The 64267-nt window shown below is 40.0% G+C and overlaps 3 protein-coding genes across 4 annotated transcripts in view; all 3 read left to right on the plus strand.

Annotated features, from left to right (window-relative positions):
- Window positions 1-18175: 18175 nt before the first annotated feature.
- onecut1 (one cut homeobox 1) lies at window positions 18176-23537 on the plus strand (the record flags this gene model as incomplete). The annotated part of the gene is made up of 2 exons (XM_079241359.1): window positions 18176-19238; window positions 23248-23537. The coding sequence occupies 2 exons, from the start codon at window positions 18176-18178 to the stop codon at window positions 23535-23537; spliced, it is 1353 nt and encodes a 450-aa protein (XP_079097485.1).
- An 8274-nt stretch (window positions 23538-31811) lies between these two features.
- Window positions 31812-60714, plus strand: atosa (atos homolog A). Of its 2 annotated transcripts, none has more exons than XM_079239764.1 (12): window positions 31812-32832; window positions 50475-50659; window positions 51027-51223; window positions 52905-53030; window positions 53274-55116; window positions 55519-55644; window positions 56458-56546; window positions 57781-57877; window positions 58107-58265; window positions 58414-58482; window positions 59436-59635; window positions 59714-60714. In XM_079239764.1, the coding sequence occupies exons 1-12, from the start codon at window positions 32802-32804 to the stop codon at window positions 59865-59867; spliced, it is 3276 nt and encodes a 1091-aa protein (XP_079095890.1). In that variant the 5' UTR covers window positions 31812-32801; the 3' UTR covers window positions 59868-60714. The 2 variants fall into 2 exon arrangements, with proteins under 2 accessions (XP_079095890.1, XP_079095891.1); XM_079239765.1 differs by having other exon boundaries at window positions 52908-53030.
- A 2139-nt stretch (window positions 60715-62853) lies between these two features.
- arpp19a (cAMP-regulated phosphoprotein 19a) overlaps window positions 62854-64267 on the plus strand; it is a 9878-nt gene continuing 8464 nt past the window's right edge. The window contains exon 1 of the mRNA XM_079245301.1: window positions 62854-63001. Coding sequence (XP_079101427.1) covers window positions 62945-63001 — 57 coding nt within the window. The 5' untranslated portion in view covers window positions 62854-62944. The remainder of the gene's footprint in view (window positions 63002-64267) is intronic.

Below are 64267 nucleotides of genomic sequence, written 5' to 3' on the forward strand. Positions count from 1 at the left end.
AGTCACAAAGATGAACAGAAAAATGCTCAGGCTCACTCCCTCAGGCATGGTCTATGCATCCATACTATCTATTTTACAGCTAATGTACACTTCCTACTTTGGTGGTTTGGGACTGAAAGCCGTGTAATGAAGAGACTATATTCCTAAAAGCCTGTGCTAAGAACACCTATTTATCCTAAAGCAGCATCCCGTGTGACTCAGCAACACTTCCATGGCTGATGTTCACATAAATGGTCAAAGCTAAACAAAGAAGTGTTCCTGCAGTCAGACTCAGCTGCAGATGCAGCCATAACTAATCAATATTTCCACAGCCAGGCAGAGTAGCTGCTGCTCACAGCCAAAACACTGTCGCTGCTCAGACTTCTGATGTAATGACAAATACAAGCTGCACCACATCATCTCCTTCTTCTGCACCACAACTCACAGTCTCTCGACAAAACATGTAATAACCATGTCGACCTCGCAAAATCTTGTTCTCTGGAAGTGGTCACTGAAGCGAAACAATAGGTGTAACGGGGCAAAAGGGAGAAGAAAGGAAAAGAAGTCTAAAACAAAAGAAGCACAGAGAAGAACAAAAATGATGTAAGTCTTAGACTTTATTCTGCTTTCAAGTCAAAGAGTTTATCTGCAATCTGCATGTGTGTTGCTGTTGAGTGTTGTAGGTAGTGGCAATTCACAACTTTTTAGTTTTTATCACAGATGAGCCTAGATCAACTTAAAAAATCAGGAGAATAGAATTGATATTTTATTACCACTTAATAAGTCAAGTGGGCAGAAAACGGTGACATCTAGCAGTATAAATTGAAATTTGCAACCAGCTGAGTAGGTACGACTAGAGGGACAGCATTAAGATCAGATTTGATGCAAACCTTGCACAATCGTGCTTATTTTACTTTGTTCCAGTGTGTACTTAATTTAAACACAATGAGAGATTATAATTATCAAATTGAGAGAAGCATTCGAACAGTGCTTTCTGATATAACACCCAAATAGGGCAAGTCTCACTTCTTTATTGAGAACATATTGAACTTGCTAGAATAAAACAAGCAAAAGCACAAAAATATTGGACTTACTGTGTGAATAATAAGAATGTTAAAACAGGACAAGCAGGTGATAATGGGTAGAAATCACTACAAGGCTCTACATACAACCTCAGTTCTTCACTTCCAACTATGTAGAAAGAAGTACAGTGGAGACAGTAGCCTGCAGCACCTCTACAGGCCCGCTTATACTTGATGCAGAGGACAGATATGTAGATTAGTTTATGCATAATTTGGCTCATTTGGGGACCTTGTAGATCCATCACTTGACCCAACAATTTTTGAAGAAAGGCTGTGAGTGTCTGGTTGTGGAATTAAATCGGCCAAGGAAACATAAAAGATGCATAGAAGTATGAGGGTTGCAACGTATGACAACTTTTGAATATAAGTGAGAATGAATTGGCCTTCTATCTGAGTGAGGAAAAAGTTCTTGTGCTTTTTCTGGTGCACATTTTTAAAGGGTCATCTATCAACTCTAAATGACCCGACTAGTCTGTCTAACATCTCTCATCTCGTCCTGGAGAGACTGTTATTGACTCACCTCAGTTAGCAAGTGAACATCTGTAAGGAATGGATACAGCTGGAGCTGAAGATCTCATCATCCACCTGTTTCAGGAATCCCACTCTCGTTTGAACAAAACCAGAAGCACTCAGATTTCTCAAGTGATTTTAGCACAATTCATCTTGGAATGTCACCGTTTCTTCTTGGTTTTCAAAATACAGACTCTGAGCAGAAATACTCTGATGACTCTGCAGTTTTTAAGCATATCAGTGATGGACAAGAAGATGAGTACTAAGAAGTGGACATTCAGTTTGTGTGATGGTGCAGAAACAATCATCTCAGGTTAAACACATACAAACAAAACAAATGCTTGTGGATTTCATGAGGAACTGGGGATGCAGGTGGTGGAGGACTTCAAATGTCTTAAATCCAGATACAGTTTAGACTGAAAATGCAACACAGAGCTTGGGAAGGGGAAAAGCAAACTGGTTAGCATTCAGTCTAACACGACAGGAGGAAAAATCAAGCCTACCCAGAGATAGTATTTTTCTCTACAGGGTCAAATTTCTTCTTCTATTCAAACAGATAATTTAACAGCTTTAATTTATAGGATGCTAAATCCAACAGGCTCCTAGAAAGTAAAATGGCCATTACAAATTTCTTTTAAAACTATGAAGCACACATTGCCATTCTTTCAGATACTTGCACTCCCTGGCTCGGAGCGCATGTATCCCAACAAGGATTAGGTAAAGCAGATACCTTGAACGCTGTTCTGTAGCTTCTCTAGCAGGTCGTCTTGCAGGTTGGATGTTGGGTCATCTTCATGCTGAAGAAGCATCTGGCAATTTATTTTAATACAAATGTAAACACCCTCAAGTGTAAACCTTCACACGTGGTTTTTATTCTCTCACAACTACTTTACAAAAGCAGCAGTTACTGCAATAATTCCTAGCAAATCATATCTTTTAATTTACCAAAGAAAATTTTTATGTCAAGGCTGAATCCGCTTTAGTCAGAGCACACGGGAATACTCTGCAGCAACCATTCATTACACTGTAGCTCTTCATTTCTTTCGGTACATTCTCACCTGTTTCTGGAAAGACCTGCTGTGGGATGAGAATAAATCACTCTCTTAATCGTCTCACACACTGTAAACAACGACTGTGACTAACGTCAATATGCGCCAAATCCACTGGTTACGGCTGTAGAAAGACAGAAAGTGCTGTCATTTCGCCCTCTCAGGGGCGTTACCCTTTACAGCATTCTTCTGCAATTATCCAAAATATCCAACATATACTGAACAGTTGTCCACCTCCATCAGGGGAAGAAAAAAATCAAATAAGCATAGTAAAGTCACAAGAGCAACTTATTTTTCTGTTTTTGTGTCTCCCACTGGTCATGCATGGATGTGTTGGCGTGTGCACGTGTATGGCGGCGGCCTGCTAGGCTGAGACTGCTGCTGTTGATGGGGGGGACATTGATTTTTTTTTTCCCCCCCTCTCTCTCTGGGATTTTGACAGAATCATAGCACCATGGAAACAAAGAAACTGCTTTGTGACAGAGGAAAACCTTTCATTTCAGTTGAAGTGAATGGTGGCTTGCTGCTGATAACAGCATGGGTAATCACACACACACATTCTCAACAGAAATACACACACACATACACGTGTAAGGTACCACTCAGATATAAGGTTAAGGTATGATTGCTGCACATGATTGTGAAAATAAACAACTCAAAGCTGCCTTTTCACTAAGCTGCAGTTGAAACACACAAACACTGTTATCATCAGCCCCTTCAGGAATGGATGTCAGCTAAAAGGCTATTTCTAATAATAAAAAATATATATATAAATAATATTTTTTTATAATAATAAAAAAAATATATAAATAAAAAAATAAAAATAAAAAAAAACAGATCCATATACTTTTAGTGTGTTTGTCATATTTAGTTCTAAAGCATTTGTATGTTTTTTGCGTCCTTTAGCACAGCTTAACAGCTACGATTCCCTTCAGTCTATATTTCTGTATCAATAATAGTTTGCATTAAAACCTTGTGATCCAATCTTCATTTTCTTTAATATTAATGTTGTGTTTTAACTCAATATATCCTTGTCATAACCATTTATTATGCTTTCCAAGCACAGAAACAACTGAAAAGTTAACAGAAATTTGTGACTGCAGTCAGATTTTCTTCTTCATAAAATGAAAAAAGCTTCTGGTGTGGATTTGTTAGTTAGCTAGTATTAGTCTTGTATATAACAAACATAGTACAATTGAATATAATTGCAATGGCTTTTTCAAATTCTTCCACTTAGATTGCAGAAAGTATCACTATTGTTCTATAAAAAAAAAAAAAAGTAATAAAACCTCTGGAAAAACAACATCCTAACAGATAGCATGCAATAGGAACGATGAAAGTCCAGAGTCAAATTGCTCTTCATTAAACGATTTGACCCCAAAAATATTAGATTTCAGACTTTCTATTGCATTTAGCATCTTTTCTATCATTATTGAGATGACGAGGGATCAAATCGATTCAACGTCAAATTAACTTGAAGAACACCAGACTGCCAGGCTTTCTTCGTGTGTGTGTGTCTGTGTGCACATTTTCCAGATGTGTTTACTTTCACTTAAATGAAATGAATGTCTGTGTGCAGGCACGTATGTCTTCATATATAGTTTGCTGTGATGGTGCTGTGTGTCTATATGAGTGTGTGTCACATTGCAGAGACTTGCATTACTTTAAGGAAGCGGGTTTAAATGAAAAAAGAAAAAATGAATATGTTTCCATAACATAAATCATTCAATTTTTCAGTTACAGCTTTATATAAGGTTATATGTAGCCAAGTAATAGTTTTGGTTATGGTCAGAGTAAGCCTCCTAGAAACACAACTCTGTGTATTTGTTAGTGTGTGCGAGTGTGTGTGTGTGCCTACTGCAGCATGCTGAGTTTGTCTTTATTGAGCTGTGTAATCTGAACAGCTCTAGTGAGGGGCTCCTAACCTGAACCAGAACAGACGGATGGCGATCAGTGGTCACTGAGAGCAGACAGATAGAGGGACAATCTGCTCTAAAAACATAACTCACCCTGCAGAGGTTATACTGGCAGGAGTGGAAGCTTATGCCTCCACCATCAGGTGCCCTCCTGGGAAAATGTTTAGGACTTGATGATGATGGCAGAAGGCTGAATGAACTTGTGACCTCATAGCCAAAGTGCTTGAAAACATATTTCAGTAGTTTGGTTATGATACAGCAAAACTACTATATTGTGTTTATTTCTAGGATTTTTTTTTCTGCAAATGTCTTACAGTTGTATGATTATATAAACTCAAAATCTCCACTGCGACAAACTTTATCTCAAATTTACAATTATTCTTTTGAAAGTAATTTTCTATTGCAAAATCCAGGTGTCTACAGTGTTGTGTCTTCTGTATGGATACCTTATTCATTGTTCAGAGATCAAATATCTTAGTCTATACTTCCTACGTAAGCAGGACACATAAAATACAGTGTTCATATCAAAATATCAGCACTTGTTTACATGTAGTTTACATCTAACCAGGGGTCTGCAGTCTAAGTCTGCGCATAAAAATTTTGCCTGAAGTGACAATCATAGAGGAATATCAAGGTAAGCAAGAACTGGTTCTGGACTTGAGTTTGTAATTTTGAATGTGTGGCCTGAAGAGACTGCTCTCCATAAAAAGCACATATGAGAAACAGGTCAAATTAAACAAATGATAGATGCCTTTTAACGCATTTCCCCATTAGAGGCTCCAAAAGCTCTAACTTGTATGATTTGACATTAGACTATTCAATTTCCATGTCCTTGAAAGGATGTCAAAGTGTTACCTTGGCAAAGCATTGAAAGTTACATCACACTCAGAGCCATTTGTCATTACCATGGTAATGCACTGCATCTGTGCAAAAAAAAAAAAATGCTTCCAAATCAGGGCCATTAATGGCACTTTTTATTGTAATTTATATTTCTGTGGGGCAGAGGCACTACAGCAAAACTTGGGTACACTTCAAATTTGTATATCTAATAAAAAAAGTTAGGTGCACCAGTAGAGTCCTGCAAAAAGCGCTTTTGAAGCTCTGCTAAAAGTTGAAGTTAAATGAAAACATCAAAACCAAATTCCCAAGCATGCGTGAAATAGTCAGTCAGTTCATCATCTCCTTCATTTCTCCTGAGAATACTAATTAAATTAATATTTTAATTTCAATGTATTTCCTAAATGTTTCTAAAAAAAAATACAGTTTTACAAAAGAGAATGAGAGTTTAAAAAGAAGAACCACTTTTCCACAGGTAAAAATCTTCAATTAATTTACTGTAGAAAGCAAACGACTGTAACATGGTCTGAAAGTGAACTATAGTACTTCCCCACAATGTTAATTCAAATCTCTTGTTGGTAAAGTTTCTCATTCTTCATTATAAAAAGACATATTGTTAAACATATATTCACAGTAACACATGCAAATGTATAGTTTCAAACTTTAATAAATGAGCAACACAATATTAATGGCTTCATCCTGGAAGACATCTCCAAGCTTGTGGTGTTTTGATGTGAATTCGCTGCATCTCTCAGTCTTGAGGATGACTCGCCTATCTAAGGCCACTCAAAGCTAAATGTCCCATCTGGTAACATTTCCACGTTTCTCCGCCTTAAATCAATAGCAATAATTTTCCTAAGACCTTCATGCACACACACACACACACACACACATGCACACACATACACAAGGACACATGTCTACGTCCACTTCTTTTTCTTTCAGCTGCCATTTAATTTGATTGACATTTGTGTGGCTTGCTGTTGTTTGAACAACTGACTGTGAATGTGCACTTCAGTTTAAAATAAAACGATATGTTGCTTCTTGATGCGCACCGCATGTCCTTCTCATATTCACAGCTCTTGTTTGGATTTATTGATTGTTTCACCTCCGGTGTTGTTGATTTGTGGTTAATTTTCTCTCTGTGTTTTGGTGCTCTCACAAATCCATTCTGTAGACGCGCATGCGACAACACACACATGGACCGGTCTCCATTTTAGCTCGCTCCTCGCTGCAGGTTGGTCTGTGTGATGGCCGACAATCTGAGGTGCAACCTATTGATTCACCTCTTGAAACACACATGCTAACACACATCAGTACAGATGCAAAAGCGCATGCAGGCTTTCTCGCTTTTGCTCTCTCGCACATGCAAACCGACTCGACTGCTTACTGTGATTGATTCAGGACCGATGGAGCCGGGGTAACGGTGAGCGACGCTTCGTTATTAATGTATCCAGATGAGATAATTACTCAGCCCTTCTGCTCCTCCACTGGGCAGCCAGTTAGTTAAACACGCGTCGGGGATTATGATGTCAGCTAGATTAAATGATCAATTACACACACACGGCAGAGTGCATGCTCTCTCTCTCTCTCTCTCTCTCTCTCTCTCTCTCTCTCTCTCTGAAAACACACATAAATGCACACAAACACACTGAACAAGTGTAGATATCACGTGTATACACTGTATGTGTGTGTGTGCTGGTCAGTAGCCGATTGGTTGGGGGGGCCCTGGCTTTTGACCTTGTGCTCAAGGGTCAGGCAGCAGACGGCCAGCCAGCTGGGCATTTCCATCTCAAAGACCCTAAGGACCCCCTCACACACATGCACACACTCACACTATCTCTAAGATCCCCTCCCTCCTTTAAGTTGTATCTCATTTTCTCCTCCTGTGGATGGTTGGATGGTTTATGAGTGCAGAGAAGCTACAGCCATTCATTTCTCCCTAACTGGGGGTCTAATGGAGAGGTCTACGCTAGAAACCTGAGCTCTCACTGAGTAATGAGCCGCCCTTTACTGTCCAGTGTGTGTAGTTTGGTGTGTGCTTTTTTTTTTATGTGTGTGACCATCACAGCCAGCTCTATGCGACCATCCTCTGACCCTGTAAATGATGTGTCTCCTCCCCTCATCCACAGTGGCTCTTTACTGCTAATAACCCCTGATCAGATCTTAGATGGCAGATCCCTCCACTGGGCCTGAACTCCCTGCAGTCCAGCAGCCCGCTAATATGCTCCAATCAGACATGGACTACTTTATTGGAGGTAGATACACTAGGATCTGTGGCTGGGACAGGTCACAACCAGTGTCCCAGTGTGGTAGCCCCACAGGTACCTTTGTCATCTACAACAGAGTAGAGGGTCTGAGAGGAATGGAGAAGCAGTGGTGAGTGGGAGGGGGGGCAGCCACATCTCCACAGTCTAATGTAGTTAGAGTAGGGCCAATCAGTCATCCCGACCAATACTAACCATGTCGCTGGGCCTCTCCTCCCATCTTTTCCACAGGAGCCACAGAGAGCAGCACTGTACATTTACCTGCAATTAGATTTGCCTGAGTATCCTGCTGGGGGTGATGGAGGCCCCTCAGACCTGGAGATGGCAACGATTCTTGTTCTTTGTTTATAAACAAGTGCAAATATACATGTGGACAAAACATACATTTATGTGATAATTGGGAGTAAAAATTACTTGTGTTATTGTCAAAATTAACCAAAAATTGCATGTCTTTGGACATGGTTACCAGAGAGAACCCGTGCATCCAAAAGGAGAACTCCACACAGAAAGGCAACTGTTTAATCTCCTCCCCGGCCGAGGCTTGACGCCTCAGCTGGCTCGAAGCAGTGACCGCCTTGCTGCAAGGCTGCAACGCTAACCACCACACCACCATGCAGCTGGAAAATCAATTATTTCAGCCACTTAGCTTTACCTTGTTTTTGCATCCAATTCTTCTTATGTTCTTCCTCGGCCAACATGCTAACCATCACCAATGTCAGTTCTGCAAAACATAAAAATGGCCTCAGTTGTCCTGTGCTTATAAAACATACAAAAATCCATTGTGAGTGGTGAGACATCAAGCAAATTTTGATGTTTACATTCCCTTATCAACACTGTCTTCCAGGCAGCCCACCTGGCTGAATTAAATAAGTAGACTACAACACTCTTCAGAGATTGAGGTTTATTCTCTGTTGTGCAGGTGTAGGTGATTCATACCAGCTGGCAGGTGGATGTGACCTTTGCAGTGTGTTTTAATCAGTCCTTGAGTTAAAATGGTCATAGTCATTTGTTCATACCCTTAGATACAAATCATAATGCCATCCTGTTAATGCCTAATGTCTTATAAATTTTATACATGTTGTTTCTGAGACATATTGCATCACTTTATGGTAAAAACTTTGTTCAAAACCAACTTGGATAAAATTTGGTCTTGTCTTCTTCCCCCTGGTGGATTTCTTTTGCACTTCAATGACTCTGACCTTACACTGTAAAAAAAAAAAAAAGTCCATGTATTTTTTTTTCAAGGGTCAAATAAAGATCCATATTAAAAAGTAATTATATTATATATATTATATATTATAATATGTATAATAATATATATATGTTATATTTATTTTAATTTATTTTTATTATCATTATTTGTTGGGTCAGGCATTAGAGGATTAAGATCTGTCCTTCAAAGCAGCATGATGGAAATGCGCCTCTTATAGTCTGAACTTTTACAGGTTGATGGGTCAGATTTAAGCTTTCCTAGTCCACCTGTTAAATTATATTTGCATGATACTGAATCCTGCAGGTTGAAGACGAACTCTTTAAAAGCTGTTTTAGAGACTCTAGTTCAGCCCAACATGACAATGTTAAGGACTATCCCGGACAACTTCACACTCACTCCAAAACATGCACAACCTAAGACGCATGTTCAGCAGCAGATTCCACCACGCCGCAGAAGCAAAGGCAACAGGAAATCATTCCTTCTTGTAGGCCTCAAAGTCAAAACTCTGCACTGTAGAATAAGTCCAAAATCATCTTCATCTTAAGTAAAGTATTTTATTTTAAGTTGTTTTTCCTTTTTTTTTTTTACATTGGAGGGAGAAAATAACAAATTACTGACCTCAGCTGTACTGTATGTGCCTGTGTGTGTGTGTGTGTGTGTGTGTGTGTCTGTGTGTGTGTGTGTGTGTGTGTGTGTGTGTGTGTGTGTGTGTGTGTGTGTGTGTGTGTTTGTGTGTGCGTAAGTAAAATATTAAGGGATGGTGATGCTTCGAGACAGCCCAGTAGTGTTTGCCTGGCCCTTTGCAAAGGTGGTGGATGGATAATGATTTAACCATTGGAGATTAGGGATCGGATGAATACAATGGAGAGGCTGATAGTTGCCTCTGTCTGTTTGCTTTATCTCCACTGAGAAAAGAACAGGTTTCACACACACACACACACACAGTTGCAAACACACACATACACATTAGCTTAACCCCCATGCTGAGCTCATTGCTGAATTCAATGTAGGCATGCAGAAGAAACAGTAGCACCTTTACAAGATGGAGAGTTGAACTTCTCTGTGTGCATGAGTTTGTGTGCGAATTTGTGTGTGTGTGTGTGGGTGTGCGTGCGTGTGTGTGTGTGTGTGGCTGTGGGAACTTCTGCTGTGTAAACACATCTACAGTTTCGGAGGGAGGCTCTCTGCCTCGTCAAAATTCATACACACAGATTCCACTCCCTCACCCCTGAAACTCCTCTCCTCCCTCCTCTCCTTTTCTCTCTCCTGTCCTCTTCTGTCCAATCACTCCTTTCTACACCTCATCCCTCTGTGATTTACTGCTTTTGGCCCCTCCCCACACCTCAGCGGCACATTAAGAGCATTTAAACTGTGTCTGTTACTAAACAGGGGTCTTTATGGAGCCGGTCCACACATCTAAAGCCCATTACAGCTACATCAAAGCTGGATAACAATGACTAATGAACAATAGATACCATGAGAGACTGTGCCAAATCAGTATTCACGATTGCAAAGATGGTGGAGAATTTTCTGTGTGGAGAGTACTTGCAGCTCCATTCAGTCTCACATTCCTTCATTGTTTATGTGTGTCTGTATCAAAAGCATGTGTCTCATTGGACATGTCCAGGTGGTTTTTTTTTTTTTTTTTTTGGGGGGTTTTTTTTTGTAAATGCAAACATCTCTCTTTCTATGTGTGTCCATGTTAGTATCATTAGTGTTGCATCTATCTATAAGTTGTTCACCAACAAACATGCCAACGGAGAATGTTTATCCAAACTCTTCCACAGGTGCATTAAATCTTATCTTGGATTAAACTGTTGGTCCAAACATGCAATAAACCCCAACAGACAACTCTAGTACTCCACTGTATTTGTTGACCTATGGACCACCCTCATCCCTTGGCTTGTTAAAGCCTTGATCCTAAATGGAAGTGATGGTATTCTGTGGGCTCTGCTGCAGTGTTGAATGGAGAAGCTGGAAGTGGACCCCATAATCCCATAATGGCAGGTACATGATGACGCGGGGAACCTGCGTAATCCTCTTTTAGATGCAGCGATCATTGTCCATATCCCTGCCACTTTCCCTGCTAATCCCAACACCCCCCCAACTCTGTGAAAATAGGGGGCCTAAACAAGTCACCTAACAGGCAGAACCTCATGTTGTACATGCTGTTAGTGGATAAAGATAAAAGCACCTGTTTGAGGATCATTAAAGTTTAAACCCTTTCCTGTTCATTTAGACTTGTTTGTTTTAAAAAGACTGTTTTCGAAATTACCTATCTTTGTTGAGAAAATGTTCTTTTTTTTTTTTTTTTTTTAATAAATCAAATTTAAATAAATACTTGAAATAAGAATTTATGTCCATGGGTTGACATTTGTGAGGTGAATCTTAAAATAATCTCAGTTATAATAAGTTGATACAGAAAACGGGTTGTAAGATATTTACTGCTAGAGCAAAATGTGTTGTTACAAGTCACAGAAGTGCAAGATGATAAGTCACATTCAGAAGCAGAAGTACATACAGTGAATAAGAAAACAGATAAATCACTGACTCCATGCTGTGGTAAGATTATATGGCTGTGAAATTCAGAAAAACAGGAAACTTGTGTTTAATACCTTTGAAAAGTTTTACATGTTTTCTGTCTTCATTGTTAACCCCGGATACTTTAACTGTTTAACTGTCTTAGAGATTTCTGCACATGAGTTTAGACTCTGACATTCATTTGTAAAACAAGATGCTTAATGGTCTCATGTGGAAACCATCCACATTTTTTATTTACATTATCCTCGTCTGTCCTGTGTGTATCTGCGTCTGCACTGACCATGGACCCCCAGGCCATGAGTTCACTGACCCTTCACCCCTGACCCCCTTGGTTGGTCAAACTCTAACCCTGGGACAGATGGATAACGGAGTCTTTGCTTTATCTCCTCCTGACCACACTCCTCCCTGCCCTTACCACAGCCTTTCATTTCACCTCTTGCTGCCCTTCCTTTCTATTTTGTCATCTTCTTTTCAACTTATAATTATGTAAGTCAACAGATCCTCTATTATACCTTTAACAGGGAACTCCACTTTCCATTTTCCTCCTCTGACACTTCTCACCTGTTCTGCTGCTCCACAAATTTTCACCCTCTATCCTGTTTGTACCTTCAAACATCCTCATCTTCTCTGTAGTCCATCTGTGCTCAGGTGTGTTTACAAGCATCTGCCTTCCTCTGTGAGTTAGATTTAGTAAGATATCAGAACATGGCAAAGCAACAGTCATGAAAATGTGACAACCCATTTGGCAGAAATAAGTCCCAAAGCTATATTTACCATTTACTGCATTCACTGGCTTGTTTTTTGTTTTGTTTTAGGTTTTTTTTTTTTTTCAAAGTAGTTGCATTTGTTGTGTTGCAAGAATTGAATTTGTGGTGCAATGTCGAAACAACCAATAAGAATCTAACTTGGATCAAATAAGGCTGTCTGTCTGTTAACCTCCAGTGGAAAAACCTAAAAATAAATAAAAACATGAATTAGTAATAGTTCATTGTGATTATCACTTATTAGTGTTTGTTTCACTCATAAATTTCACTTTTATAACTGGGTCCTAGTCATGTAGGCTCCATCTGCCTCCCTCCCTACATTCCTAAATGTAAACTTTATTCGTTCAGCGAAAATATATTCAAGTCCAGAATCTTTCTCTTCTCCCAGTGCTCTAATACATGATGCCATTATAAACATTTATGCTGCAAAGGAGCTTCTCGTGCCAAAGGGGCTGACGCTCAGGCGGATCGAACCTTTCGATTGATACTGAAACAATTTGCATACTGATTCTCTTTCAGTGCGCGCGGATCCATAACAACACCGGTCAGCTATTCAAATGCGCCTGCAATCGGGAAAGCACGGAGAGATCCAGGGAACCGCAGCTGGGATAAAGATGCTTTTTGTTTTTGTAACCAGAGCGGATCATCTGCGATCGGAAACGGAGACGCATGCAGCGGGTGGAAGGATCTTTACCTCGGCCAAGGAATTGGGGGACGCCGGCAGCTCCGGAGGAAGGCTGGAAGCCGCAGGAGGAGGAGGTGGTGGTGGTGGAGGAAGAGGAGGAGGATGAGGGAGAGCGTGGGACGGGGGATGAAAACGCACAAAGACGCGAGGTCCTCTACTATTTAGCTACACTGGTGTTAGTGGAACTGGAGAGTTTATGTAAACTGGGGTTGAATCGCTATGTCGTTCTGTGCGCTGCTTTATGGGAGTGAGCTGGGAGGATGATGATGAAGATGCAGACAGAATAGATCCTGCGGTTAAAAAAAAAAAAGTTTAAAAAAAATAATAAAATTAGAGAGTACAGTGTGAGTGCGCGTGCGTGTGCGTGTATGTCTTTAGCCTACGTGTGGCTAAGAACAAGAGTTTAAATGCAGACATTTCAACCTCTGGCAGCCTGTGGACAGGAGAAAAGGCGTGCAGTCGTGCTCTGACGCGCATCATAATAACACCGTTTCTGCGCACAAACTTGGCAGCTGTGCCACACTTGCACCCATTATGGTAGCATATTGTTAGTTTCCAAGCAAGACGGTGTAATTTAAAGACATACATTCAATCATTCGCACAGTTAAAATTATTATGATGAATATTATCTACGTGAATCTGTGCTGTTGAACTTCCTTCCAACTATAGCACACAGGGAAACTCTTCCAGTAAAGAAAAAAAGAATCAGTTTTGCTCCTCACACACTTCCAAATAACCTCCAGGAGGCAAATGTAGCTGTTGTAACTAAACGTAGATATTTACACGAGTGTGGAAAAACAAAAGTAGTTCAGAAGCAAAGGCGGTGACGAGAAGGTTGATTATCCCAGCAAACATGCTGACGGCTCTTTTACTGGAATCCAACCCCACCCTCTTGTTGCTGTGAGAAATAGCACAGTTAAATCTAATTTGGCGCAAAGTATCAACCTAAATAAAAAAATTAACAGGTTATTTATAATGATATCAATACTACATTGTTTTAATTTGTCACTTTTTTGGCTATATTCTTTTCAAAATAATTGTGAAGGAATTATCGGAAACACTATATATTAATTTATAAATTCATAAAATGTTAGGTATTTTATGGGTTGGTTATTATTCTGTCTTTCATAAGTAAACTGAATAGCTACCCAAAAAAAAGTCAATGAATTGTGGCAGATTACAGCTTCTATATAACAGTAATTTGTTATTTACCTGGTAAAACTGATTATTGATCCGCACAGCCAAACAGCCTATGGGAAGAAGAAATCACGCACATTTAGCGGGACTGCTGCTGGCTATCGTTGACAAGCTTTTGTCGTCATAATTGGAGTCTCACTAAAGTTACAAGAAGTAATTGGGTGGCATATGGACACCTTAATGTAAAGTGATGCCTTGTTAATTTCACATGAGTGCACGAATCAGAACAAGTGACGCGGAATAACACAAGGAAGAGGCAGTTGATTTACCCCTGAGCAAGGCAGCAGGTCCGGCATCTGCTGCTCGGCCATGATGGCATTTTACTAATTAGGAAAAGAAAAAAAAATTAAATTCCTTAATTACAGAAATACAATTTCAAGCCATTTAGTTATTTTAGCCCTGGGGGTTAATATTGGCACATAGAGGGTCATGTTGGATCAATTTAAATAAAAAGTTTTGGACGGATTCCTGGTAATAGAAAATAATCACCCCTCTGTGGGATAAAGAAGATAAATTTGGCTGTTGGTACTATTTTTACTACCCACTTGAATGTTTATTCATCGATCTTTTGTTTATCCATGCACTTTTTTTTTAAATTATTTGCTCTTTAACTACATTAAAGTAAAATGCGTCAACAACTTACCCTGTAAAATTCCCTTTAATAATTAGATTTGTGTATCAAATTAAGTAAGTTCTACATTAGGAAACTGCACATTTTTTTAAATAAATCTATCACTTTCACTCGAGTGAAAAAAATATTATTAAGTCGAAATTCCACATGCAAAGTACATATAAAAGGGATGTTTTTAGCTTGGTTTATTATAACAAATTGTAGGCCTTTGCCAGAGTCCCTCCAGGAATTATAATTTTATTCAGTATTGATTGGCGCGGTGCGGTGTGTTTTCAAGGCCTATACCTCAAATATGCAGTAAAGGGCAGCCACCAACACTGCAATTCACTTTTTTAAAGAAAGAACTAGAAAACAACATAAAAAATTCTCAAATGTTTCAACCACATGTCAGATTGTCCTTCAAATCATTAAATTTAGGAGGAAATTAATCAAATATAGAGAAATGCCACAGTTATAGAGCCTATGATTTTATTTATTTATTTAGTTTTTTGTATTATATAATCAGTGAACGAAATTATGGGTCAAAAGATAAAACAAGAGCAATTTAATCTATTTTCAAAAGGCTAATTCGGTTTCCGCATGTATGCGCCCTGACATTACACATCAGCTCCATCAACCACAAGTACACACAGGTCAAACTCAAGTACAGGCTCGTTTGTCAAAGTTTAGATTCACCAGATGCCATTTAGCAAAAGCTTAATTCAAAATAAGCTGTAATTGTCACTTTGAACATGTATGGCTTGTCATTTTGCAAAGTTGCTGAAATATTTGCAGGCTGCTTTCTGAGATATTATATTATTTCTGCTCGGATATGCTGCTCAGTGTTTCACCACAATGATACCTTTTATTATTAATCAGCGTGGAAAATATTAAAAACAATTATCGGTGTTTTTAGTCCCTATTCAGTGGCTTTTCTCTGCTGTGGCTTGCACAGACTCTTCCTTTCCACACATAATTGCATAATGGCTAAAAAGGCGACTTCTACTTTTATACTTTGTAGATCCCTCAGCCACCGGCTAATGGGCATATTCTACTTTTTCCCAGTTTTTTTGCTAATTATTGAAGTAAATTCTGCTTGAGACGGATTTTCAGAAGTTGTTGAGGGGGGGGGTTGACCCGTCCCATGTTCCTTATATTCAGTGCAAAACAAATGTCACAGTTGTATAACGCCAGGCCTATCACGGCACAATGGCCATGGAGAAACCAACACACACACACAAACACACAGCTCAGACGTGGCAGGGCCCTATCGATCCGCATGAGAATGTGTAGATGAGGTTTGCTGCCAAGAGGCCAAAGCCAGCCTTTCATACTCATCTCCTGTATTTCGTTTGATTTTTTTGGAGGAGTAACAAGTAAAAGTCCAAAAGAAACGTGTTAAAACTAGTATTCATAAAATAAGTTTTTTTTTCACTAATTAAATATATGAAACCCACCACTTAATATAACCGACAGTATTTTTGTTGATGATTATGTTATTGTTTTTATTAGATAAATAAATTGTGATTTCCCAGATATAAAGGAGGATAATATTAAATGCCCACTTTGTTTTTGTTTTCCTGTTGAGAGCTTTATATTACCTGCCTCTCAGCTCCATTATGTCCACAGGAGTAAACGGTTGGACGGCCACTCTCGGAGGAATTAGTGTCCCTTTTGTCTCGACACACGTCACACACACGCCGTTGACATTGACTTCACATCAGAGACAGTTTAACTTTTTTTTTTCTTTTCTTTTATTCAACTCGTTCAACCGAGCGCCGAGCTCTATTGTGGGGGGGCCCTGGCAGATGTGAGGCTCCTAGCAGGTCCAAAACAGGGAAAAGTCTGAAAGGTTAATCTGTTCCCCCCGCAGATGTTGGCTTTGGGAGTCTTGAAGCGTCACCTTTGACATGTCCCTCATTCAGCAGGGGGTCCAGAAGGACACTGACCGGTGCAAGCTGTCACCTCGGCCGGCTGAGGACGCCCTGCGCCACCGCTCCATTAGGCTAAACGGCCCCTGACGTGTAAAGCAGCCTCCATGATCCTTGTGAAGGCTGGAAGTTTGACACTTAGCAGCGTAACTCATCCCCACAAAGACACAAGAAAGATCATTTATTCGTTTTTCTCTCTGTGGTTTTGTGAAGGGGTTGGTGTTTGTTCTCCTTTTTTTTTTTTTTAAATAAAATCGGAATTTTATGTCAATTAAAGAAAAAAGAAAATGAACAAACATCTTATTCTAATCTCCATCACAATGGATCTGGCTTAATTTCAACACTTGACAATTAATAATTCTCAACATAGTGGATTATATGTGCTCTGTTTTCATATAGGACACACTTAGACGCACACACATACACACACACACACACACACACACATGCTGGGCTTGGTTCGTTAAGCCTTAATGGTTGAACAATGAACACATCTGCTCATCTTTTTCTATCAAAAGAGAAGGTACGATGGTCTTCTTCGTTTGGTTAAACCGCCACATATTTGGCATTAGTATGGGGGTGGGGTGATTGAGCCTGAAGTGGACCAGTAAAAAAAAAAAAAAAGACTGGATCCATGCAACTCATATGAATCTGCATCTATCTGCAACTACAATACCAGTCCTTAAACTAATAATTAACTTTGCAGTAACTTGTGAAAGATAAACTTGTTTGATATATTGATTGAATTTTAGAGTATTCTCAGGGCAAGTTTGAGATTTTTTTTTTTTAATTCCAGGTCCCACTACTTACAAATCAACTCCAAATGAACCCGGAAGTTTACTTCATTTGCGGTTAATGATTTAAGGAGGACTGGAAGTACAGGCTCATTGTTGATCCTAATGAATTGAATCATTTCCAAGCAGCAGCTGACAACTAAGCATCCAGCAGTGTGTCCAGTCCATTCTATGAAGGGTCTTTTTTGCATTATTAACTTTTTCAGTCAGTACTATAGAACTGCTAAAAGCGGGTTGTTTAAACAGGACAGTTTTAAGCAGGCGGTTTAATACCTCCCTTCCTTAATGAGGTACCTGACGTCAGAGCAGTGGGGCGTGTGTGCGTGCGCGCGCGTGTGTGTATGTGTGTGCGAGAGAGAAAGAGAGAGAGACTGGGAGGGACGGGTGTCCACAGTGCGCATGTGTTGTGAGTGTGATCTGTGCTGCGGTGGAACTGGGACTGGACACACACAACTAGAGAGATGGCGCGGCACCCGACCGGAGCGCAAGGACAGCTGGTTGGCGGCGGGGGGGCTTGAATTATACACAGAATAAGAGAATCTAAAATGAATAAATGAAGAACATTCTTAAATTACACCAAGAAAAACACAAGGAATTTCCAAAGGGGGTTTCCACACCGAAAAACAGCGACAGGACCAGGAGAATAATCATAAAAAGCGAGTAAGATCACAGAGAAAGAAGCTCCTGGGAAGAAAAAAAAAGGGGGGGGAAAGGAAATAACAAGTGGACGTGAGGACTTCTGGACATCAGCTAACCGCGGTAGGTCAGATAGATGGTTTGTCCACAGCGCTACCCGGATCATGAACGCACAGCTGTCGATGGAGAATATAGGCGACCTGCATGGAGTGAGCCATGAGTCCGTGGCCGGTCACGGAGAGCTGCTGAGTGGACACAGTCCGCATTCTCGTCCGAGCCCCCGGGGTCTGAGCCACCGTGCTATGGGCATGGCGACCCTGCTGGACAGCGGAGACTATCACCCCAGCCACCCCGGACACCTGCACCCAGCCATCAGCATGTGTGAAGCCCCCCCTGGCATGAGTGCGAGCACGACTTACACTACCTTAACCCCTCTGCAACCCTTACCCCCCATCTCCACCGTGTCCGACAAGTTTCCTCCTCATCATCACCACCACCACCACCATCCCCATCATCCTCACCCTCATCCCCATCAGAGGATCCCTGGAAATGTCAGCGGCAGCTTCACGTTGATGCGGGAGGACCGGAGTCTGGCGCCTATGAACAGTCTGTATCCCGCATATCATCACAAGGATCCCTGCATGGGCCAGAGCCTCTCCCCGTTATCTGGTTCCGGTCTGGCCAGCATACACACGTCCCAGGCCGGCATCCCTCCCTACGCTCATCCCGGTGCCGCCATGCCTGGTGAGAAGATGCTCACACCCAGCGGGTTTGAGGCTCATCACCCGGCCATGCTCAGCAGACATGCGGAGCAGCACATGAGCTCCTCCGCTGGCATGGTACAAATCAACGGCCTTCACCACCACCCGCACGCCCACCTCGGTGCGCAAGGACATGGCCAGGGACTGGGGACCAGTCGGGAGCAAGCCACTGGGCCCGGGCAGCAGGGGGTCAGCGGTGCAGGTGGTGGTGTTTCTGGGGGACAGATGGAGGAGGTGAATACCAAAGAGGTGGCGCAAAGGATCACCACGGAGCTGAAGCGCTACAGCATCCCTCAGGCCATCTTTGCCCAGCGGGTCCTGTGCAGGTCCCAGGGGACCCTCTCCGACTTGCTAAGAAACCCCAAACCATGGTCAAAGCTCAAGTCCGGCAGGGAGACCTTCCGTCGCATGTGGAAATGGCTGCAAGAGCCTGAGTTCCAACGCATGAGCGCGCTCAGGCTCGCAGGTGAGCGAAGCCTCGGTAAAGTCCCTCTTTTTTTGCTTTCAGAATTATAAATGTAAATTTTGCAAGATAAATAAAGCAAGTTGCGTTCAGCAGAGAAGGTCACTGGTCCTGAATGCTACCTCATGCTCAACAATTAACAGGTCAAGTGTGATGGGAGCTGAAATTGATCTTGTTTTTTGCCCTCCTAATAAAGAAAAGTAATCGAAACCATTTACAGCAGTTTAACAACAAACACCCACTTCATACAAGGTTGGCATTCAGGACAAGTGCTTTCTCTGAGCTGAAGAGATGATCTAAACTATCCACGCATCTGCAGAAAACAAATCTTTAGATGCTGGATGCTCATTGTGGGTTCAGCTATTCCTGCTTAATTCAGGGATTATTTTAAAGATTTCTGTCATAAGTAAAACATTGGTTTGTCTAATTTAAAAATAATCAAACAAATATTGTCAAATGTTTAACGCTTCAACAGACTGACGCCCTAAAGAAATGAGTGGCTTGATAATCAATCCCCACCTATTTTTTACTTCCACGCTGATTTGGAAGCTGTGTAAAACAAGTACTCATGTCATTTTACCTCAAAATATCGACCGCCGGACTGTGTGCGTAAACCGATCCTTCTGCAAGAAATCGTTAGGATTGTGTTTATTTTAGTGTAGATGCAACTGATCAGCCTTTTCTTGTCCTTCATGTAAACAAATGAAAGAACGTTTGCACGTGATCTTAAGAGTTAGTGATGAATGATTTACATGTCAAGTGAAGGTAATGCGAGTTGTTCAGAAAATGACAAGTGTTTTCATCTTCTCTCTTTTAAAAAAAAAAAAAAAAAAAAAAGTAGAACAGGACATGTGCTGTTAAACCAGCCCTGGCCTGACTGGGGTGTCTCTAATTAACTGATGGACCACTTTGTCCCTCAGGTACGGACGAGTCATTTAGGGACGCAGAGAGGCCTAAATAGCACTTGCATGTTCAGAGAACAACATATATTCATTTCTACTTTTTTTTCATTCATTTTGTGTGATTTTAATACTTTTATAAGCTCAATCACTGACACACAAATAGACTTTTTTTTACTTTAGAAAAACTACAGCTGCAGCTGCATAGTGGAAAGTGCGTTGATTTGCCACAAAGCCTGTGTATGTCTGTGTGTGTGTGTGTGTGTGTGTGTGTGTGTGTGTCTGCATGTGCTTGTAATCGCAAGTGATTATTTTTTAGTTTTCTCATCTTCTGCTGCTACTGTGGGCGTGTGCGCAGTTTGAAATTAGATTTTTTTAAGTGTCTTTCTTAAAGCGTTTTTTCACCCTTGAAAGCTGGTTTTGCATTTTATTCTCATTTCGTCGTTCCAGTGGTCTGCCTGTACTTGCATTTAAAAAAAACATCAGCCCATCAGCATATTGATCACTATTGATAGTCTGAATGTTCATAATCGTAAAATATATTAGTACTGGTTCTACGGGGGAAATAAATTAACGCCTTCAGTTGTGTTCATTGATGTTTTCTTTTGGCCTTTTACTGAACAGGTTGACCTTTTTTCGTCTCCTCTCAACTTAAAAAACATGCAGAAAAAAACATACGGAAAAATTGTGATTCTGTACTTTTTAAAAGATTTTTCTCCAAATATCAAAATAAATCGAAACATTTAAAATGCATAATATAACAATAGTAATAATTTTTGCATTCATTTTATTAACTATAAAAAAAAAGAAAAGTTTGATTTACAAAATAAGAAAATACTGTTCAAAATAATATTAATTTAGAATGAAATGACAGAGCACCTGCTCCTTATTGATCTGCTCGTTTCTAGGTGAAGATATGTAATCTTGTGCAGAAGTAGATGTGATATACTTATTGATTCAAGGCTTCTGAAACTAATCGTGGATCTTTTATTTCTTTTCCCACGTATTCGGGTGTCTGGATTGCTTTGAAAGAATGGAATAAATTGATATTATTTGCCACAGGATAGATTTAATACAAAACGTTAATGACTTTAAATGAGTATTTACACAATGCTCAATGCTTATTTTCTGGAGTTTTTCTATTTTAAAAAAAAAAGTCATTTTCCCGTCATTGGTTATAACACACATTGAAATTCAGGATGGAAAGTTGGCTTTTCAGTCGATAATGTGTAGCATTTCCAGCCCAGAAGTCCGTTTGTTGATTATGAAACGCAGGACTATCGTCACATCTGTCAGCATAGGCCTGGTGTGTGTTGAGTGTGTGGAGTTATCTGTGTGTTTGTAATGATTAGCCGGGAGCAGCAGCGATGTGTGTGTGTGCCTGTACGTGTGTGATTAGCCTGATAATGAGGCCGTTGTTAAATCCCCTGGTCCTGGGAAAGCCACCCTCTCTCTCTCTCTCTCTCTCTCTCTCTCTCTCTCTCTCGCTCGCTCTCTCTCTCGCCCTCCCTCTCTCTTTCTTTCTTTGGCCGGGCCTCTTGTGCCAGGGCCGGAGCACATCTATACTGGCTCCTGCTGCTGTCTGAGTGGCCTTCACTCATGCTGATTTATAGAGGCCCTTAACACGAAGATCTCCGGCTCTCTGTTAATATTTACCAGCGCTGGAGACACCGGACTGGTTACACTCACAATTATAGCTACGTGTTTATAGTCATGCCTATAGGCCACTGCACTGTACTTTAGCGCGCTTAAAATTAAGCTATACATTGGTATTTGCTAAATAAATCACCATTACTGAGTTGTTTGTTTCCTGACTTTATGTCTGTTACTGCTTAATTTCACTTTCCCCACTGACCTAACAAGTCTTACAGGAAACAAAATTGTTATTAAAAAAAAAAAATAAAAACTTCCAAGCAAAACTGCTTTTATTGTTTCCCCATTTTTCGTTTGAGTTGTTAAAAAATAAGAAAAATCTATCTGACTTCCTTTTTTCACTCCAGCTTTGCAAAATCTGCGCTTACTTAAAAAATGTTTTGTGGTCAATTGATTAATTTCCCCTAGTCATAACGGCACGCGGCTGCCCCCTGCTGGTGACTACAGACAGATGCAGCTCTTGAATCTATGTGAATAAACAAGGGGGGAAGTGGGGAGGTGGGCACCAAAAGTATGATGGGATATTGGACAGGCTGCGAAAATCCTTCCCGTGCCTTTCTATCCACTGTCAGATGTGATTATGTATTTTTCTACATCAAGAGCCTTAGCGGCTGTTTCAGCACCATGGACAGCGCTTGTTGTTCCCTGCTGCTGGCTTCCTGCCTGGACCAGAGGCCCCTGTGTTGATCCTCGACTATTTTTTTATTTAATTTTTTTTAAGTCTGATTATACTATTTTATCCCTGTTTATCTTTGTTGGTCTGGTCAGTCACAGTGGTGTTTATAATAAAAGTAGCACAGCTTCCAACATGCAGACAGTTGCATGACTGATTAAATGTCAGTGTGCGGTAAACTAAAGGGGATCTAATGATAATTATGACTCAGACGGTACTTCCATTACCCTTTTCACCACAATATTATTTATTTACATGCAACAAAATTTAAAACGTGCACAGCTTAATCTAGACGGCAGACTTTATTTTCACACTACTCAAACACTACAGCAGCTGGAGCTTGTCCAGAAACCTTAGAGGTTTTAATCAAAATAACTAACGCAGTTTTTGTCTTGGTTAGAGAAATTCATTGATGGTCCATCATAGGCCACAACCAACATAAGACAAAGCATTTAAACAATGCTTTTCCCTGGATTATTAAATAGTAGCACCTAATGAAACAAAAAAAAAATGACACTATTTACTAGAGGCAGGATGTGTTTGCCTAATTAAATCCTGTTTCTTATGTTTTCCTGATACAATTATTAAAGCATGGAATATTAAGTAACAACAGAAAAAAAAATACTTGGCCATTGTTCATCTGATTTTGACATGTATTGCCTTTAGAAGTGACTTAAGTAACCCAGAGGAAGAACCAACAGACCTAAGTTGCCAATACCAGCAGGGATATTTTTCTTGTTATTTAGTTCTCATCCTTTTCTCTGTCTCTGTCCTTAACTTTCTACAGCATGCAAGCGTAAGGAACAGGACCACGGCAGGAGCGAGCGGGGAAATGTGACCAAGAAACCCCGGCTGGTGTTCACAGATGTGCAGCGGAGGACGCTCCACGCCATCTTTAAGGAAAACAAGCGTCCATCCAAAGAGCTGCAGCTCACCATCGCCCAGCAGTTGGGCCTCGAGCTGGCCACAGTCAGCAACTTCTTTATGAACGCACGCCGTCGGAGCCTTGATAAGTGGGTGGACGACGGCTCTGGTCACTCAGCCAACTCTGGCCCCAATGCCTGCACCAAAGCCTGAAGTCGGACTGATCTGACCAACTCATGGACTCACTCAATCTCGGTGGAAAAGCTTTAAAACTTAAAGAGAAAACAAAGAAAACTTAAAAAGACCTTGAAGCAACGTTTTGCCCTTAAACCTGTACTATATTGATATTTATAGTATCCAAAGAAAAAAAAACAAACCAAAGACTTCTCCTTCAACCTGCTTTAAAATGTTTGTTTCAGTAACACATTTATGTGTAACATACTGCAAAAAGACTATAGTTTCACCCCCCCTAAACACACACACACACACACACACTGACACACATGCACACACACACATTGTCACTGGTCTTTAGCTTTACTTCAACCCCTCACCTCCCCACTGTATCAATCTGTCATTCACCATCCGTATCTTTAATCTGATTGGTTGGTTTTAATGATGGGTCCCTAAACATGGAGGTTTAATCAACCTATTGGCAGTCTGATCTGCAGCTGTCCACAGTCTTGAAAAACAGGGAAGAATGTGGAGTTCTGGCAGGATTGGCCAATCAACTTTAAAGAAAAGAAAATCCTGCCGGAGCAACAGGATTGTTGCGGAACCTTGTTTGGATTGGTGGAGTGGACTGTGTGTCTGTCTGTGTATATCTGTCTGTCTGTGGAGCTGTCTGTCTTTCTATCAAGCATTCCAGACAGACGGGAAAATGTCGTAGACTGCTAACCCAAAGCCAAACCTCTAAAAATCCCTTCTCAACCCACATGGTAGTGCTTTCTTCCAACATGCTGAGGCAAACCAAAGCCTCATACACCTTAAAGCTTCTTATGCAGCTTAGAAATCAATTTTAAAAACTACTTAACAACATACTATGAAGTCATCTGACCAAAGAGTGTATTTTCTAGTTTATATCTCTTTTATTGTGACTTAATGAGACAGACTGTTGGTGAAACCCCACAAAGAGGAGTGTTACCACTCATGGTCCATAAGGCATTTAGCATCATGCTCAAAATGTGTGCTCCCTGCTAGTAGATCTTTTACCTAAAGTAAACCTACATATAAATTTTTGATATTTGCCTTATTGATTCCTTCTTGAATCAAACTGAATTTTTACAGTTTTAACTTCACAATCAGTCAGAATTTTACTGTAAATGCGTGTTGTGAGGATTAATCAGTACAGATTACCCGTAAATCTGTTTGCAGGTTTAGCTCTACTTTGTGTTCAGATGTCAGCAGATGGTGAGCAAAGATCATTTTTGCAAGTTTTTTTTCTCTGTAAAGAGTGAAAGCACATGATGCTGGCTCAATGTGTAGTCTTGAAACTGTGTGCAGGGATTTTCTTAAGAGGACAAACAGCACCATTACCTTGATAAAAAAAAAAAAAACAAAAAAAAAACCCAAAGAACTGAGCATCACTCTATCATCCCTGTACGCTTCATATGTATTTGATTTTATCTCCTCATCAAAGATGTAGGGCGGAGGAGATGATATCAATGATCAAATCACTTTCAGCCGTTTACATGGCAATGTCAACTCCTCACCTGAATACGAAAGAACCCCCCCAACCCCACCATCCTCAGCTTGCTGCCAATTCCCCGCCCTCCCTTTTGTGTCCTGCGTCTGCTTACCTGGCAAGCTATGCATTTCAGCACTAGGAGGAAAGCACTACACAAGGTTGGCCCAGGGTAGCATAGCATTAGAGATATTAAGATGGACCCCTGCCGTCATCCTCCTCTTGGCCAGGGTTAGCAGCTCTACATTCATCACAACAAGCGCTGAGGGAGAGGCCAGAGGAAGCTGCTTCTTCATCTCCGAGAGAAAAACCAAAAAGATGACAAGACACAAAACAAAGTGTCAAGACCTGCTGATGTTTTATAGTGTGAACCAAAGATGCTACCTCACTCAAGTTCCATACGTGATTTCTATCACTTTGATGATACCAAAGATAACCAAAGATTTTTTCTCATTGCACGGCCTCTGTGAGTGGTTAAAAAGATGTGTGACGTATGTGTCCCCCCCCCCTTCCCCCTTATCTTCTCTCTTTTCTGTCCTTTCTGCTCTTTTCTCCTTTTGCACCCCCTCCCACCTGCAATCAACCCATGCACCCCTGCTATGCGTGTTCTTGCTTCATCTTGTGCTCTGATTACAGCTCCATAGATAGTCATGCTGATGTAGCTATAGGTAGATGTGCTGATCCAGCTGTAGATACACACAACTGGCCGCGCATGTGCCTGCAGGATGCACTTGTAGAAATGTGATATGTCTTTGTGCCTGTTAGTATCAGAAATTGCATTAACGTCTACCGCTTTGTAGACAAAAAAAGACACTTAAAATGCAACCTGACATTGTTGATTTATTGTTTATTTAAAGATAATCTGTTAGAATCTGATGTAATTTTCACACCTTTACTTATTTTTAACTGCTTTGCTTTATACCCACTTGTCCCGGCCTCTTTGTGTGTATTTATAGGTCGCTAAAATTGATCCAACACACAGGTCAGACATCCTCACATGACAACAGGCAGACGCCTGATATAGCCATGGGCAGATTTGTTGACTCAGCTATAGGCAGACATGTTCCTGAAAGTAGAAGCAGATGTGTTGCAATCTTTCTAAAACTCCCAGGACGAGTGCCTTGCTTGAACCAAAGTGTTAAACCGCTGTTGACCTCTCACCTTTGACTCTGCGAATACCTCAGCCTGTAGAAGGGCCACAACTGAAGAAACAAGGAAAAGGTCATTCTTTTTCTTTCTGTCTGTCTTTTCTGTCTTTTTTTTTCTTAAGAAAAATCACTCGGTGGTGCTTTCGCCGGCTCAACCATGCAATGAAAACATACCAAAGGATTTTCTTTTGTCCAACTCTTCTAATTAAACCAAAGGTCTTTGTTTTTCCTCACTTTTGCCCTCTTTATCCCTCCATCCTTCTTTCCCCTCACCTTACTTGTCTCTGCTGTGTGTAGGAAGGTCCAGCACTCTGGCCGTGCATGTCTTTACCAATGTCTCTGAATACCTCATAGTACTAATTCCTTTGAGTTCTGCATTGAGACGTCTGCCTGTGAGTAAGGCAGAACTCCACTTGTATGGTTATTGTTATTGTTACTTTAAAAAGCTGTATGATTATCTATTTTGAAGTTGCTGTTTGTTCTTTTCTTTTCTTTTTTGGCAAAAGTGCTCTGTTTCAAGTCATGAAGGACAAGTTTCAGGGTTTATGTATGAAACATATGGGATGGAGGGAGAAGCGTATTTTTTATCAGACATTGGGTTATGCCAATATTATGATAGTAGATTATTACTTTTACAGGGTAAAACCAACTGCTGTGATATTGTGTTTATATTTTCCCTTATACTTCTGTGTTGTGATTTTAATTTAACTCCCATTTTTGTGTTGTTTAACCACTTCTTTAATTTATGCATTTGTAGAAACTCTAGATTTGTACATAGTAGGTTTTTTGGAGAAAAGGAAAAAAAAAAAAGACACAAAAAGACAGTTTATGTTACAGCCTTATTTCTCACACTTAGATCTAACAAACGAGTAGTTTTTATTCTTTTTCAGCTAAATCCTAGCCGGCATTTCAATGTGTGTTTTGAACACTGCCAGAAACCCGAGACAGTTGATTTGCCAGTGCCAACAAAAGTTAAAACGGGAGCTACTTTGTTGAGCAGCTGGCAAAAAAGCAGTGTGTACGTATGTGTTTTTTCTATTCTTTTGACTGTTTTGAAAACAGTTATTTTATGGGTATTACTGCACATCCAAAGATTTTTAAAAAGAAACCAAAAAAAAAAAATTGGAAAAAAAATTATGTATGATGTTTTAAAAAAAAAAAAGCACTGGCATTTGTGAGGTAGACTTGTTGAGTTTTTATTTGCCATTCGCACGGGTATAAAATGTAGAAGGCGTAGGGCTGTGTAGGCAAGCTTCCTCTACCATGTGGGGAATCTCCTGTTTAATGTACAATCCAAAGCATTTGAAGGGCTGCAAGCCCTGCTCACTTTGCTGTCTCATACACAGAGTGAGGTGGAGCGTAGGCTGGGCAGCAGGTCTGCCAGGAGCTGTGCCACGGAGCTGGGTCTGTTTTTATTGCCATGGCACTGCCGCCTTGCTCCATCTAGTATCTGTTCTTTTGGTACATACTCGTGTAATGACTATAAGCAAAGTCTAATAAAACTGCAAAGAAATATTACCAAGGAATCCGTGTGTGCGTGTGTATGGAGACGAACACTTGGAAGCTTGTTTTTTTTTTTGTTGTTGTTGTTGGATGTGAGCGTGCACCTCTGATTTTATCTTTTGCTGGAGTGCGCCAGCTTGTGTGCTCATTTGCATGCCTCTCTCTGCTGTGTTTTTGTCCACTCGCAAATCTGTCTATACTGCAAATTGTAGAGCTGTTTGCTGGTGTGTATGCATGTGTGTGGCTGATCGCTGCATGTCAGAGAAGTGGGTCTCTGGTTATCAGAGGCCCTTCTACTAGTAACGTTTCCTCTCTGTCATGCTCTGACAGCACAGAGTCTCCAGCATCTGAATGTCGTCATCAAAATGTCCGTGACAGCTGAAATCAAGTGAAGTCATTACATCACAGGACAGAGAATGTGGAGGTTCGTCAGCAAAGTATAGGTGCTTAAATATTAATTATAAAGGCCTGTAGTTAGGAAGAAATGGTTGATGCAATGTGGACCTATTTTTTTCTTCTTTTCATGTTATTTGTTTTTTTTCTTTGTTTGTTTGTTTGAAGGAGTTCCCATATGATGGGTAGCTTGGCTACAAGTCTCATAACAATACTACAGCGCCTAAGACAATCATCTAGATTTCTTAAGCTGGGGAACTTTCTCACCCACAGAAGGGTGTACTCCAGCTATTCATATACAAAGATGCTTGAAGGGTTTTGATAAACAAGCATATTTGTTGTCATATACATATAGGAGCAGAAGACAGTAGAAGTTCATTTTGCACTTACACTACAAAATGAAATCTCATTGCTCTTTTTAACTTGGTTCTTTTTCTTTTGGCTTCATTCTCAAAACACTTCAGTTTTCAGTCTTTGAACGCGTATGAAGGTGTGTATGCATGTGTGTGTGTGTGTGCGTGCGTGCGTGTGTGCGTGCACATGTGTGCCAGAGAGGCAATACTGTTGGTGTTACTGTCAGTTAACTCCATGTCTCATGACTTGATTTGTCATTGCTGTTTCCCAGGCTTTACTACTGCTTTCTCAGTGCCGTGCAATATCATCTGTTGTGATTGCTAAGCAAATGATTTAAAAAAAAGAAAGAAAAATGAGAAGCAAGTGATGATGTCATCAAGCTTTTTTCAGTGTTCAAATGTTTCAACATTTCTGTAGTCACAAAAGGTAGAAAATAAACTGTTGGTATTTGCAGCTTTGGAGGATTGGCTCTTGTTTTATTGTTCTTATTTTCTTTTCACTGTGTGTGTGTGTGTGTGTGTGTGTGTGTTGGTGAGAATGTGTGTGTGCAATTCTTGCCCAGACATGAAAATTAAATCAACTTTCAATCAAATCAGCAGGATGGAGGATAAGTCATGCAGACTTACCATTCTGTCTTGAACGGGTACCTGAATGACAAGCAGCTTTAATTTTTAAAGTAGTATCTAGTATCATTTGAAAGTTTTTTTTTCCATAAATACTTCCAGAGCTACGAGAGTCATCCAGCTATCCAGTTTCTAGAGTAAGGGGACTGATTGGTCCCCAGTCAATCACAGGACTTTAACACGTCTTTATCGTCATAACATGCTGACTTTATCTCATAAACAAAACCAGAGAATAAGAGTACTCCTATCTTTAAAGAAATTCAGCTGTTTAAACAAATCAAATAGTAGATAATCAAATACTGTCATGGTTATCTGTAAAAAAATGTGGGATAAAAGATTTATTTGAATGATAAGCTGATCATTTTGAAGCATAGCTCATGAATGGTAATCTTTCTCTTAGAAATATGTGTCAGTGTTACTTTTTAAAATAAAGCTGTAAAATCACCAGCTGGCGATTCTACCTGAACTTTTCATTTCTTAATGCTGAGTCATGAAAGCAGGGTTTCATCTTTCCACCTTAAAGTGCAATGACAGTCACACCATCATATAAAATATGGATAGTACCAAGGGCTCTGGAACTTCTAGTTCATTTCCTTAGAATATTTGATGTTCCTGCAAATGATGATTCAGGTATAAGCGTCAATGTGCATAAACACACTTCTTGTTCATTCAGAATTTCGCAGCAGTATCTGAATCCAAATTTTAGCTTCTTTAATATAAATCCTCCTTTTTAATTATTTTATTCAGTTTAGTCGTGTGATAGGCATGTATAAATGTTTTAAAATATAGAGAGCAAAGTACTTCCAATGTGTTGCATTGCTTGGATAAAATAATTCTGCCAGAAGCATTTTGTTTTATTAACAAATCCACGGCTCAACCTAGTTCCAGTTATTGTCCTTAAGCACATCTGCAGCTAAGATAAGATTCCAATCAACATTAGCAGTTTTTAATTGTTACACTACTCTAATGCAACCACTAGGTGGAGCTGCATGGTTTATTTTACCAAAAACAAGTTTTGTTTATAGCAACAAATTTTTAAAATGACAAATTACTATTTACGTGCAGTTAAAACAATTTTTTGTCAGTATATCAGAAGCCCAGAGGATCAAGCTTAAACTAAAGAGTTTTCTGTTTATGCTGGATTTAGTGAGGATATAAACTGGTTATTAGCTGGGGTATCAAATACAGGTGAGTTTAAAATTAATTTGAAAATGCTCCTATAATCCCTAAGAGTAAATATGGGTTTTTTAATAGCTTCATCAAAGTTTTTACTGTTAGCTTTTGGATTCAGTTTCAAATAATATTAACTTGGCTTACTAACACCAGACCTGACCTATTTGTGGATTTCTACAGTTCATAGTGATCACCATGTATGACTGAAAACTGACATAACTATTTTTTTTATCTTTGTAATGCCTGTTTGTGAGTATTTTTGCATTTAATACTCCACAGTTTTTGTTTTTAAATGTGAACAACTCAAATTGATATGTTTTCTACGAAAAAGAAAAAAAAACAAAAAAAAACAAAACAGGAGCACTAAAGATGTTTTGCTTTCACATTATTCATATTATCTTATCTAATTGTTCAGAGGGAGACATAGAAATCTTTAACCACTAAGATGTCCATGTCCCCTAGACCTGCTTTGTAAGCTATCAAGGATCCAAGATTAGGATACGTTTGACTCACCACAATCAATATTTAGTTTGACCCCAACCTACTTGTAAACTTTGCTCTTCTGTCAGATAACGCTTACTGCTTTTTATTTTTGTAACCCACATTTGCCAGGTTACTTGTTTTTGATGCAGAAAAGCACATTTTAACCTACTTATGATTCAATAATAGACTTACAATAAATAAAAAAAAAAATTACATTATATTATTAAATTAGCTTTTATATATATATATATATATATATATATATATATATATATATATATATATATATATATATATATATATATATATATGCGTGTGTGTGTGTGTGTGTGTGTGTGTGTGTGAAGCTTTACTGATGACCTCACTGTAGCCTTGTCCTATGTGTTTTTGTTGCATTTTGTGTCTAGGTAGGTCTTATGTTGTCGCATTCAACTGGAGGCCGTGCTATTTTTAACAACCGAATATGAAAAATATAGAATTTGGCAACTGAAGATGACAATGTCTCTCTGGCTATTAGAAACGAAAATTGCTAGATGCGATGAGGCTTTTGTTTACTTCACTGCACGAATCAAGGTAATAACAAAGAAATAAATGTCATTTTCGTGAATTAAAAAGTATTTAGGCCAGTAATTACTTTGTTTAAGAGCATCAGTAGAGTACATACAGATGCGTTACAATAAATGTATGGGATCCTTAAGAACTTAATAAGCCCAGAAAGCCAGGACAAAATGTTCACGATGGAAAAAGACGAACCTTCACGTGAGCACGTGAACGCGCAACGACTAGACTTCCACTGACCAATCAGCTTACAGAGAGTAGCCCATCTCTTGTTTGTCCCCTTCCCCGCTCAGACGTCTGCTGACATCAGTTTTACACAACTATAAATGATTGTCCACCGGCCAGGTTTCATTGTTAAATCTGCCTTCAGCTGACAGTGTGGCTACCCCTTACAAGTTTTGGAACTACTTCTAAGTTGGCGGTTGCTATGGCTGCAAGTTCAGGCGAGGCTGGTCCGAGAGGGAAGTGACGAGTGGGCTTGTTGTTGGGACACGTGACTGAAGCTGCACTGATCTGTTTTGACAAGCTGCGGGGAGGGAAGTGAGGAGGGGAGGCAGACTGTAGCATCACGACTAGTTGGGCTCACTGTTACTTTAACCTGCATTTCGTTGAATAACATTAGCGGCAAATAGTTGTCTAGTTTGGGCAGTTTGTCGGCCTTTCAGCTAACACAGCAAGCGGTAAACGCTCGCGACGGACGCTGCAGTTGTTTAGTGAAGCGTACGGCCGTAGTCGGGCTGTTTGTTGTCGGCTTGAAAAGTTTTAATGAAGATCACAAAGGAAGTCAGCACAAGGGGCGTTTCTAACGCTAAGTAGATGGCGACGGCTCGACCTTTACGGATGGATAGAAAGGGGATCAAATCTGCTTGACATCGCTGGTTATCATTCAGCGAGAAGAAGAAGAATGAGACGCTGAAAATGTTGTCGTCGTTGCCCCAAAATTTCCATGCCGACACCGCCAGTCATCGGTGTTTCTAGCTGAGCTAGGTTACCCTGGGGGCTTGGAGGCAGTCGTGTAACTAGCAAATACTTAACAATACAACAACGTCAAGATTAGTTGTTCGAGTTTGCTAGTACCGCTGAGTTAGCAAGCCCCACTCTCTTGGCAGTGTCGTTGCGGGAAACCAGCGTCGCTCAGGCGGAGACACAGACATGAATCGCGGCTTAACTACGTTTCAGGTGCTGGAATTTGAGACGAGCTGCAGGAGTAGCCAGCTTGCTAGGTAAATTACTAGTAAACAGATTGGTTACTCGCTAGCAAGCAGACTGACAACTCCATTACCTAACGCTGGGAGCTACTGGCATTCGCTATCAGCTGTCTTTGTGTTAGTTGGACAATACAGTGCGACTCGATGGGAGCGTACAGGAGCATGCTAACAAAGCAATGCTTTGTTGTTGGATAGGGGCAGTTGGCACCAACACACAGGCTTTACAGCTGATATCGTTGCTTGGCTAATACAGCAGGTCTCGGTCACAGAGGGTTTGTGGGGGTCCATACACCGTTGTGTTGCTGTGAAGACTGTGTGTGACAGAAAGAGAAGACCCTGAAGGCAACCAGATGACACTGGACAACATGAAGCCCGAGCGAGGTATGTGGGTGACCAGAAACACACAAGACTCATCTCTAGGGTGGGAAGGGGTGCTGATATTGTGTGGGCAAGCTGAACATATCCAGCTTTAGATGAGTGACTGTACCCATATTCCCCTGGGAGAAGAATCAGGCCAGAGAATTATGTAACAGCTGGTCACTGGTTATATGAATTAACAAAGCCTGACCCCAGTAAATGAGGACGTGCATATACAACACACTTCATTTGGTGCTCTAGTTTTGAGTGTTGACACGGATATCAGCTGTTTCCTTCCCCCCCATTTTTTTTTTTTTTTTTTTTTTTTTTGTCATCATCGATACATAATCTGCAGTCTGCTTGCTTGCCAAATACTGTTCCTCTTTCTGGGAGCTTATGTTTGACAGTGTCTTGCTCAGGGCTGCTGCAAAATGTTCTTGACACCCACCCTGTTGTGGAAATAAAGCTTGTGCCTTATGCTCTGCAACCTGCTTACAGCTTGGTTTGTCTGCAGCAAAAGGTAAAACATGGATCAAGAAGACAAAGTTGCTTGTTTCTGTGTTTGTTTCTAAATCTGTGCCAGTAAATACTAGTTTTGTGTAAACCTCCACTGTGGTATAACTTCAACAATTTTTTGGGTGACTGAGTGTGCATGAATTTTGGTGATAAAGGGGACATCCAGTTGATTCAGTCAACACCAGAATAGCACCATACTTGGAAGTGGTGAAAGGCCAGTGTGTGTGCAGTCATGATCAGATTAGCTGCAGTCAATCAGCAGTAGTCTGTGTGTTTACATATGTTATGAAACTGCAGGCTGGTTTCTGACTGATCCAAGTTGCCTCTTTCTTCAACACAGTATGCTGATAAGGAGACTCCTCAGTAATCATGTGCCCCATATGGAAGCAAGATTTTAACCCCAGTCCTTTTTTGGCTTGTTTATTTGTTGTTGTTTTTCTTATAGAGGCACCAACTCAGACAGACTGTGGGATGCTGCAGACCAAAGTTGAGGGAACAGTAACATTTAATGAATGGCTAGAAACATAATGGTTATTGATTTACAAACTGTTTGTGTTTTCCTGCTTTTTTTTTTTTTTTTTTTTTTTTACTAAAAAGATTTTAAAAAATTGGTTTACATGACTGTTGTTGATCTGTTATGTAACCTTCATGTATTTTTATAATTTTGTGTTACCCTGTGCCAGTGGGAGCTGCTCTTGACCAGTTGCACCCTGTTAGACTGAGAGTCACTGCGGTGCTATTATTGTTTTGAACATGCAGTACTGTTCCCAAGGTGGAGAAACCAGATTGCTCATAGGCAGCTATAGTGTTGACAGTTATTTATTAGCTTTGAAAGTTGATTTGGCACTGAGAAACCAGGCTAACCACTCCGCTGCTGGAGTGCCCAGTTTTGTTAGTTTAAAGGGATGAAAGCTAAACAAGTCCAGCATGTGACTGGGTGCATGTGGGAATCAGAAAACTTTGTCTGCCACTGACAGAAAGTCTTCTTTGGCGTGGTTCACTGGGGACAGACAAACCACAATCTTATACAAATACACAAAATCCCCTCCGAATATACTTCGGTTAAAATTAGATTAAAAAGATGAACATGTTTCCATGAGTGAAAATAATTGGAAGTGACCACAATCCAATTTAACATACCAGATCTTCATTTGTATCGATGTTGACCTAAATAAACTGGCTCTTACATCAGACTAATGGTCCCTCTCCATATTTAGTGCAGTTTCCTTGTCATTTCTGTAAAACACTATTTAATAAAGATTCTTGAATAATAGGACAGCTGTCTTTCACTTGGGCAGTCCTGGCTTTGTTTCTGTTTTTGTGGGTTTTTTTTCTTTAGAGAGAGAATCAGATCAGGCCAAGTCTTTTGACCACTTCAGATCCTAATGACAGCACGGCATAAAAACTTTGAATAGGAAGAGTTTTGTTTGATTTTTTTATTTATTTATTTTTTATCTTCCAAGTTTATGCGTCATCTCTTTGGAGCATCTGGCGAACCACACTTTTGTTGAAAAGAGAAAAGAAGCACTTATGTTCTGCTCAGGGGCCTAACCAGTGTCATCTGACCCCCTTGTTTTTCTGTGAGTTTAACTATGAGTCAGGACAGCATCTGTGTGTGCTTGCAAGCAAGTACATGAGGGTGTGAGAAGAAAGCGAGTGTGGCAGAGAGTGCGTTTGCAACAGATTGCTGTTAGCCCTAATAAGCACTGTACCGCTGAACCATGTGGCACAACTGACAGCTTTTACAGGTCCCATAAAGAGCAGCTATGGAAAAACTCTGGACCTGTTTGACACCAATCAAGGAAAACATAGCTTGTTGTATTTGGTGTAAAGCTGTTTAAGCTGAAGATTGGCTTTATTTGTATCCACAAAGGCGTATTTTTGTTTTTGCGTGTCGACTCTACACATGGCATGAATCAAAACCACTCTAAAATGGTTTACAAGGATAAAAGTGCCGTGTTTGTGCTCTGCTATGTGCCTTTTCACGACCAGATGATATATGTTGACATCATATGGGGAAATGTAAGAGGAATAACTGGAGTATGGTGACTGCGTTCTCCCTTGTTTATGAAATCAATCACGCCTCTTTCCTCCCCTTTCCAGATACTTTCAACCGCATACAGTGAGATGATCTCACAGCTAGTCATGTTGGAGAGACTGAGTGAGCTGGCAAGCCTCACTTCTGTGTTCCTGCTCCCTGTAATGTATGGCACGGCTTCCTGCTTGAAGCCATTAGTCCTTGAAGGAGAGTTTGAACACAAATCCACCTCCCCCACTCACCCAACTTGTACCGCTGCCCTCCCTCTGCCGTGCTGTTGTTCAGCCAGATTACAGCTGCCCTGAGATGTCCCAGACACTTGCCAGTGGATCAGAGTATATACTCTCACTGACATGAGAACCAGATAACATTGAGCAGCACTCACTTTGTCCTGTATAGCACCTGCCCAGCCTCCTATTGTCTTTGCCTCTCCCTCCTCAGCAGTGATTTACTCAGCAAGAGGCTGCAACAACAGGTGTTTTCCTGTTTTACTCCTCTCACACAGTTGGAATCCATCTGTGTCTTTATCCACCTTTTTCATGTTGAGCCATTCAAATACTGACTCTTTTCTCTTTCTTATCTTCACATGTATTCATCGCTATGATTCCCAAGATACACCTTGTTACACGTTAAGTTATAACTAAACACAACTGAAACACATAAATGCATTTAGTTATTAATACAAGATATTTTTAAAGACTTTTTTTTTATCTCTCAGCTGAAGATATTCTTCTTTATGCTGACACACAGGTAGTATTAATCTTATCTAGTTTAAATGAACATAAATGCATCTCCATGTTGCCCCCTCTGTTCAACATTTGCTGACAAAGTTCTTCTGAATATCAGTATTGGACTCCCTATTGTACAGCCAGATTTAGATCTGCATTTCGCAATGAATCCCAATACTGCACAGACCTTTAACTATGAATTACTATCCAGGCCCTGCAAGTAATCAGCCTAAATCAATGCTGTTGTGACAGGCTAGACTGTAAGTAGCCTAGTCTCGCTGCTGCATGAGATTAGGCGCCCAGTTCTCCCAGTTCAGTAATGCTCTTATATAATACTGAAGTTTTTTTTTTTAATTTAAGGTTACAAAATCCATACCATAGCTGACTCACTTGCTCACAAGCACACAAAAGAGTAAGTGGACTCATTTAACACAGTTACTATTTATTAAGTGTCACTGTTAACCCACTAGATGGGTACACGAAAATAACATGGTCCACACTTGGTGCTGGACTGGCTCAGGTTCTAAATAGCAACATGGCTCATATTTCTGCTGCCAGAGTTTCACCAAGCCAGCCAGTGATGTCATTGCTTTTCACATCCTCCCGCCCTATGGCTCCTCCCAGCCAACCAGCAGTAAGCACTGCAGGAACAGGAAGAGCCATCTGGGCCTGGTGATTTTTCTTGGTGGGGGTGGTGAGGTGGGGATGATTTCTGTCTCTTTGTCCCACCACACTGAGTTTGCATGTCCTTGTTCTTGTCAAGTTTTTGGCATGCTCAAATAGCCTCAGATTTTATCTCTGCCATTTAAAGTCTGAATGAGTTTGCCAAAATGACAACATTCACCTTTCAAAGAAAACTGTAAGTTGATGCGAAACAGACGTGATTGGGTGAGTCCAACATGCAAACCATGTGTTAGCAACTACATCGCCACGAACAATTCCAGGTGCCTTCTGTTGTCCAGTCTCCCTCGTAGTTGTAGATTAAATATCTGATGAGACATGACAAGATTGGCGTTAGGCTGTGAATTCTGTGTAACAAGCACGGTTTGCACAGAGAGCACACAATAAAAAAGGAGCATAGGTTCTTATGCTTGTCATGAATGTTTTTAGCAGTTTTATCATGCTTCTGCTATACTTTTAACTGAGAAAATGAATGACAGTTTTGTTATTCTTAATACTTTTTTAATGTGAATGTTGATTAAATGATATGTGATAATTGCCACTAAGAAAGATCTAGTAGAAGATTACAATTACAATCTTACAATGTTAGTAAACACATTACAGTTTCCTCTTTTATGTCTTTATCTCTTCACTTGTCTATTTTTTACTGATTTCTCCCTTTCTCTTGTTCCTATCCTGACTTTTTCACATCAAATAGATGACAGCTACTGTTACACCTCAAGATTTAGCACCCCCTACAACTGATAACATCATGAGAAAAACATATTGGCAAAAATAGAACTGGCTTGCTTTTCCATCTATGTTCCATCTAAACAAATAAATGATATAACTGAGAGAAGGTCCTGACTGATTTTTTTTTTTATATTTGCATTAAAACACATTTTGAATATATACACTGTGTATTTATTTGGTATTATCTCTCACATGATACTGAGCCAAGGAAAGATAGCATCATCATTAAAAACCAGTTCAGTAGTGTAATTAGTCATCTGCTTCACAATGCCAATGCTCTACCATTTTTTAGATGTGTCAGTCCTAGTCACGGCTGAATCTGCATCATGTGCATTTGACTAAAATGTTAAGTGTGCCTGATGAGCTGATCTCTTAATATCATACAGTCTGCAGATAAAATACACAATCTGTGCATATGAGACTCTGTATAAAAGGTTTTTAAGCTCCTGGCAGAGTTTTTGATTATGTAAAGAATGTGCTATATGTCAATGATTTTCTTATCAGTTGTTAATATTGTAGGATCAACAGTGTAGCTCGACTCTAAGAGAGAGTTTTAAGGTTTGCCACAAGACACTACACATCTTCCTTCACAAAGAGTGTTATGGTGACAGCACTTTAATCAGGTCTTTACACCTCACCCCTCCCATTCAGTGTCTGGATTCTCGTGTTGACATTGTGCTGTTGCACTAAAAGATGGCATGCCATGATGCTGACTTTAAATGTCAGACAAGGTATGAACACAGATAACACCGAATAAAAATTGAGGGTGAGAAAACATTAGAATTCTGTTTGTTCTCAGTGCAAGGTATCGCCAGTGTTTATGAAAATCTGATACGCTTAGATTAACCTGTGTGACTATGAATAGTCTGTCCCATTTGTGATATGTTCTTTCAAAGTAGTGCAGTAGTTGTTACTATATCACTGATGTACACTCAATCTGATAACAGAGAGCACCTCGCAGGCTCTTTGAGGTGGCGTTAAGCACATTGCTTATTAACAGCCATGAGGAGTTAAGTTTATTTCAGACTCATCACAACTAACCCGTTTCTTTTTCTTGATCGTTAAAGCCAACATCCAGGTGGAGTATTAAGTGAAACAATTCCCTTATCATCCCCAGCATTGCTCTTCATCCTCTTAGCAAACCAACTGACATTTTGTCCTGTTCAACTGGCTTTGCATTTTGTTTTTTGTGGGTTTTTTTTCTCATTTTCACAGCTGATTTTGTGTGACTAGATTTTAACTTCTAATATGGTAAAATACTTTTAGTAACTGTTATCAGAGCTGATTAATCATTCAGTACTTTTCTGCCAAGGACAAAGCTGAGGATTTCTTTTGCCAAATCAAAACTTTTGCCTTGTCTTCTTTGTGCCTTAATGCATTCACCAACCAAGTCAGTGTGCCTCTCGCAGCTGACACACTTTTCATCCAGCATCTATGCTGCTCAAGTTGCTCAGTTTAGACTCCCCCCTTGTAGAAACTGGCATCTGCAGCACCAAATAGATCAAAGGCTTGTGCATTCATGTTGGATAAGGTGGCTCTGATTACAGAGAGGTGCTGGTCTGCCCTACTGCCCTGGTGTCTTCTAGTTACCAACAGTCTGGTTGCTGTAATTTTAAAATACTGTTGCCAAATGGGGCAACGTAAAAACAAGATAGACTTTTAAAACATCTTTAAAAAAAAAAGTGTTGTCCTCTTTCCAATACAAGATAATTATTTTCTTCAACTGTATTAAAAGAAAAGATAAAACCACAAAAGTGGAATCTAAGTAGATTTTACTGTTTACATTATAAATTCTTGTTTAGCAGATTTGCATAACACTTCGCTCCACTGGGGCTATGTAATTCCCACTTTGCCCACCTAGTCTAGTACTGCTGTACTCAATCCACTCGAGTCCATCTTATATAACTGACATTAGATAGACAATGACTTTGTAAAGGACCACTCCTGCCTGGATAACTGGGGATTTTGGTTACCCAGCTGCAATATGTGCAAATGAGGCCAAAAGGAGCCCCTGTGGAAGGGCACACCAAACCTTGAAAGATGATTTTATGGGCATTTCAGGATAGATGAGTGAGGATTTGGAAAGGGAGGTCATGAATTGATATAAATAAGTGAGTTTTTAGCCTTTTCTATTCAATGTTTTGCCCAGCCAGCTACTTTCAGTATACCTGGATGTTTTCTGTAACAAGTCTTCGATATTTAGCCTCAGATCAACTCATCTGAATGACAAGGGGTTTAAGTACCACATTCAAGGACTTCAGTTGCTATGGGTATTGAAGATAAAGAGTGGTTGCTGCATCTCATTTCTAACCCAGAATTTTACTGCAGGATCAGTGCATCAGGTTATACCTTTTGTGGTTGGAATTGGGAGAAGAGAATGCCATTTTCCGTCACTTCAGTAAAGCCTTAGGAGCGGACTTTACCAGTCTGTACAGTCTCAGTCCTGCTAATGATTGATCTGCTTGGGTAGAGTTTTGTTGCAGTCTAATATTCCTCCATGAAACATGCTTACCTAACCCTGATAGACTACCATGTTACTGGGCCTTTCATCATACAGGGCTTGCCTAATTCTGTAAGAAGGTGATTTAAATGGGATTTGTCTGACAATTGTTTACAAAGGTTTAGTGCATGAGGTGTTATCAATGCAACATTTACATAGAAGATGCATTGTCCATTACCCAGTGCAAAAAGTGTTCCATTTGAGTTTAGTTAATAAGGAAAACAACAATAAAAAAAAGTGCCACAATAAGATTTTATCTGGTTAAACGATGTAAATCAGGATGTGCAGCTTCAGTCCCTGAGGGCCACAATCTTGCAGGTTTTTAATGTTTCCCTGGTCAAACACACCTGATTCAAATTATGAGTCATGATGCAGAACGTAATAAGCTGCTGAATTCATTTAATTAGAATTAGGTGTGTTGGAACTGGGAAATACTGAAAACTTGCAGGACAGCAGTCCTTGAAGATCAGCTTTAGTCACCCCTGTTGAAAACAAAGGCTTAGATTTAGTGTTTTCAGGATCTACAATACATGGACATCTGCCTGCCTGCTTGTTTGTTGTGGGTTATACCCATCTGTAGACGTGATCTGTGTAATATACACTAGATCTTGCTCTCTCCAAGCATACTTCATGTAGGGGGTATAATAAGATTGATTCCTTGCTGTCATTTTCTGTGCATGTCCAAGCATATGGAAGGGAAATGAGATCTACATAAACAAGTACAAGAAGCCCAAGTTCAAAAGTTTGTTGCACTCATGCTTTGTGAAAGTCCCAAGTGAGCAAAAGTCCTTTGTTAACTTGGAGTGTTTTTTTTGTTTTTGTTTTTGTTTTGTTTTTTATGTATGCTGCATTTTAGACCTCTTCTGCTTCATCATGAGTTTTTTTTTCTTTCTTTTCTTTTTTTTTTTTTTTTTTTCTTTCTTTTTTCCAGAATTTATCATGTGACTTCAGCAGTATGTGAGTTGCTCAGCTGCTGAACAACAGCTCAGTTTATAGCTGAAGATGATGGGTGTGAGAGAAAGGTCAAGGTGATGTGTCAGCCTGGGTCGAGTGTGTGTTTGTTTGCTGGCAGTGGGAGAAGAACGGCAGCAGAGTTTAAAAAACAGAAGAGGGATTCTTCCCAGCTGGAACTGTACTGGTGCCCCTCAGCCAATCAAGACCTGTTGCTATGTCTGCTGTGAATCTGCCCCTTTGTGTTACAGAGTGGGAGCAGGACAGATAAACAGTGAGTACATAGTTTTGAAAAAACATTTAGCTAATCATGTGGGAGGGAACTGGGGAAGTTTTAAGCAGAGAAAAAAACCTACAGAAGTAAAAGGGCAGTTCATAGAACAAATCCAAAGTTTACTGGGAGATGTGCTGGCAGCTAGAGTAATAGTGAAATAAATTACAGCAGGGTAATTGGTCTGTCTATTGCAATTTAAAACAAATGTGCTTTATCATGGTGTTTTGGCTAAACCAGTTTCTTTTACAGTCACTTCTAATATTGTAAAACAAGGTAGACAAAAACAGGAAAAGTGATCTGGCAGAGACGTGTTACTCATGTTATAAAAACACTATGGAAACCAAGCTGATCCTGTTATTACAATTGAAGCAACCAGGAACCCTCTGCTGTTTTGTCAGAGAAGGAAAACAAAAGCTCTCTCATGCCACTGTTAATACAAGAGTGACATAAACACTCAGACACATTCAGAGCTCGACACACACAAAGAATTCACAATGACATAAACAATTTAAAACAAGTCTCATTGTGCAATTCAAGGATATGGTATCGTCTTAAAAGTACAATATCTGGTACACAGTAGTGTATAGAGCCGCTACACATAACTGTGCACCCCTGAGCACAGCAAGAGCTTTGTCACATCAAGTTAAAACTCCCTGTCACTTACATAAATGCATGTTAGGATAGCTTATTCCTACAGAGAAACTTTTCAATCATCGTGACAGGAATGTTTAACACAGTTTCTCTGTTGCCTCAGTAACACTTGTTCTTTCCTGGTTGTGATCACTGATCACCGCTCTGTCCCCATCCCAGGTCAGCCAGCCAGAGGGAAAAGACTGACGTCATTTATCTCTTTCCTTTACTGCAACGCCTCTTCTTATGTTGGGAATTGTATGAGAAAATCTCCAGTTGTTTATCGCTACGACGCCGCTCTGAGTTTCAGATGATCTATAGCTAATGAAAGATCACATTTACAAATCAAAGTTCTGTTTAACATTAACTTATCCAAACCAGTGGGCCTCACTTGTGTGCTGTAAATGTTTTCAACATGTGAAGCTGAAGACACCATACAAAACACCTGTTGTCGTGACTACATCATTGCTGAGCACCGAAATAGGCAAGACTTCTTCTTTGTCCTGTCAAAAATGATAATGCAATAGTTTTGCCAGCTTTTGAGTACCATTATGAGGAGCATGAAAAGCTATAACAATCCCCACCCCCGTTTGTGTGTGTATGTCGAGCATTGCAGGCCTCATTGCTGCTGTTGCCCGACCTGAAGGCTTAGGGATGTTACTGCTCTCGCAATTGTAGCAAGCGTGATAACAAAATACCTGCCAACACATATTGAAAAAGAGCCAACACTGTATACCGGTCATCATTTGTAATAAGAGCCACTCTTATGTTGACACTACATTAATAACATGTCTTTGCAATGGGAGGCTGTATATGAGCTCTAGAGAGCCTAACACACTGGAAACGCCCTGGTTTTCAGACTAGAGCCATAGTTATAAAAGTTGGAGTAAAGTTTGATTCTCCCTTTCCAAGTCAGGTTGACGGCATGATAATGTCAGTATAATGGTCCTCTGATTGACAGTACATACAACCAAGTGTGTTTTCAAGTGTTATGATTTAATGTCAATGGATTTCTTACCTAATCACCTTTTTTTGTCTATTGGGTGCCATCATTAAGACATCCCATCTACACTTTTCTGATTTTTCTGTTTTTCGGTTTTGTCAACATTGTCACATTTCTGAATTCAGATTCTTCCATACTCATATTTCAATGTATCAAATAATATATCTCATTATTGATTTTTGTTTTTTCTACTCACCCATAATTAAAAGCCTCAGCAAAATGTCAGTATACACGTATAATTTATTACATTTTCTGGCAGGAAAAGTTGCAGCGCTAGCCTGCTATGTTACTTTTGAAAATTCAAAATGCCAAAGAAAAAGAAGGAAAGAAAATAAGTTGCTCTCATGTTATGCAAACTTTGTGATAAATGATATGGTGGAAGAATACCGGGCTCTATGGGGAATAGTTTTAAAAAAGAAGTTTTGAAAGTAGACCTTTGGACATGTGGGATTTTATTAAAACTGCTTTGGAGTACATTGTATCACAACTAATATGAGGAACCATGTTAACTAAACACTTCAAGGAACACAAGGAGATGCTCTGTAGATGTTTCTGTGTCATATGAATGTTTAGGACTGCTCCATTTTAAACCTTTAGATGTATAGGAGAAACAGATACTTTTTGCTTGGTCCTGGATACCATCTGGCTTCCAAATATAGTCTTCTGTAAAGCTGATCTGGTCAGAAAAATACTTCCCTGCAAACAATTGCAAAAGTGGCAGAAATGAAGTCGCAAGAGCTGCTGACACTTCAAAGCTGCCACCTGCTTTGCTATCGTCGTATACTGTAATACTTTGAATATGAATATGTGCTTTTGATAGTTTAGGAAACACTGAACGGTATATCTCAAGCAGCTCTTTAACACTCACACTTGTGGTTGAATTTCAGGTTCTTTGAAAATAAATAATAATTTTACTGTGCTGTGAAAAAGTAAGAGCTCAAATGTGTATCTGAAAAAGTTAGCTTGCATAAGAGCTGTACTATATCAGGATTTAAGGAGCAGCCACTTTCATGCATGTCAGCATTATAGCAGGGACCTTGGTTTTTTTTTTGTTTTTTGTTTTTTCTTTGTTTTTTGTTTTTTGTTTTTTTACTTTTTGTGTAGTTTCTCACTAGTGATGAATCTTTAATACTTTAATTTAAGACTTCATGCATTCAATCGAAGCCTTTTCTTTGTTTTTTTTTGTTTTTTTTTTAACCTTTTAACCTATGTTGCTACCAGACATCTTCAGAAAGCCATCAAATAGTTGTCTGTGGCAGCCTTTACTTTGGGATCAGAAAAACAATAGAGGAAAAACATAAAATGAGAGCTAGCAAGTTGTATCTATATTTATCTCACTGGGGGCTGTACTAAGAAGATTTAGCGTGGAAGAACTGTCAGTGTAATCTCTCATTCTGCCTGTTGTATATTTATTTACACGGTGTTATGTATGTTTTCATGTGGTAGGCTGCATAATTCTGGATGAAAAATAAGAATTTAAATTTTCTCTTGGTTATGTTCAGCTCTGCACATACCAGCTAACATGTCCTCAGGATGGAGTTAAAGCGCCAGTGTGTAACATTTAGTGCAGTCCTTTAGCAAAGATCTAGTGTCACAGGATTTTTATAAGTAATTATTATTTTTATATTGTCTTAAAACATGCAATTTTATTACAATTTCCTCCACTTGTCCCTCTGCCATGGTAGCCTGACATGTTGCATTCATCGTTTTTGTTCAAACACAACTGAGGCCTCTCTACAACTGGACTAAATGACTAAATGAGCTGGAATTTTGTTTCCATCAGGTAAATTTAAATTGCACAGAAAGGCTCTTTTGGCTTTTTTTTTCCCAGAGTTAGAGGGTCGCCTCCTGCTGAGATGTATTTAATATTTAATTCTGAACATGGGATATCCAAAACTAAAATTGGCACAAAAAAATCATACGTCATCCATTTTGTTAACTCTTAGACTTATTGCTTTTTTAAGAAAAGGGCCAATAGGACTGGTTATTCTTCTTATTTTCAGTAGCTATTTTTAAACACATGATGAATTTGAGATCAAGATTAAATAATTGTTGAGCTGGACTGAGCTGTGCAGTGATGCCATTATTTTGTCCTGTAAATTTAATGCAACAGAGTATCACTATGATTCTATTATGATTCACTATTGATTCAGTTTATCCATGCCAGTTAATTTTATCTTTATCATCAAATATGATAGAAATGTAGAAAACGTCATTAATAGGTGAGTAACGGTGTTTATGATTTCCAGCATAATTTGGCATCCTGAGGTGCAAGAAAAACAGGCTCCGGTTTGAGTCATTTCCCATAAAAGACACCTGGTCCTGCGCCTGATCAGAATAATGTATTTGCAGGAAGTTTGAACCTCTGATTCTATTCAGAGAGAGCTAGATATCATTGTGTGTTAAGCTGACACACCTCAGTGAGCCCAGCACACTGCAGCCACTGCTGCACTGAGGCTGCCAGGAAATTGCCTTAATACACAGCCTTTCAGTTGGCTGGTTATCTAGAGGCTGCAGGCCCCCAAAGAAATCAAAGGTCTTATACATATCAGCTTAGGATCTCCAAAGGTTTTTAAGTACAAAGTTAGCATTTGAAATTTGACAAATAGTCAATTTCATGTTTTGTCTTTGCTACTGTGATTTTCTTAAGAAAATGAATCACATTTTCGGGCTAACTTAGCTGTATCGATTATTCATGAGAAAATTGAGTGAGACCCACCAGAGCAGTTAGTCTTGCTTACAGGAAACTCACCAGTTGCTGTGGACAGAGGAATTAAATAATTTTCTGGGCACACTGGATCAAAACAAATGCAAGTGTATTTCTGAGTTTCAAGGTGTACAGTGATTTGAGAAGTAGCAATTATAGAACTTGTCAAATTGCTCCTCCAGTGTTGTTTAGAGAGTTTCCTCCACATGGTCTCCTCTTACTTGATGGGTTGTCACACATCCCAACTTGTGTTTGTGTAGCAAAAAATAAACATTTCCATTCATTCACGCATCATTGTGAATTATCATAGTAATAATTACCTTGTATACCATCAAACATATTTTTAAGTTGATTATTTCTTCAGATTTAGCTTTTTCTTTAGATGCGTTTTGATTTTCATAGAGAATTTTTTCACAGGAATCCATATAAATGTCATCATTTTGATGACTTTCAAACATTTCCTCTGAAATATGCTTGATAAAGTTAAGTGGAAACCTCACTGAAGACTTCCTGTTTGCATTTAAACAGACTGTGCCTGTTTCCTATCTGCATGTAGCCAACTAATTTGTCTCCACCAGTATCCCTGCAGATTTACTTTATCTCTGTCATCCTGAACTCCTAAATGTGGTTGCTGTCTTTCACTATATTATCTTCTGAGTTTTGTGTGTATAACTCAGTCTTTCATAACCAGTAGTCCAGCTAACTTGTTAGTGTTGTTATTCCACCAAGATTCTGACCTTTGCTGTTCTTGGAGACTCTAGTTTGCTATTGAAATCAATATAGTTTCTGTTTTCTTGTTGTTATAAAAAGAAATGTAAAGTAGTCGCTATTTGACATATTTCCCTGTAAGAAAGGAGAATCTAAATATATTTGTGTGTCAGACTTGCGATACTGCAAAGCAAAATATTTGAAGATATCTGTCACTTTAGTCAATTGAAGTGATTTCTGGCTTCTTATTAACAAGACTGTTTATTAATTAGTAGAGATTAGTCATTAATGGGAGTGATCATTATTCAAACATGATGCTGTACAAATGGCAGTCGGCTCCGAGCACTGGCTGAGCAGAGGAAGATGGGAGTGGTGGCCATATGGATACTTGCTCTGCATGCAAATTAACTGTGACGATGTGCGTTTAAAGGTGTGTGTGTGTTTGTGTAGCAAAAACGGCAGCTTTTATTAGAAACATGGCTAAAAATCATGTGATTGTGTGACTATGGTGCTAGGATTAATAGGCCATGTTATCTGCCCATGTATGCATGCTTTCTGCTTTGTATGCATCTCTCGCATCTCTCTCTATTCCCAGCCCAAAAAAAAAACCCTGTCATGAGTAATGATTTGTAAAAATTAATCCTAGGTACACGTATTCAAAATACAATTTTTATATTAAAGTAGAACTACGAAGAAATCAGGGTGTTTATGTCAGAAATGCAGCACACACGCAGCACCCAAGGGTCTGAAGTGTTTGCCTTTAGTTACCGATCACAGTTTTTCAGAAATGTTGAATCACATCAATGTGATTGGTCAGTGTGTTTACTCTGCAGGTTTATCTATCGAGGTTGACCTCTCTGCTCTTGTTCTGGAGGCCCTTCTCCATCCCACATGACTCCTCACTGATCTGCTGGCCCGTGGATGCAGAGACAGCTGAGAGGTCTGTGCGTGAGCAATTGTGTTTGCTGAACCGGCTGATCTGTCGGCAGGACTCCAGCTGTACTGGGTGGCAGGCGATCACAGGTCTAATAATAAGATGCCTGAATCTTAATCTGACCTGTTACATAATAGACGTCACACGTTAACTTGAAATGGAGGGGAGATCACATGCGCATGAGTAGAGGAGAAGGGAGGGCACTTTTTCCATGGTGAATTTATGTATTTTGGTTTGAGTCCATTACATGCTGAATGCATCAACAAAGCTTCTTATCTAAACACCGGACCTAAACCTGATTATAGTTTCCTCATTGAAATGTTTTCTGCTTGCACTCCTCAAGCTGTGCTGGTGGCTGTGGTACTTCTCTGACTGAATGGAAATGATCCAGTTTCTGGAGTAAAAGACAGAGTGACATCATTTTCACGCAGTATATACAAAGTCAGGTGTGTGTATATAATAATGAAAGACTTAAGTTGTTATTTAAAGAGGCTGAGAGCAAGTATTGAATGGGTTATGTGTCATTGAGAAAGGGAAGGGGATTGATTGTTAATCTGTGTTTGCAGCTTTATGTTTGGTAATGAATGTCATTTGTTATCATATTTCTCAAATATAACCAGTTCTTGAGATTTAAAAACAAACACTACATTAGTAGGGTGATAGACATTTTGGCATCATGGTGAAACAGCAGTAATAATAGTTTTTGGTCTGTATAATTTTGATTTGATAAGGACAGATCTATTGCAGGAGATTCTACTGCCTTGTTGAGGTAACTTCAGGATCAGCTCCGGAGACTGATAACTATTAGGTTTGTTCCTTCAGACAACTAAACATTAGGAACTAATGTTCATTACAATGATCACTAAACTGTTAAAAGGTTTCCTGCTGTCTTCTCCTACAGTGTATGTCTGTGAAGCATATTACCAAACTGCATCAAGTCATGTCTCCATAATCAGAATTCTACCTATAAAATGTTTTGAAAATGAGGGGATTCGCATTAAAATTTAAATCCTTTTTCTAAATTGTCAGAATCTCCACAAGAGAAAATGTGTGCTTCAGGAATACCCCTTCAACACATATGTTTAATAAAATGCACCATAGTAAATGATTAATTTACCTGTTCTCATAGTTTGTCATGTCTTGTAGTGATTTTAATTCCTCCTTTATCTGCCATGTTAGTACTTTTGTACTACTGTGACTAGTGTACTTTAGTGATTGGTAATCTGCTGTCAGCCCTGCCCGTTTTCCTTTTTTCTGCATCCTTGCCCTTTTTGTGTTTTTCTGCATCCTCATGTATTTCAAACCTCCGTTTAGACTGTGTCTCTCATTTTTTTGGCTGTGTGTAGGCTTTATAGGAATGTTCTTAATGAATGACAGCTCTGATCTAAGCATGCGCAGGCTGGACCCCTTAACCAACGTCACCATCAGCAGTTCTTTGTCCTGCACGGCATGTGTATGTTGCTGTTTATATTTTCTGTCGTCGTTAGCCACGTGTCTTTATTTGTCGGCCAGCATGCATGTTATTTCCATGTGTGCTATAACAATTCCCTCATATGCTCCTAGGTATGTCTTTTCTTTAAAGGGAGCAATCCGACACCCACCACGCAAGCATGAAGTGGGACTGTGCATGTTTTTCATTGGAGGGTATGGTTAGTACACCACCTCTCAGAGGCTGTTTGCCTTTGCTTGCTTTAGCTTTCCATTACTGCTTGCCTTCCCTTCCTTTCCCCTTTGACCCCAGCCTCTGTAACAGAGCTTTACCTTTAGCCCAAATCCTGATAGCCTCTGGAATGAGAGCTTTTTCCATTACAGACTGGGACCATGAAACCTTAGCTGAAAATAAGCCTGTCAGAGGACACTATATCCAGTGCATGCAAGCAAGCCGTCATGTAAAGGTGATGGACTGTGACCTTGAATGTTGACCGTTGTCATGTATTACTCCCTCCTGTCTTAATGGGGGTTTTTCTTTCTTTTTTTTTTCCCCTCCACTCACTGCTGGAGTCTTGCTTCCTTTCTTCAAACCTTTCCGACTCCAGTCCATAAAGAAAAGGGAATTGTCCCAGAATATAGCCTCTCTCTCCATCTCTTTCTTCCTGCATTTATTTAGCCTACAGCTGGCTAACAGAGTTCCCCTCCTCCCATCTCCTCTTCCTCATGTATTGGACTGCGTCTCTCTTCACGTGCAGCAGCAGCTCAGAGGGATGTAGGCGGAGTTCCCTCAGCGGAATGTGCGTGACTGGCTGACTGACTGTGATACGTACACACACTTCTGCAGGGCCAGCTCGTAGGGGTTCTGTGCTAGCAAACATAGCTCTGGTGGGGTGTGTGTACAGTGTGTATCTGTGCTTTTGTGCTTGAGTTAAAAAGTCTGAGAGGTTTCCATCTGAATTTGACTTGAGTTTAATTTGAGTCTAAATCAAATATTTAAACATTCAAAGGTTACAGACAGCCTCTGTGCGTTTGTATTGATGAGAGAAAACCTGTTTTTTATTCATCTATAGATATATACATATATGCTTGTATTTCTTGTTATGTACCAGCTGAGCTGTGGCATTCTGGGACTTCTTTCTGGAGAAGTTAAGGCAGTGGAGAGCAAAGAGTACTTTTGTTACACTTTATAGTTGACTTAATGTTTCATACACTCGATCTTATAGGAAAAGGTTGATTCAGCCCTGCTCTGTCCTGTCAGCCCCACCCACACGACTGTGGCAAACTTGGTGGACTACAAAGTCGTGCAGCACTTTTTTTTTTGTTGTTGTTCTTCCATTAATTCCTCATGTTGTTAGTTGAGTTTTTGTTTTTAGATGTTTTGTGAATCTAAATCGTGTCATTAACAGTTCTGTTTTTATGTGTGTGTGTGTGTGTGTGTTTGTGTACTCATAATGTTAGACTGAACAGTCAGTGTGTGGCTTCACCGCTCTGCTCAGCTGACAGGGAAGGTCTAAATATACTTCTTTGAAGCAGCCAAATTTGAAAAGTTGTGTCATCCACTGCCGTCCCCCACACCCCTTCTCTAAGTAGGCCCATTCAGCCACAGTTAAATAACCACATCCACTTCAGCAAAAATCTAAACAAAGTTATGCATCATCACAATACTGGTCCCTTTCCACTGTTACTGGGAGGTGTTTATTGTGCCAGGATCTGTCACAGGACAGGCAAATGAATGAGCTCTTTCAACTGTTTCTTTGTTTCCCTATTTTTGTTTTTATTTTGCTGTTTTGGTTTTTTTTCCCCACTGACCATTTGCTGCTTTGCCTTGTCTAGATTCAACAGAGGAGTTTTTCGAGTATGATGCAGAGGAGTTCCTGGTGCTCCTGACCTTGCTCATCACAGAGGGAAGGACACCAGAGTATTCTGTGAAGGGCAGGACTGAAGGGCTGCACTGCCCGCCAGCCCAGTCAGCCATGCCTCCTTTTCACAAGCATGAATGCAGCGACAAACTGCCACAGGTACCACACCTGCACACACAATGGTGTACACAATCTCTCGGGCTTACATTCTTCTGAATTTTGAATGCAGAGGGTGATCTCCCCTCTCAGCAGCATTAAAGCTGCTAATATAAAACCTTCCCTCACTGATATAAATGAATTCAGACTGTTTCCACAAACTTCATACAATGTCTGCAAATCAGTTTAAAAAAATGCCCAACTTTTGAATTCTTTGACCTTAGACATGATCAAACAAACTACCTCAACTCTATTTGAGGCTTCTTTCAGTGTTATTTGCTTTGTCCCATAATATCAAGATCTTTTTGATATTTACTAATGAAACTACCCCTTTTCCTTTGTCTGTGTGTGCATGTGTGTGTGTCTCCAGTGTCGGCAAGCAAGGCGAACCCGCTCTGAGGTGATCCTTCTTTGGAGGAACAGCATCCCCATCATGATCGAGGTTATGCTTCTTCCAGACTGTTGCTATGGTGATGAGTGCCCCCCGAGTGACCCCATCAGTGACCCGGTCATCAAACAAGATGCTCTGCTGCTGGAGAGGTGGACCCTGCAGCCAGTTCCAAGACAGTAAGGCCCAGATGCACACATTTCTGTTGTTTTTTGTTTTTATAGTACCTTTAGGCAATTCAAGAAAATCTCATTTTTAAATACACAGCTCCATATAATTAAACAAAAATGTGTTTAGTAACGTCAAGATGAGACAGACACTCACACATTATGTTGTATTTCCAAGTTTACTACCTACCACCTGCATCTTTGGCTTGGTTATTTTTATTGCTTACCCAACTGGAGCTTTTACATAACCTGCTTATTTTGACATTGTAATTAGTTTGCACAGTATAATTTTATCAACAAAGGACTTCTTGTGCAAGAGGATTTTTGCCCTGGAAAAAATTCCCCCACAGTTGATCAAGTTTAAGTAACTTTATTTGTCACTTGGACATGGGGGAAAATGTACAGCAAGTAAGAAAAGAAGTAGTTAAACTTGTAAGAAACACACAGTATCTGAGCCATAACTGAAGTTTAAATTTTCACATATAAGTACAGATGAAGACATAAATGAAGTTGTGCACAAGTATAAATTGCATTTCAGATGAACTAAACATGGCTTTTATGGCATCATGGTGTTAAATCTTCAACTACTACATCCCAGCAACGTTTTCTTTTTTATACTTCTGCCAAAATCTAATAGATCTTCAAGAAAGTTTTCAAATGGAAAGTGTTCATTTTTTACTGGTGATGAAACAGTGGTTAAAATAAACACAACAGAAAAACAAATATAATACTTCCCAGCATTTTCATAAATTACTGTGTTCAGGGTTATGGTGACATAAAATATAACGGTATGCAGACCTCAGCAGCATTATAGAGAACAAATGACAATATGCAGAGCAATTATACACCAGTGAGCCACACTATGAAAACGAGCATGAATTGTATAGTTTCCCCTTCTGCCACTAAATCAGTTCTGAATGGATAAAGGACCTAAAGTTATCGTGTGGTATCTGACACTGCAAAGACGGCATAAAGATCTTATGTGTGTCGTAAGTTTCAGTATAGAGTAAGGTCTATGGATGGGTCTTGCGCATCCCACTGATGTTTGATTGGATTGGGAGCTGGGGATTTAGGAGGCAGGAGCTCTTTCTCGTGTTTCTTGAGGCGTTCATGAGTAGTTTTTGTGGCGTGGCAGAGCGTAAAATCCTTCTGGGAAAGGCCGCTGCTATCAGTTATGGGCATTGCCATGAAGGGGGAGGTGTATGTGTGTGTATGCTTGGTAGGAAGGCAATGCTTTGTATGTAAAAATACAAAGGTGTTTGGTTCATGTTAAAGTAACATCCACCCAAATGCCAGGAACCAAGTTCTCCTTGGCAAACTGGTCGGTGTTAATTGCTCCACCTTTTAGAGCTGATGAGTATATTAAATAGTAGAACTGGAAACAAGAACAAAACTCTTCAAATTGCTATTGATTCAGTGCTGTACATTGTTTGAGTAATCGCAGCAAATGGCCTTAAAACAAAGAGAAACTAAAATTATGCACAAAAAATATATCTTATATTGAAAAAATTTTTATTTTTATCAATTCTATTTGGCACCTACTGGGTTAATTGGAATGACAGATTGGCCCACTTTCCTACTAACACATGCACAAACAGGAAGCACTCTTTTTGAGTGGGGAAAAAAAAATCACTTTCTCATTAACCTGACATACTGGCACACTTTCACCTCTTTTTATCTGTGTTTTTAATAGAAGCGGTGATCGTTTCATTGAGGAGAAAACCTTGCTATTGGCTGTTCGTTCCTACGTCTTCTTCTCCCAGCTTAGCGCCTGGCTTAGTGCCTCCCATGGCATCGTCCCCAGAAACATCCTGTACAGGTCAGATTTAACACTCACTGACACCAGTGGGCTGAAAGCATTTCAGTCATACTGGCTGACTAAATTATTAAAGCTATGGAAAACTTGTTTTTACCTTCATATAGTTACATTTTCTTATAAGAGTAGATATTTTGTACCATTAATGTTAGAAATTAATTTGCAAGATTTGACAATTCTTTCGATATTTTAACATCTAATATGGTTAAGTTTCATCTTTACTGATTATCACACTCCGTCCAACAGAATCAGTGCTGCTGATGAAGATTTGGTGTGGCAGTTTTCTCAGCCACCATCAGAGCATATTTTCCCTGTCCCCAATGTGTCCCAGAGTGTCGCGCTGCAGGTTCGCGTCCAGTCGCTCCCTCGACAACCTACTTACCCTACTCTGGCCTGCAGCATCCATACCGGCCTGCCTCCACTTTACAGCAAAACCCCCAGTCTCAACCCAAACCTCAACAGCCATGGTGGCCTGCCCACCCTCAAAAAGACCCAGGACTCCAGCAAAGACAACCTCCATCACAACTCGAACATGTACAGCAAGAGCTCCAACTCCATGTCTGGCCTTCTCCTCAACGGCTTACCCATCCCTAATCTACCCATCAACAACATCCCCATCAACAGCCTTCCTCACACTGCTCATCCTTACAGCAAGAAGAACCAGGAGCCTGGTGAAAACCACACGTACCAGAATGGAGAGCTTCCACTGGCCAACCTCCCTCAGTGTCAGGGCTCGCCACTGTTCCACAGGCCCTCCTACTCCCCAACACCCTCTTGTGCTCACTCCCCCTCCCCCTCTCCTCTTTCCTCAAATAAAGCAGGAAAATGGTTGTACTCAACCCTGAATGGGTCATCTGACCCACCACAGGTGGATGACTATGGTTCAAGTCCCAACAGCAATGACAGGTCAAAGGGTCCCATCCCTGAGCCTCTGAGGGCTTTTAAACATTTGTCAATGGCCGAGCCCCCACGTTGCCCATCTCCACGGCGGCCCACGACCGAGACAAACCCTTTGATTGGCTCCTTGCTGCAGGAGAGACAGGAAGTTATCGCTCGCATCGCACAAAGGCTCAACTTCTGTGACCCAACAGCACCACCACTCCCTCCGGGCTTGTTCGCTTCTGACAACCCTCCCAAAGCCATGTGGGGTAGTAACCATGACGACATAGCTACCAGCAAGACCAAAGAGCCCGAGGCACCACCTTTTGAGTCTGTGGGACATGTGTGGCCTACCCCGTTCAACACACCTGTAACTGAAACCTCTTTTGTCAAACGAGAGAGCTTGTCCCCTAAACCTGCAGCCTGCAGGAAGCTGAAAATGACTGAGACGAAAGACAGAGAGGAGGAAAGAGACAGAGAGAAAGAGAAGGACAGGGAAAAGGAGAGAGACAGCTCCCTCATTGCTCAGGCTGTGCAAGACATTACCAGGCTCATCCAGGAGAGACTATCTGTCCCCTCTTTGTCCCCAAGGCACAGCAGCAGCGGCAGCCCTCTGCGCCACACGCACACAACAACAGTCACACACACAGTCCGCACATACTCGCACACAACGCACATCCCACAAGAAACACACACTGCCAGCAACGGCTACACCAACGGCCACATACCCAGCCACAAACCTCAGAGAGGTAGCATGCACAACGCTGCCCCAAACATGCCCATTTGCACAGACAAGCCCAAAGTCGGACAGGGGTCTGAATGCTATTCTCCCCAGGTCCAAAATGGTGCTGAGTTTACACTTGAAGAACCATCACTAAATGGCCAGTCCCACTCTCAGGCCGGCCAGCGTTTACGATTTTCCCCACAGGAAAACTTCCGAGTCAGGACACAGTACAGCCATGAAACACCCCCTAACTCCCCTCTCTTTGAGAACAGTCCAAGGAATTCTCAGATATTTAGCTTGAATTATGATGATGCTAGTCCAGCCATGAAGTGTAAGAGAAGCCACGACCGCAGCAAGCCTCAGTCACAGATGCAGAACTGTGTGCAAGCCGAGGCTCCCGCCTTCCAGGATGAGAACCAGGCACCCTCGGAGTCTGGGTGCTCCAGCACCTCCAGTCCAGACATGGCTTCATCTCCTACTGTCCTCGTAAGCGATTTTTTTTTTCTTTTTTCTCTTTTATTTCTCCTAGAACTGCTTTTCGTTGTCGCCCTTGTGGTCATCTGCAGCTACCCCAGATTTTTATGCCTAATCACCATTTTTAAATCTGGCTTTTTTTGTGTCTAGAACATATAAATGGAGGTTTTGTAGTTTCGCACATTGCTGAGTCAAGGTTACTTGTGGTTGCTCAGCAATAAGCTTGCAGTTGTATTAAAAATAAAATCCATATTGTCTCATTGATCTCATCACAAAATTTTATTGCATTCTTTATATTTACAAAGCTCACAGGAACAAAGATCCAATTTTATATAGCTTTTTTGTTGTTTTGTACGAACTGTTATTTCTCTTAAGTTGCAAGCCATCTTAATCTCTCCCATCTTTGTGCCCCAGCGTCCTCAAATCCCCTCCCCTCTACGTCCCTGCAACAGCTGGAAGAAACAGAACCGCCACTCGTTAGACGCCACAGCAACCAAGGCCTTCCATCCCTGCACTGGCCTGCCTCTGCTTTCTAGTCCTGTAAGAACACACACACACATGCACACTCGGGAGTACTCCGAATGTATCAAGACAGAGACTCAGTAATTCTCAGACTCTAATTGGGACATTGCTTGCATTGACACTGGGTACGTTCAACTATGTAGGCATAGCTGAATACCTAATAACTTACCCACGATTAGTAGTCATTGTGGTTGTCCACATGGATGGATCCATTCTAACCCCACTCTCACCTTTTCTTTTTTTATTCCAAGCCATATGAGCCATTACTCTCAGCACATTTAACAATGACAGCACTGTGAATGTTTGCCATTAAAAGAATGAAATACCTGCCAGCTGTCTCTTTTCATTGCTGTTGGGCTACTGAGTAGTTATCCCCAGTTAATGTACACACAGATACACACATACACTTATACACATGGCAGTATGAAAGGCATGTGACTCATCTGTGCCTCATCAGCCACTTTAAATCATAGCAATGAGTTCCAACATCACAATTTCCTGCCGTTTGATCACATTCTCTCAAATTCAACCTAAAGTCCAACACACACAGACACACACACATACACACACATTCACAGTTTTGAGTACTCAAGAAAAAAATATCACACACTCACTGTATGACTCCTGTGACAAAAATAAAGTAACATGTGAAAGTTCTTTATTTATCTGTATTAGTTGAATATATTTTTTATTTTGAAATAAAGATGCACAATGTGATTTTATCAGGTATTTTTTTCAGATTTTTTTTTTTTTTTTTTTTTTTTTTTTTCCCCCCCTGTTGGTGAAAATTCAATTGCTTTGTGTTAATCGTGTCCTGTCTGTCTGCTGCAGGTTCCTCAGAGGAAAAATCAAACAGGTTATTTTGACCTGGACACTTCTCTGACTGGATGTAAGGGTTTGCCTTGGGCCTCCGGGAAAAGGTACTAATTTTCTCATGTGGGAGTTCCTTTGGTAAAGTTGCAAACCTTAGTTTATCCACCAGGCCAAGGTCGGGATACTTTCATTCATCTAATCACTTTTTATAAACACTCAAATACCTTTTTTTTTTTTTTTTTTTTTGTTAGTCTAACAGGAACTCTTAAGAAAATAGTCAAGGGCAAAGTCTACTATTAGACAATTTCGGAGGCTGGAGGGGAGGGGTTGAAAAAGTGGGTAAGTTAATTAAAAGATAAAGTACTTTATAATGAACCACCATATTTTTAATTAAACCACCTGGCGTATCATAAATGTTAATAGAACACAGCTCTCTTCATGGTATTGTAGGTACTTTTAGAGATGCGGCTGTGTAAGAACTGTGATGTGATGGGGTGAACAAACTGCAGTCTCTTAAAGATTATTAACATTTGGCATGGTGGAAATAGATAGAACCGTGCATGTTGCTCATAGGAAGAGCAGCTTTTGTTGGGCATTATGATAGTGGTGGATCAAATCGCAGTGAGTCATAGGGAGGTGAGGGTGTAATTGGCACGTATGCTTTCAATAAATTCCTTTCCATTGTAATGTTTATTTAACAATGAAAAATAGAAAAAAGATTACACATTGCAGCAGTTTACCCTGCTGGTTGTAGTCAAGGCATGAAAGAAAGTGATGATCAGTATTGTGAAACTTCTCAACCAGGCCTTTTTTTTTTCTTTGTTTTTTTGTTTGCTTTACACCCTCTGGGTGTCTCTACACCTACAATTGTGGGAGAAATAGAGCTTTTTTTTTAGATCATTAGCATGAAGAAGTCTTCTGAAGTGAAAAGCATGTTATGTTCTCAAATTGCATCTACAATCACAGACATTCAGCTGTGTATGGCAGCGAAAACTGCGTTGGCTTATACACACACAGAATCATGCCTCTGCCTACACACAGCAAGTGTGGGTGGAAGCTCACTGCTGATCTTTATAAAGCAGATGTTTGAAGAGTTTAGCCTTCTGGATTTCGTTTAGAAATGAAATGTTATTTAAGACCTGAGTATTTTACCCACTCTACTTGTTCTCCTGGCTAATACTGCCTTTGTTTACAAACAACTAAACCAGCTTGAGGGTATGTTATCCCACAAAGGTTTGTTCTGACATGCCAAGAATGTTTGTCATGTAGACATCTTAAGATGCCATTACGTAATGTATTGGAAGAACAAGTTGATCTAGCATGTGTGTTTTAACCCTTTAGGGTGTGTCTAAAGAGAGAGGGGTACACAGATGAGTCACAGCAGCTGTTCAGCGCCAGCGCTCCACCTGCCAGTCTCAGCCTGCTGGGAAACTTTGAGGTATATCATCTCTACTCTTCAGTCAAAAGTGTTTTGACAGTGGTTCACCTTTACTCACTTGATTTTTTTTTTTTTTTTTTTTTTTTTTGGTTGACATCTTTGAGGTTTATAATCTGGAATAGCTCCCATGCAGAAGTTGTAGTTTTTCACAATGAAATTATTTTAGAAAGATTATTCAGGAACAGCCAAACAAAGTGGAAATGTGTCATGTTGAACTCTGTTTCTTTAGGAGTGTGTGCTGAACTACCGCCTTGAGCCTTTAGGGACAGTGGAAGGTTTCACAGCAGAGGTGGGAGCCAGTGGATCCTTCTGCCCGAGTCACCTGACCCTACCTGTCGATGTGTCATTCTACAGTGTCTCAGATGACAATGCTCCCTCACCATACATGGTGAGCTCTTGTCCTTTCAATCAACTGACCAAATGGCAGTATTTATGTCATATCTTGCATGGTTTGACATGAAGATTGTCTTTTGACAGTGTGTTCCAGCTCTTTTTGTACTCTGGTTTGTAACCATGATTGTGGTGTTTTCTCACAGGGTGTGATAAACTTGGAGTCCCTGGGAAAAAGGGGCTATCGTGTACCTCCATCAGGAACCATTCAAGTGGTTAGTGTTTTTTTCTTTTCTTTTTTTTTCTCCCTAAACTGTAATAAATGTCAAAATATTTTTGTCCATAAAGTGTCTCAGGCCTAGTGTACACATAGCAAAGAACAAAGAACTGATTGCATCATGTTGTGAAAGGAAATGGAGACTCCTAGTGGTTGTTGTAGACAATTCATGATGCAGCCCAACAAAGATTTAAAAGCATGTTTTTTGGGGTTTTTTTTATTTATGTTATGATAACTATCTTTTTTTTAACACCAGAAGCAAATTAGTTTTCAAACTGTTGGGAATAAAAGTTACAGTGTGTTGCTCCTTTGAAATGTAGTCTTTCTTCTTAAATGAAGTCTGCTCACACAAAGTGAATAGTTTAAACCAGAGTTCACATTGACTTGTGGCTCGTGAAGCAGCCACTGGTTTTCTGAAAATGCTATCTAAACAAGGCATAATGATCTTCAACGGTGCAGTTCTCTCCACAAAACAAGAGCTGCAGGCTGCTTGCAGAAACTTTGCTGTCGTAACGGGCCTAACTGGCCCTGTCAGTCAGAGTTGCCAGTTTTGACTAATTTCAGCTGCACTGAACTCCACCAAAGAGCTGCTCCATCGGTAGCTCCATATATATATATATATATATATATATATATATATATATATATATATATATATATATATATATATATATTGAAAAAGAAAAACCCACATTCCGGAGGCATTATTGTATTTTCATCATATACCTTTGCATAAGACTGCCATTACTCTGTGCAATATTTAGGATAATGATTCCTTGCTAAAAAGCTGAATGTTACAGATTTGGCAATGTAGCAGGATATGTATCGTGGGAACGCTTTTTGGGGGGGGTGGTGGCTCTCCTCTTGTCTTAGTATATTGAGTGTCTTGTTGAATTAACAGTGAGGATCACTGGTTTAAACCGTGATGTTCTTTCTGGTTCAACTCCTCAGACCTTATTCAACCCAAACAAGACGGTGGTAAAGATGTTTGTCGTCATGTACGACCTACGAGCCATGCCAGCTGGACATCAGACCTTCCTACGCCAGAGAACTTTCTCTGTTCCCGTTCGCCGCGACACAAACAATCATACCAGTAGGAAGCCCCTCACCCTGGGCCAAGGCCGCACTTTACGCTACCTCGTTCATCTGAGGTAAGATGGCTGTTACTTTCTGGAACCTATCCGGCAGAGGTGGCATTTCTGCTCCCTAATTTCTCCTCTCTGTTACAGGTTCCAGAGCTCTAAGTCTGGGAAGATCTACCTCCATAGGGACATCCGCCTGCTGTTCTCCAGGAAGTCTATGGAGGTGGACAGCGGTGCTGCCTATGAGCTCCAATCTTTCACAGAGTCCCCAATTGACCCACCGTTCTCTTCCCGTTGCTGAAGCCTGTTGGCCTCCCCCCCTCCATCTGGCAGGCCACATCTGAAGCTTCACACCGCGATACCAGCGACAGACTCTTGTTCAGCCCAAGACTTGTATCTGAAAAGAAAGGTTTAAGGACCATAGTCAACAAGCCCCTCCTAGCCTGTGTCCAGAAACTCGTCTTGTCCTTTCTGTCACCCAAAACCAACAAAGGGGTTGGCTATGAGCCTGAGAGACTCGTCAGAAATTAACCTGGTTCTCTGTTTGGTTGCACAACCTTAGAACAGAAGGGTTGGGTCAAAGGTTACAGTTGAAGGAAGAGTTTAGAATCTTGTAATCCTGGTGAAGATGTTGTTACCAAATCTGATAGGTCATCTGTTTATTTTTTCTTACTGTTGCTGTGTGTCACCTCCAGCGTCTGGCAGGAGTGTAGAGACCAGTGATGTTTGTCCACAGAAAGCAGTTACACTTGAAATTTCTTGGAAGGAGCTCAAGCTGTTTCACTCTGCTGGTGGAAATCAAAATGTTAATTGGACCCCAAAATGATTAAATCCCTCTTATTTTTTTCTTATTTAATCTAATACCCTGTTTGAAATGGTAAGATTCTGATTGTCCTTCAATTTTAGATTGACTGCTGAAAATGCGTGACCCTGTGATTCCTGAACTTAGTGCTGAGGGAGTGCACGTTGCAGAGGAACTAGGTGGCCAGCTGTGGTGCAACACATTACCATGGACCACTGAAGAAGTTAAAGAAGCAATCACAACACATTCACCAGAAAGCATCACAGCAGAACATCAAAAGTGCACTGTGGATTTTTTTCTGTTCTCATTATAACTGGAAATAAAACAGAAAATAGTCATATTCTAATACTTTTGTACTGTTAAAAACCACTTTATCGAAAGTGTTGCAATAGAAAGAGTACCGTTAGTTTAGTGTTTACACTTTCAGTTTACTTACCATCAGTTTATTTAATATTTAAAATAATATTTCAGTTACTACTTGTGACGTCTGTCATGCTAAGATGTAGTGCAAACTGTATATCATAGTATGTATTTTTGACATTAATATTCAAATCTGAAAAAAAATATATCTATATATCTTCTAAAGCAATCTTGAAAATTTGCTCTGTCTCCTTGTGATTTATATTTCCCTTTAATTTCCTCATCTCACTGCATTTCCATGTAAATTCATATATCTAATGTTCAGAGTGAAAGAGCCCTTTGCAAAGAGCTGCTTTTGCATTGACTTGGGCCCACAAAGGTGCAAATGAGTAATCGAGAATGGCAGCATAATTTTCACACACTTCACATGTATCAGGAATGATGTGGGGGTGTGACATCTGATTTTCAGCAGATGGCCTTGATTCAGTCTTTGGCTTAGTCACAGACTCACGAATACAAAACATTATAAATACTTGACATCCATATATATGTGACACATTGTGCTCTGTGCTATGAATCACAAAGCATTCCAAGTATATTGATATCTAAGTAAATCATTATTACACTAACATTAAGGATTTTACCAACACCAACACAAGTGAACTGCATACAATGACTTGGAGTTCCTGATATATTCCTGAGATTCTGTTCGGGCTGAACTATCCCAAAGCCTATTCCAGTTCCAAAAGTTTTATGTGTTGACATGGGGAGTAAAAAGGCAATCTAGTCAATTAGTCTGGAAAACTCTGACTTAACACAATGACAAGAAAAGTCGTTCTTGGAATGTTATAAAGTCATTTCCAAACAATATAGTCATCATTTTGCCATAAAAGTTTTCACAAGGTAAGAAAAAAAGACTTCAGATTCCTGCAAATCTTCCTAGCAGTTCAGATTTGCAGCAGCTCACGCGGAGATGAGCACAATACTAAGAAAAATTGCATAAGAAAAAAAAGTACATCTCAGACTCTACATGCCTCAGTTACCATCTTCAGTGCAATTAGAAATAAGACTGAAAAAATGTGCCTTGTTTAAAAAGGTTACTAGAAGGTCTTGATTCTGAAAGAACTAACAACACCAGCTTAGGTTTAAATGGTTGCATCTGGACAAACTGCAAGACTTCAGGAACAATGTCATCTGGACACATGAGACCATAATGTTTGGCTTAATGCATGTTTGGTGAAAACCAAGTACAACATGTTGGCATAAACACTACATGAACTGTGAATCAAGGTGAAGATTTGGGCTTGTTTTGTTGCCAAACTACTTGGGTACCTTGGAGTCAACTGTGAACTCACTACCAAAGTACTCTGGAGTCAAATGTGAAGCCATCTGTCTGTCAGCTAAAGCTTTGATGAAACTGGGTCATGGAAAGGAACAGGGAGGCCATGAACAACATAAAATCTACAACAGAGTGGTTTCAAAAGAACAGAAAGTGTTTGAATTATCCAGTCAGTTTTTGTTTTTTACCTCAATTTGAAACCTTAGCCTGTTCAGACCTGAGCTGTCCTCTAAGAATGGATTTTTATTTTTATTTTATTTTATATCAGCTCATCTTGGGTCGATATCTGTGCCTAAACTAGCTGAAACGACGATTCAAAGAAGACTGGCCTAAAATTCCTCAACATTGAAGTGAGACTCGGTGTCATGTAGAAAATTGTTACCTGAGATTATTGCTGCTAATTGTGATTTAATAAACAAAAGATTTATGGGGTACACTTAGTTTTTCAGGACTGCTTCGGCCTTTTTTTTTCATATGATGCTAAATATGTGGTAAATAAAAGGGAAAACAAGACTAATAAAACATTTCATGAAAAAAGCGCAGAAACTTGGCTGAACTGTGGAAATCAGTGTAGCATCCTCCATGCCAGGGGATTACTGAAGTAAGGATTTTGTGACGGCGCATGGCACATGGGTCAAACAGCTGATCGGTTTCATGTTACGCAATGTAAATCCGAACTGAGGATGAGGTGCGGGTGCATGGCAGGAGTGCCCGAGCGGGAGCGCGCATGGTGTCTCCGCATGTGACGTCGTATTTTTTGTGCGGGAGCGATCCTTCAGCAGATCTCGTGTGGGTACGGGAAGTCAGAGCAGCGGATTTGAGGATCACTCGTCCAACTAGTGACCAGTCATTTTATTGATATTACAGCTACCTGGAAATGTCGGGTGACAACGAAGAAACGCAGACTGCAGAGGAGACATCGGTGGACGAGACGGTAATCGCAGCAGTTTAGCAGCACTGACTTTTTACAGCCAACCTTATCTCGTAACATTGAGCTTCAACCCGCGCTCGTCATTGTTGACATATGAGGCAAAGCTGGCAACCAAACCCGGATTAGGAGACTCTGGGTTAAACTCGTTGTATATATATATACATATATATATATATATATATATATATATATATATATATATATATATATATATATATATATATATATATATATATATATATATACATATATATATATATATATATATATATATATATAAAATAGCACGTTTTATTAATGTGCTTTAATGAGGAATATGTCAGATTGTTGGCATGTATGCCAGCCTGTTCGCTAACGTTAGCTGCTGACATTCTCTCATTGACAAGCCATTGGTTTCTGCTAGCTCCACTGCTAATGATAGCTTAGCAGTGTTGTAGCATTTACACACACATAATGCTTTACACTGATGTTATTACTCAACTAACGTCCCCAGAATTAACTAAAATAGTTTATTTGGTATGTGAAACGGTTGTCCAGCCCACAAGTGTAGATTATTTTTGCAGTGTGCCTGTGAAGACGCAGTGAATAAAATACCTATTCGCCTTGTCGGTCATTTATGGGTTATTTCGGTCTCTTCCAGGGAGCACCAACAGGACTTTTGACCTTAATTTCTACTACTTTAGACTTAGCTAGTTATATGAGGAGATTGATTTATCAAGGTGAGCCATTCAGGCCTGTTTTCAGCCTTTTATTAAACACGAAATTAACGTAGCTGCATTGTTATGAACGTGGTTGCTGCAGAAAATATGTTAAGTGTTGCCGAAGCAGAGCATAATAAATCTGAAAACTATAAGTCTTACCAACTAACTTGTAATTTCGCCAGATAAACAGAAAAAGGGAAACATTTCATTTTTATTTAATGGTCACTGTCGCGTCTGGTCAGCAGGTAATTAACTTTTATAGAAAAACCCATCAGCCACTAAAAATGACCATACTTCCTGGATGTTTTGACTTTTTTTTTTTTTTTTTTTTTTAACCAGTTCACTTCGAGATAGAAAATAATGTTTTTTTTTTAAAAAAAAAAAAAACCTACAAAATTTCAATCAGTGAGCTCATTTGTTTAGTTGCAGCTTGATAGTGACAGACAGAATAACATAAATGTATCTCCTCAGTCATATTGCGCAGTGAAATCTAATCCAAATGTAAATATTTAGATTGTGTGCTACTGAAAAGAAAATTATATTTGGAAATCGATAGATGTATGTATGT

This window comes from Telmatherina bonti, assembly GCF_933228915.1.
Source record: "Telmatherina bonti genome assembly, chromosome: 1".
In the NCBI taxonomy this organism is placed as follows: domain Eukaryota; kingdom Metazoa; phylum Chordata; class Actinopteri; order Atheriniformes; family Telmatherinidae; genus Telmatherina; species Telmatherina bonti.

What these genes read in the sequence shown, in the direction of transcription:
- atosa (XM_079239764.1), top strand. Translation starts at nt 32,802, where the DNA reads ATGACACTGGACAACATGAAGCCCGAGCGAG. An exon ending in TGCCTCTGCTTTCTAGTCCT is followed by an intron (nt 55,645 to 56,457) that starts GTAAGAACACAC and finishes TGTCTGCTGCAG; the next exon opens with GTTCCTCAGAGGAAAAATCA. An exon ending in CATCAGGAACCATTCAAGTG is followed by an intron (nt 58,483 to 59,435) that starts GTTAGTGTTTTT and finishes TCAACTCCTCAG; the next exon opens with ACCTTATTCAACCCAAACAA.